This window comes from Capricornis sumatraensis, chromosome 8 (genome assembly GCF_032405125.1).
Source record: "Capricornis sumatraensis isolate serow.1 chromosome 8, serow.2, whole genome shotgun sequence".
In the NCBI taxonomy this organism is placed as follows: domain Eukaryota; kingdom Metazoa; phylum Chordata; class Mammalia; order Artiodactyla; family Bovidae; genus Capricornis; species Capricornis sumatraensis.
In genome coordinates this window covers 11,750,839-11,822,927 of record NC_091076.1, presented here as the reverse complement: position 1 = coordinate 11,822,927, position 72,089 = coordinate 11,750,839, and the positions used below count along the sequence as shown (strand labels likewise).

At 41.8% G+C, this 72,089-nt stretch overlaps 1 pseudogene; it reads right to left on the bottom strand.

Moving 5' to 3' along the window:
- Window positions 1-22,003: 22,003 nt before the first annotated feature.
- Window positions 22,004-56,971, bottom strand: LOC138083436 (pregnancy-associated glycoprotein 1-like; annotated as a pseudogene).
- Window positions 56,972-72,089: the final 15,118 nt, after the last annotated feature.

Below are 72,089 nucleotides of genomic sequence, written 5' to 3'. Positions count from 1 at the left end.
CTACTAAAGTGCAAAGGTGGGAGAGGGATAAATTCAGAGTTTGAGATTAATATGTGTATAGTACTTTATTTAATAGATAATCAACAAAGACCTACTGTACAACAAAGGAATTATGCTCAATAGTCTGTAATAACCTGTATGGGAAAAGAATCTAAGAAAGAATGGATACATGTGTATGTATAAGGGAATTAATTACCCATACCACTAATATGAATACAATATTGTAAATTAACTCTACCACTATATAAATTAAAAGCTGAATTTTGAAAAATACTTATGTCTAGAGACTCATGGAGTTCTTTAAACTCACAGGATTCCAGATATGATGCTGGAGATGGCAGAGCGGGTACAAAAATCAAGACATAATCAGAGGTTGCATTTTCCTGAGCTTTGGTGTCTTTTTGCTTCTAGTGTCACCTTTGATTTGTCTTTGGAGGATCTAATACAAAGGCTCTGAGACACCAGTTTGGTGTTAGCTGAAGGATGAGAGGGAGGTGCTAGTGGAAGAGGGAAATCCCAGCTCCCTAGTCTTGGGTTGGGGCACATTTGAGGCACAAGTTATGTCCCAAGTTCCCTACGGCAACAGACTGTAGCTTCCCTCTCCACGACATGCATGATATTTGACCCAGACTGGTTCATCCGTTTTCATGTCCTGCTTCCCCTGAGACCTAACTGATTTCCCTATGAGAATATTTTTAATATAAATTGATTTACTTTAACTGGAGGCTAATTACTTTACAATATGGTAGTGGTTTTGCCATACATTGACATGAATCTGCCACAGGTGTGCATGTGTTCCCCATCTTTAACTCCCCTCCAATCCCCCTCCCCATCACACCCCTCTGGGTCATCACAGTACATCATCCCAAAGCACCCTGCCTCATTCGTGAAACCTAGACTGGCGATCCATTTCAGATATGGTAATATGCATATTTCAAAGCCATTTTGCGAAATCATCCCACCCTCGTCCTCTCTCACAGAGTCCAAAGGACTGTTCTATACATCTGTGTCTCTTTTGCTGTCTTGCATATAAGGTTATCATTACCTTCTTTCTAAATTCCATATATATGTGTTCAGGTCAGTTCAGTTCAGTTGCTCAATCATGTCTGTTTGCGACCCCATGAATCACAGCACGCCAGGCCTCCCTATCCATGACCATCTCCCGGAGTTCACTCAGACTCACGCCCATCGAGTCAGTGATGCCATCCAGCCATCTCATCCTCTGTCATTCCCTTCTCCTCCTGCCCCCAATCTCTCCCAGCATCAGAGTCTTTTCCAATGAGTCAACTCTTCACATGAGGTGGCCAAAGTACTGGAGTTTCAGCTTTAGCATCATTCCTTCCAAAAAAATCCCAGGGCTGATTTCCTTCAGAATGGATTGGTTGGATCTCCTTGCAGTCCAAGGGACTCTCAAGAGTCTTCTCCAACACCACAGTTCAAAAGCATCAATTCTTTGGCACTCAGCCTTCTTCACAGTTCAACACTCATTTCCATACATGACCACAGGAAAAACCATAGCCTTGACTAGATGGACCTTAGTCAGCAAAGTAATGTCTGCTTTTGCATATGCTATCTAGGTTGGTCATAACTTTTCTTCCAAGGAGTAAGCATCTTTTAATTTCATGGCTGCAATCACCTTCTACAGTGATTTTGGAACCCCAAAAAATAAAGTCTGACACTGTTTCCACTGTTTCCCCATCTATTTCCCATGAAGTGATGGGACCGGATGCCATGATCTTCGTTTTCTGAATGTTGAGCTTTAATCCAACTTTTTCACTCTCCACTTTCACTTTCATCAAGAGGCTTTTTAGTTCCTCTTCACTTTCTGCATTAGTATACTCTATTGGTCTTTTTCTTTCTGGCTTACTTCACTATGTATAATAGGCTGCAGTTTCACCCACCTCATTAGAGCTGATTCAAATCTATTCTTTCTAATGGCTGAGTAATATTGCATTGTGTATATGTATCACTGCTTTCTTATCCATTCGTCTGCTGATGGACATGTGGGTTGTTTCCATGACCTGGCTATTATAAACAGTACTGTGAAGAACATTGGGGTACACGTGTCTCTTTCAATTATGGTTTCCTCAGTGTGTATGCCCAGCAGTGGGGTTGTTGGGTCATATGGCAGTTCTAGTTCCAGTTTTTTAAGGAATCTCCACACTGTTCTCCATAGTGGCTGTACTAGTTTGCATTCCCACCAACAGTGTAAGAGGGTTCCCTTTTCTCCACACCCTCTCCAGCATTTACTGTTTGTAGACTTTTGGATAGCAGCCATTCTGACTGGTATGAAATGGTACCTCATTGTAGTTCTGATTTGCATTTCTCTGATAATGAGCAATGTTGAGCAACTTTTCATCTGTTTGTTAGCCATCTGTATGTCCTCTTTGGAGAAATGTCCATTTAGTTCTTGGCCCATTTTTTGATTGGGTTGTTTATTTTTCTGGAAATGAGCTGCATGTGTTTCTTGCATATTTTTGAGATTAATTCTTTGTCTGTTGCTTCATTTGCTATTATTTTCTCCCAATTCAAGTCTGTCTTTTAACCTTGCTTATAGCTTCCTTTATTGTGAAAAAGCTTTTAAGTTTAATTAGATCCCATTTGTTTATTTTTGCTTTTATTTCCAATACTCTGGGAGTCGGGTCATAGAAGATCCTGCTGTGATTTATGTCGGAGAGTGGTTTCCCTAAATATTCCTCTAGGAGTTTTATAGTTTCTGGTCTTATGTTTAGACATTTAATCCATTATGAGTTTATTTTTGTGTATGGTGTGAGAAAGCATTCTAGTCTCATTCTTTTACAAACGGTTGACCAGCAACTGTTGTTAAAGAGATTGTCTTTTCCCCATTGCGTATTTTTGCCTACTTTGTCAAAGATAAGGTGTCCATAGGTGCATGGATTTATCTCTGGGCTTTCTATTTCGTTTCACTGATCTACATTTCTGTCTTTGTGGCAGTACCATACTGTTTTAATGAATGTAGCTTTATATTAAAGCCTGAAATCAGGAAGATTGATTCCTCCAGTTCCCTTCTTCTTTCTCAAGATTGCTTTGGCTATTCCAGGTTTTTTGGATTTACATACCAATTGTGAAATTATTTTTTCCAGTTCTGTGAAAAATACCATTGGTAGCTGGCTAGGGATTGCATTGAATCTATAGAATGCTTTGGGTAGTATACTCATTTTCACTATATTGATTCTTCTGATCCATGAACACAGTATATTTCTCCATCTATTAGTGTCCTCTTTGATTTCTTTCACCAGTTTTTTATAGTTTTCTATATATAAGCCTTTTGTTTCTTTAGGTAGATGTACTCCTATGTATTTTATTCCTTTCATTGCAATGGTGAATGGAATTGTTTCCTTAATTTCTTTTCTATTTTCTCATTATTAGTGTATGGGAATGAAAGAGACTTCTATGTATTGATTTATATTCTGCAACTTTACTATATGCATTGATTAGCTCTAGTAATTTGCTGGTGAAATATTTAGGGTTTTCTATGTAGAGGATAATGTCATCTGCAAACAGTGAGAGTTTTACTTCTTCTTTTCAAGTCTGGATTCCTTTCATTTCTTTTTCTGCTCTGATTGATGTGGCCAAAACTTCCAAAACTATGTTGAATAATATTGATGAGAGCGGACACCCTTGTCTTATTCCTGACTTTTGGGGAAACGCTTTCAGTTCTTCACCATTGAGAATAATGTTTGCTGTGGGTTTGTCATATATACCTTTTATTATGTTGAGGTATGTTCCTTCTATTCCTGCTTTCTGGAGGGTTGTATCATAAATGGATGTTGAATTTTTTTAAAGGCTTTCTCTGCATCTATTGAGATAAGCATATGGTTCTTATCTTTCAATTTTTTAATGTGGTGTATTATGTTGATTGATATGTGGATATTGAAGAATCCTTGCATCCCTCAGATAAAGCCCAGTTGGTAATGATATATGATCTTTTTAATATGCTGTGGGATTCTGTTTGCTAGAATTTTGTTAAGGATTTTTGCATCTATGTTCATCAGTGATATTGGCCTATATATGGCATTGTTGTCCGGTTTTGGTTTTAGGGTAATGGTGGCCTCATAGGATGACTTTGGCAGTTTGTCTTCATCTGCAATTTTCTGGAAGAGTTTGAGTAGGATAGGTGTTAGCTCTTTTCTAAATTTTTGGTAGAATTCAGCTGTGAATCTGTCTGGTCCTGGGCTTTTGTTTGCTGAAAGGTTTCTGATTACAGTTTCAATTTCTGTGCTTGTGATGTGTCTGTTAATATTTTCTATTTCTTCCTGGTTCAGTTTTGGAAAGTTTATTTTTCTAAGAATTTGTCCATTTCTTCCCAGGTGTTCATTTTATTGGCATATAGTTCTGAGAGTAGTCTGTTATGATCCTTTGTATTTCTGTGTTGTCTGTTGTGATCTCTCCATTTTCATTTCTAATTTTGTTGATTTGATTCTTCTCCCTTTGTTTCTTGATGTGTCTGACTAATGGTCTGTCAATTTTATTTATCCTCTCAAAGAACCAGGTTTGGGCTTTGTTGATTTTTCTTATGGTCTCCTTTGTTTCTTTTGCATTTATTTATGCCTTAATTTTTAAGTTTTCTTTCCTTCTACTAACCCTGGGGTTCTTCATTTCTTCCTTTTCTAGTTGCTTTAGGTGTAGAGTTAGGTTATTTATTTGACATTTTCTTGTTTCTTGAGGTTAGCCTGCCTGTATTGCTATGAACCTTCCCCTTTACACTGTTTTTACAGTGTCCTATATTTCTGGGGTTGTTTTGTTTTCATTTTTATTCATTTCTATGCATATTTTGATTTCCTTTTTTATTTCTTCTGTGAATTGTAGGTTATTCAGCAGTGTGTTGTTCAGCCTCCATTTGTTGGAATTTTTAATAGTTTTCCTCCTGTAATTGATATCTAATCTTATTGCACTGTGGTCAGAAAAGATGCTTGGAATTATTTCAATTATTTTGAATTTGCCAAGCCTAGGTTTATGGCCCAGGACGTGATCTATCCTGGAGAAGGTTCCATGTGCAGCTGCGAAAAAGTTGAAATTCATTGTTTTGTGGTGAGATGTCCTATGGATATCAATTAGTTCAGCTGGTCTATTGTATCATTTAAAGTTTGTGTTTCCTTGTTATTTCCCTGTTTAGTTGATCTATCCATAGGTGTGAGTGGGATATTAAAATCTCCCACAATTCTTGTGTTATTGTTACTTTCCCCATTTTTTTAAAAAATGTTTGGCTGTGGTAGGTCTTCACTGATGCTCAGGACTTCTCTATTTACAGTGAGCGGGGGTTACTCTGTAATGGCAGTGCATTGGCTTTTCAATCCTATGTTTCTCTTGATGCAGATCACAGGCTCTAGGGCACTCAGGCTCAGGAGTTTTGGCCTGCCAGTTTAGCTGGCCTGGGGCATTTGAAATCTTCCCAAGCCATGTCTAAAACTCATATCTTAAGCACTGGATCAAAAGGGAAAACACTCTGGAAGGAATTTGAAATAAATCACTTTCACATGAAACTTGGCACAATGGCCTGTTTTTAAGGAGAACAATAGAGGATGGTCCGCTGCTTCAAGCAACCTCCTGAGAACAGCACTGATTTAGGTTCCCCTCCCAATTGTTTCTACAGCATCATGAAGCTGTCCGCGTCATGTTGCTTTGTTCTTGCTTGAGCTTCTGAAATGCACACTAGACCACAGCTTCCAGAGGGCACGACTGTCACTTGACTCACTTGTAAGTATATGTCAGTAGATCTTGTCTCATTATATCAGACTCTAATATGAAGACAGGGCTAACACAAAGATTTGTTATTCTATTATGAATTTTAGGTATAGGTTCAACTATTGTAATCAAACCTTTAATAACATTATCTTAAATTCAATACAATTTCAATTCTCTTTCATATAATACTAGTGCAGGTCTCTCCACAGAAATGTGCCCCACTTCTTTCTTGTCACGTATTCCATCTGTGCTACTGTCCTCTGGTCTCATATGGCTGTTCCAGCCCCTGTCATTACTTCTGTATTCCAGCTAGTGGGACAGAAAATAATGCTCTCATTTGGAAGTGACATATAAACTCTACTCAAAGTCCATTGGCCAAAGTATCTTCCATGCTCATGGCAAACCTGGGAGTGGTGGGCCCACAGAAGGGCAGGGAAATGTGATCCTAGTACAGAACATTCATAATAAGTAACAAGGGCCACCACCCTTCATTCATGTCTTTGTAATTCATTCTTCTTTGGTTCTCCCCACACAGCTTTCAGCCTGTTTTGGCCTGCAGATGTGGATATGGATGAAGTTATAAGAGAGGACATGGCCTAGGCTGTACAAATATGGAGAAAACAAGAAAGGAAATAATATTAGAAAGTATAAAAATGAAAAATCTATAGGAAAGTATACTTATAATTTTTCAGTTATACAATTTAGGTATACCTGTGGTTGGTGAATCAATTTATAAATAAAAAATAAGAGACATGTTAAAAAAAGTAAATATATTCACTAAACCCAACACGTCCAAAGTCAGGGACAGCGGCCCAGAGTGCCAGGCTGCGACAGCGCAGGAATGGCCAGCAGAAGCCACCTCGTGCCTGAGGCCAGGGGCAGTGACTGAGTAGTGATGGCTGAGCAGGCACAGGAGGGCCTAGAGGAGCTATCCCATGTTGAAGGTCAGGAATCACGGTGGTAAGGAGATACCCGTCATCCAAGGTAAGGAGCAGTGGCTATGCTTTGCTGGAGCAGCCGTGAAGAGATAACCCATGCCCAAGGTAAGAGAAACCCAAGTAAGATGGTAGGTGTTGCATGAGGGCATCAGAGGGCAGACATACTGAAACCATACTCACAGAAAACTAGTCACTTTAATCACACTAGGACCACAGCCTTGTCTAACTCAATGAAACCAAGCCATGCCTGCAGGGCAACCCAAGATGGGTGGGTCATAGTGGAGAGGTCTGACAGAATGTTGTCCACTGGAGAAGGGAATGGCAAGCCACTTCAGTATTCTTGCCTTGAGAACCCCATGAACAGTAGGAAAAGGCAAAATGATAGGATACTGAAAGAGGAACTTTCCAGGTCATTAGCTGCCCAATATGCAACTGGAGATCAGTGAGAAATAACTCCAGAAAGAATGAAGGGATGGAGCCAAAGCAAAAACAATACCCAGCTGTGGATGTGACTGGTCATAGAACCAAGGTCCGATGCTGTAAAGAGCAATATTGCATAGGAACCTGGAATGTCAGGTCCATGAATCAAGGCAAATTGGAAGTGGTCAAACAAGAGATGGCAAGGGTGAACGTTGACATTCTAGGATTCAGTGAACTAAATAGGACTGGAATGGGTGAATTCAATTCAGATGACCATTATATCTACAACTGTGGGCAGGAATCCCTCAGAAGAAATGGAGTAGCCATCATGGTCAACAAAAGAGTCTGAAACGCAGTGCTTGGATGCAATCTCAAAAACGACAGAATGATCTCTTTTCATCTCCAAGGAAAACCATTCAATATCACAGTTATCCAAGTTTATGCCCCAATCAGTAATGCTGAAGAAACTGAGGTTGAACGCTTTTATGAAGACCTACAAGACCTTTTAGAACTAACATACTAAAAAGATGTCCTTTTCATTATAGGGGACTGGAATGCAAAAGTAGGAAGTCAAGAAACACCTGGAGTTACAGGCAAATTTGGCCTTGGAATGCGGAATGAAGCAGGGGACTAATAGAGTTTTGTCAAGAAAATGCACTGGTCATAGCAAACGCCCTCTTCCAACAACGCAAGAGAAGACTCTACACATGGACATCACCAAATGGTTAACACCAAAATCAGACTGTTTATATTCTTTGCAGCCAAATATGGAGAAGCTCTATACAGTCAACAAAAACAAGACCAGGAGCTGGCTGTGGCTCAGATCATGAACTCCTTATTACCAAATTCAGAATCAAATTGAAGAAAATAGGGAAAACCGCTAGACCATTCAGGTTTGACCTAAATCAAATCCCTTATAATTATACAGTGGAAGTGAGAAATAAATTTAAGGGCCTAGAACTGATAGAGATACAGTGCCTGATGAACTATGGAATGAGGTTCGTGACATTGTACAGGAGATAGGGATCAAGACCATCCCCATGTAAAAGAAATGCAAAAAAGCAGAATGGCTGTCTGGGGAGGCCTTAGAAATAGCTGTGAAAAGAAGACAAGTGAAAAGCAAAGGAGAAAAGGAAAGATATAAGCATCTGAATGCAGAGTTCCAAAGAATAGAAAGAAGAGATAAGAAAGCCTTCTTAAGCAGTCAATGCAAAGAAATAGAGGAAAACAACAGAATGGGAAAGACTAAAGATCTCTTTAGGAAAATTAGAGATACCAAGGGAACATTTCATGCAAAGATGGGCTTGATAAAGGACAAAATGGTATGGACCAAACAGAAGCTGAAGATATTAAGAAGAGGTGGCAAGAATACACGGAAGAACTGTATAAAAAAGATCTTCACGACCCAGATAATCATGATGATGTGATCACTAATCTAGAGCCAAACATTTTGGAATGTGAAGTCAAGTGGGTCTTAAAATTCATCACTATGAACAAAGCTAGTGGAGGCCATGGAATTCCAGTTGAGCTGTTTCAAATCCTGAAAGATGATGCTGTGAAAGTGCTGCACTCAATATGCCAGCAAATTTGGAAAACTCAGCAGTGGCCATAGGACTGGAAAAGGTCAGTTTTCATTCCAATCCCAAAGAAAGGCAATGCCAAAGAATGCTCAAACTACTGCACAGTTGCACTCATCTCACATGCTAGTAAAGTAATGCTCAAAATTCTCCAAGTCACGCTTCAGCAATATGTGAACCATGAACTCCCTGATGTTCAAGCTGGTTTGAGAAAAGGCAGAGGAACCAGAGATCAAATTGCCAACATTGCCTGGGTCATGGAAAAAGCAAGAGAGTTCCAGAAAAACATCTATTTCTGCTTTATTGACTATGTCAAAGCCTTTGACTCTGTGGATCACAATAAACTGTGGAAAATTCTGAGAGAGATGGGAATACCAGACCACCTGACCTGCCTCTTGAGAAATCTATATGCAGGTCAGGAAGCAACGGTTAGAACTGCACATGGAACAACAGACTGGTTCCAAATAGGAAAAGGAGTACGTCAAGACTGTATATTGTCACCCTGCTTATTTAACTTATATGCAGAGTGCATCATGAGAAACGCTGGACTGGAAGAAACACAAGCTGGAATCAAGATTGCCAGGAGAAATATCAATAACCTCAGATATGCAGATGACACCACCCTTATGGCAGAAAGTGAAGAGGAACTAAAAAGCCTCTTGATGAAAGTAAAAGAGGAGAGAGAAAAAGTTGGCTTTTTCTCTAGAAAAAAAAAAGACAGACTGATCAGTAGAGATCGTCTAAGGACTGAAGTGAGGATTATACATACCACATGATCCAATTTGGTTTGAAAACTGCTTTTCCAACTCAGGTCTCAAATCTCTCTCAGTTCTTCAGCTTCCTAATACCTTGTCTTTGTTACCTCACATTCTGACCTACCTGTCTCACCTTCTTTACTTCTGTTCACATCACTTCACCATCCAGTCACCAGCATTACAAGATCCAGTACTGAGGAGTTAGCAACACTTTCTAGAAGTGTGTAGAAACACAATGACTATTTCTACTTTAGTATTAGTGTCTCCTGATCAAGGTCTTTTGAAGGACTGATATGGCTAGAATTATGGAGATCTCATGTTTCCTGTAAAATCCCAACCAAGAATGTGACTTCCTTGGACCTGGAGGGAATGCACTCACTTTTGGATTCACAGGTCTTAGCAGGACAGTAAGTCCCCTGTGTATGAACAAGTTACATTTCAAAAGGGTGTTCAAAAATCACAATTTCTACATATGTCAAGCAAAGTGTCTTAGACAGCCAACTAAGACAAATGGCTATATATTACTGTAGTTTAATAGCTTTATGATACTTTTCACGCAAATAATACATTAAAAAAAACAGAAATAATAAAAGAAACATCTTTAAATTTGCAGTACCTGGATAGGGCATGGGAACCCACTCTGGTATTCTCATCTGGACAATCCCCATGCCAAGAGTAGCCTGGCTGACTACAGTCCATATGTTGCCAATGTTGAACACAGCTGAGCAACTAAGCACACTTTTAAAAATAAAATAGTACTACCATCTATATTACCGCTGCATTTATGCTTCCTTTCAGACCTCGTAGGCTTGAAATAAAAATACTGCACTATTGTACTCCATCATCTTCCCTTGTAGCTCAGTCGGTAAAGAATCTTCCTGCATTGCAGGAGACCCGAGGTCAATCCCTTGTTTGGGAAGATCCCCTGGAGAAGGAAATGGCAACACACTCCAGCATCCTTGCTAGAAAAATCTCATGGGCAGTGGAGCCTGGTGAGCTGCAGTCCATGGGGTTGCAAAGAGTCAAGCCCAACTGAGTGACTAACACTTATTGTACTCCATACAGTCCTGTACAGTAAAGTACACAAAAGCACCCCCACTTGTCTGGGATGTGCCCACAACAATGTGTGTCAGATATGTGAACTAACTGATGTGATTGCACATTAAAATGCACTTTTACATGTTTGAAAGTTTTCAACTTGAAAATTTGTTTGTAACAGACTTGCTACACAGGTGTTCAGTGAATGTATGCAGTGAATGAACAAGAGAGGAGAGTAAGGAGCTGCCTGTTCCTTCCATGTTTGCATGTATTATGGCCACTCTGAATAGGAGTTCCATTGGGCAAAATTGAGGCCTGGTGTATGGGAACATCACTGCAAGTGACAGAGGACCAGGATTCCAGGACGGGGCACAAGAGCCATGGTTGATTGAAAAGAGCCAGGAGTGCAAATTAGGAGGAAATAAGTTTTCATTGGTTTATGTGAAAGACTTGGCAAATATCATCTGGATTTGTTTGTAGTGATTGAACTTTGGTTTAGAGGAGCAGTCTTTGTTGCTCAGTATGAGCAAAGAGAGGAGAATGAACCATGAAAATTGAACATGTGTCCCAGGTCAAGTATATCTAGTATTGAAGAGATGTAAGTCCTGTCAATTTACCTGCTCCTTCTGGAAAAGAATTAGAGTAGTAAAGGAAGGAAGGTCTGCACTATGCTCGCACCTTATTCTTCTTCTGTCCAGTGAGCATTGATTTCTAATGCCATTTCTTTATAAACAAAGGTTGTACTTTGTATGATTGAAGTTTTCTAATTTACTGTTCCATATAAACTTTTGGTGCTGCTCTGTGCCCAGGCACATGGGGCCCTGGAGTCTGGCAGGCTCTGTTTTGGCAGCACAGTGAAGTGTATGGGGATCTGCTGTCATCTGGGCCCTGGGGTATATCTTTAGTCTGGATTCACATCTGATGGGTTAACTCTAGTTGGGTTTAATTTGATCATCTTGCTCTTTATCTTCAGTTTGTCCCATGTTCTTTCTTCCCATGTCTCTTTTCATCCCTGACTTCTTTGTGACTGAGTAATTTCTATGATTCCCTTTTATAGACTTTGTCACTTTATTTAACTGTAACTTTTTTTTTTAAGCAGTTTTAGGATCCATGGTCAGTTCAGTTCAGTTCAATTCAGTCACTCAGTCATGTCCAACTCTTTGTGACCCCATGAATCGCAGCACGCCAGGCCTCCCTGTCCATCACCAACTCCCGGAGTTCACTCAGACTTATGTCCATCGAGTCGGTGATACCATCTAGTCATCTCATCCTCTGTCGTCCCCTTTTCCTTCTGCCCCCAATCCCTTCCAGCATCAGATCCATGGTATGCATCCTTAACTTTCCAGTCTATCATTATTAATTATGATAATTATTAATAGTTATTAAATTATATATTTATCATTTCTTTGGCTGTGTTGGGTCTTAGTGTGGCATGCAGGACATTCCTTGTGGTACAGACTCTCTATTTGAGGAGGGCAAGCTCAGTACTTGCAGCGTGTAAACTCTATTTGAGACATGGAGGCCTAGTTGCTCAGTGGCAAGTGGAATTTGACTTCTCTGGCAAAGAAAGAAACCAGCATCCCCTGCATTGCAAAGCAGATCCTTAACCACTGGACCACTGGGAAAGTCATTATATTTACCTTTTAATATATATTACTTGTTTATCATTTGGGGTACTGTTCCTTCTCCTAGTAGATCCAGATTTCCCCTTCCTTTAAATTCCTTCTGACATGAAACCTTTTATAAAACATTTATTACATTGGTCTGTTAGTGCTGATGCATTCTTGTAGTTGTTGTACATCTGAGAAAGTATTTTATCTTGTTTTTGATATGTATTTTTCTTGGGTATAGAATTCTGAGTCAATTCTATTTCTCTCAGCACTGTAAGATGTGGTGCCAGTGTCCTCTGGCTAACATTGTTTCATGTGCCTAATCTGCTGTCATTCCCATTTTTTGTTCTGCTGTGTCTGTTTTTCCTTCCAGTTACATTTCTTTGGTTGATTGCTTTAAGCAATGGATTATGATGTGCCTTTGTATAGTTGTCATACTTCTTGTCCTTGAGTTAATTGAACTTCTGTGTTTATGGGTTTAAAGTTTTCATCATATCTGGAAAATTTTCAGCCAGTAATTATGAAGTTCTTTTCTCTATTCTCCTGTCTTTAAATTCCTATTGGATTCTGTCTACATATACTGTAGTATTCTTAAAGTTTCAAAGTTCTGTGATGGACAATTAGATTTTTCCCACATTCTTTTCATTAGTATTTTTCATGTCTCTATTTAACATACTCAATGCTGTTTAGCTTCATGAATATAAGGATTATTGTTGTCATAAGCATTTTAATGTCCTTCCCTGCTAATTATGCAATGTGTATTTTTAACTGTGTTTTTACTAATTGATTTTTTCTTCATTATGGATTTTATTTTTGCTTCTTTGCACATCTAGAATGTTTTTCTTTTTAAATGTATTTATCTTAATTTGAGGATAATTACTTTACAATATACTGATGGAACTAGGACATCACTGCAAATGACATAGGACCAAGATTCCAGGATGTTGCACAAGAGCTATGGTTGGTTGAAAAGAGCCAGAAGTGCAAAAGAGGAGGAAACAATTTTTCACTGGTGTATGTGAAAGACTTGGCAAATACCATCCGGATTTATTTGTAGTGATTGAGCATGTTTTTACTGATTGATTTTTCCCTCATTTGGATATTTTCTTGCTTCTTTGCACATTTGGAGATTGTTACAACCTCACCAGAGCCATGACAGGCTCAGAGAGGTGCACTAGGCCAAAAATAATCCCTGAGTCATGCTTCCAGGGCTTCCGGGGATGATAACTCTGGCCAGTCAGAGAGGTGATAACTCTGGCCAATCAGAGGGATGATAACTGGCCAATCAGTAAATACCAGGAAACCCCTGCAGCCAATAAACACTTGCCAACTCCCTGTCTTTGTTCTAAACTTATAAATACTACTGTAAATCTTGGCTCAGGGCTCTTGTTCTACTCCACTGTGTTGGATATGACAGGAGCCCTGGCTCGAGCTAGCAATAAACCCCTTTACGCTTTTGCATTGCTGTGGATGTCTTATTCTTTCAGTTTTGGGGACTCGGACACTGGGCATAACAGAGATTTTCTTTTGAGACACGAGGATAAATGTGTCCTTTGCTCCTCTATGTCTACCAAAATGGAGGTCACCCTGCAATCAGAACTCACTGAATGTCTTGTGAATACTAGGCACTGACTTCTGTGCATGGGTGCAGACTTGACTGGGGATAAGTTTTGGGGTGTTAGGGAGCCCCAGTCTTGCTGGAGAAACATACCAATTAAAAAATGCAAATAATATTTTCTATGGGGTTTGTTCAATTCAGTTCAGTCGCTCAGTCAACCCCATGGACTGCAGCATGCCAGGCCTTGCTGTCCTTCACCAACTCCAAAAGCTTGCTTAAACTCATGTCCATCAAGTCAGTGATGCCATCCAACCATATCATCCTCTGTAGTCCTCTTCTCCTCCTGCTTTCAATCTTTTCCAGCAACAGGGTCTTTCCTAATGAGTCTGTTCTTTACATCAGTTGGCCAAAGGAGTATGTCAAGACTGTATATTGTCACCTTGATTACATAACTTATATGCAGAGTACCTCATGAGAAATGCCCAATTGGATGAAACACAAACTGGAATATTTTCTAAGTTATTTGTAAGGCCTTCTCAGACAAACTTTTTGCATTTCATTTTCTTAGGGATGGTCTTGATATGGTATGTACAGATCAAAAAACAAAGATCATGGCATCCCATTCCATTACTTCATGGCAAATACATGGAGAAACAATGAAAACAGTGACAAGCTTCATTTTCCTGGGCTCTAAAATCACTGTGGATAGTGACTGCAGCTGTGAAAAAAGAGACACTGATCCTTCGAAGATAAAGCTATGAGAAACCTAGACAGCATACTAAAAAGCAGAGACATTATTTGTCAACAAAGGTCTGTATAGTCAAAGCTATGGTTTTGCCAGAAGTTGTGATGGATGTGAGAGTTGGACCATAAAGAAAGCTGAGCACCAAGGAACTGATGCTTTTAAACTCTGGTGTTAGAAAGACTCTTGACAGTCCCTTGGACTGCAAGGAGATCCAACCAGTACACCCTAAAGGAAATAAGTCCTGAATATTCATTGGAAGGGTTGATGCTGAAGCTGAACCTCCAATACTTTGGCCACCTTATGGGAAGAACTGACTTAGTAGAAAAGTCCCCGATGCTGGGAAATATTAAAGGCAGGAGGCAAAGGGGAAGACAGAACATAAAATTGTTGAGTGGCATCACCAACTTGATGAACATGAGTTTGAGCAAGCTCCAGAAGTTGGTGATGGACAGGGAAGCCCATTGTGCTGCACCCCATGATATAGCAATAAGTTAGCATGATATAGCAAGTCCTCTGAACTGATGTACAGAGGACAATCAGGGATCAGGCAGAAGTCTTTGGGGAAGGAGGAAGGAACAGTTCCTGGATAGCTGACAATGACAGGTTGGTAGGCCTTTTCAAGTAAGAGAAGCTATAAGGAAGCAATTCTATGCCAGGTTCAGAGAATGGTAAGAGAAAGGCAGGGCAGCAGTGCTGGGATTTCCCAGGGGACAACATCCATGTTCTATTAAACTTTATCAATGCTCAATATTGTTTGGTGATTGGAAACATGAGTTTTGTTTTGGAAGTGGTAGAGCAATATTCAATGCAAAGACTGATGCTGGAGATGAAGCATCAACATTTAGGCCACGTGATGTGAAGAGCCAGCTCATTGGAAGATACCCTGATGCTGGGAAAGATTGTTGGCAGAAAGAGAGATGTCAAAAGGATGAGAGGATGAGATGGCATTACCGACTCAATGGACATGAGTTTTAGGAAACTCCGCAAAATAGTGAAAGACAAGGAAGCCTGTTTTGCTGCCGTGCATGTAATCACAAAGTGTCAGACATGACTTAGCAACTGAACAATACCAGTGACAACACAGGGTCCAGTGAAGCCTCTGGCCTTGGTGTGAGTAGAGAAAGATTTAGGAGGAAGAGGAGGCTTCCATCCTCTGGTACAAATCCTTGAATCCAAGGCAAGGAGCACAGATTTTGAATGTGTTACCAAACATTGTTTTCTAAAAAAAACAAAAGCTGTTTTCTGCAGAAGTGAGAGCTTGGATTGAGTTTGTTTTCTAGATTTTACTGACAGATGTGAAAGGGATCTGGAATGGGCTAAGTCTACAAAAACCAGGTGACCAGATGCGGGAGGGCCAGGTTCATGGTAGACATTCTGAACTAGGTGGAAAACGAATCGAGAGGAACAGTGTCCCGTCTAGAGTGTACATGCCAATGTATCAGATTGTTGTGGTGGATCAAGTCAATATTGTTTTGAGGTAAGCTTGAAATGCATGATAGGTGGTTTGCTTTTGTTAATTCCTGTGGATAGTTAGATGGCTAAAAGTATGGTTCCTTCAATGCATGGTTGGAACCATGCTTGGGAAAGCAAACTAGATCAGGTCCACACATATTTCCTCACTAAAAAGCAGGCATAGGAAGGTTTCTAAGGCCACTGAAGGTATTTTATCCATGAGGGGCCATATGGGGACAGTTAAATTTAACAGGCTGAGATTGGACTGTGCAGGATGCCATAGTTGTTGCTATGACAAGTAGCCATAGCAGCTACTTGTTGCTATGCCGGAGATGTCGGAAACTGAAAACAGACCAAAAGCCTTACAACTCTCCTTGCAGTGTGATTTCAGGCCAGAAGTAGTTGCCAAGGAAAGGCTGACTGGTGAGGCTGAGGGAAGGAGTAATCTGAGACAGTAATCATTAGCTCTTGTGGCACCCCAGAAAACAGAAGCATCATCTCAGTCATAGTTCTGGGTCAGGGTTCAGAAATAGATGTCATTTGGCTTATATCAATATTTAGCCTTGGAGATAGCAGCCATAACCTCTGAACAGATGATTTCCTTCTCTCCAGGTGGCAGAACAATTAATATTTGTTCCAGACTCATGAACCCAGAAAGCCTTCTCAGGGCCACCTGCCCTTTGCAGGCACGTATGCAATCTAAAAGTTTGAAGTATCATCATGGTGCCCATTTACCAGATGAGTAAACTGAGGTTAAGTGACTTGATAAAGGTCACACAGATAAGTATGTGGAACGCCAGAACACATGTAGGGTCAGTTAAGTTCAGTTGCTCAGTCGTGTCTGACTCTTTGCCACCCAATGAACCACTGCATGCCAGGTCTCCCTGTCCGTCACCAACTCCTGGAGTTCATTCAAATTCATGTCCATCAAGTCAGTGATGCCATCCAGCCATCTCATCCTCTGTCATCCTCTTCTCCTCCTGCCCCCAGTCCCTCCCAGCAACAGGGTCTTTTCCAATGAGTCAACTCTTCGCATGAGGTGGCCAAAGTATTGGAGTTTCAGCTTCAGCATCAGTCCTTCCAATGAACACCCAGGACTGATCTCCTTTAGGATGGACCTGTTGGATCTCCTTGCAGTCCAACGGACTCTCAAGAGTCTTCTCCAACACCACAGTTCAAAAGCATCAATACTTTGGTGCTCAGCTTTCTTCACAGTGCAACTCTCACATCCATACATGACCACTGGAAAAACCACAGCCTTGACTAGATGGAACTTTGTTGGCAAAGTAATCTCTCTGCTTTACAATATGCTATTTAGTTTGTTCATAACTTTCATTCCAAGGAGTAAGCGTCTTTTAATTTCATGGCTGCACTCACCATCTGCAGCGATTTTGGAGCCCCCCAAAATAAAGTCTGACACTGTTTCCACTGTTTGCCCATCTATTTCCCATGAAGTGATGGGACCAGATGCCATGATCTTCGTTTTCTGAATGTTGAGCTTGAAGCCAAATTTTTCACTCTCCTCTTTCACTTTCATCAAGAAGCTTTTTAGTTCCTTTTCACTTTCTGTCATAAGAGTGGTGTCATATGCATATGTGAGGTTATTGATATTTCTCCCGGCCATCTTGATTCCATATGTGCTTCATCCAGCCCAGAGTTTCTCATGATGTACTCTGCATATAAGCTAAATAAGCAGGGTGACAATATACAGCCTTGACGTACTACTTTTCTGATTTGGAACCAGTCTGTCCAGTACCATGTCCAGTTCTAACTGTTGCTTCCTGACCTGCATACAAATTTCTCAAGAGGCAGGTCAGGTGGTCTGGGATTCCCATCTCTTTCAGAATTTTCCACAGTTTCTTGTGATCCACACAGTCTAAGGTTTTGGCATAGTCAATAAAGCAGAAATAGATGTTTTTCTGGAACTCTCTTGCTTTTTCCATGATCCAGCAGATGTTGGCAGTTTGATCTCTGGTTCCTCTGCCTTTTCTCAAACCAGCTTGAACATCTGGAAGTTCACAGTTCACATACTGCTGAAGCCTAGCTTGGAGAATTTTGAGCATTACCTTACTAGCGTGTGAGATGAGTGCAGTTGTGCAGTAGTTTGAGCATTCTTTGGCATTGCCTTTCTCTGGGATTGGAATGAAAACTGACCTTTTCCAGTCCTGTGGCCACTGCTGAGTTTCCAAATTTGCTGGCATACTGAGTTCAATACTTTCACAGCATCATCTTTCAGGATTTGAAATAGCTCAACTGGAATTCCATCACCTCCACTACCTTTGTTCACAGTGATATTTTCTAAGGCCCAGTTGACTTCACAGTCCAGGATGTCTGGCTCTAGGTGAGTCAAAACCCCATCATGATTATCTGGGTTGCGAGGTTCTTTTGTTGTACAGTTCCTCTGTGTATTCTTGCCACCTCTTTTTAATATCTTCTGCTTCTGTTAGGCCCATACCATTTCTGTCCTTTATCGAGCCCATCTTTCCATGAAATGTTCCCTTGATATCTCTAATTCTCTTGAAGAGATCTCTAGTCTTTCCCATTCTGTTGTTTTCCTCTGTTATTTGTATTGATCGCTGAGGAAGGCTTTCTTATCTCTTCCTGCTGTTCTTTGGAACTCTACATTCAGATGCCTATATCTTTCCTTTTCGCCTTTGCTTTTTGCTTCTCTTCTTTTCACAGCTATTTGTAAGGTCTCCTCACACAGCCATTTTGCTTTTTTTGCATTTCTTTTCCATATAGTCTTGATCCCTATCTCCTGTACAATGTCACGAACCTCCGTCCATAGTTCATCAGGCACTCTGTCTATCAGATCTAGTCCCGTTAGTCTATTTCTCACTTCCACTGTATAGTCCTCAAATTGTGTTTTTTGCTCCATACCCACTGGGAGTGCTGGGTGGTGATATGGCACTATTGTTTAGGCAGAAGCAAACAATATGCAGGCTTCAACTGAAGAAAGTAAGGAAAACCACTAGACCATTAAGCTATGACCTAAATCAAATCTCTTATGATTATACAGTGGAGATGAACAAATAGACTCAAGGGATTAGGTCTGGTAGCCTGAAGAACTATGGATGGAGGTTTGTAACATTGTACAGGAAGTGGTGACCAAAACCATCCCCAACAAAAACAAACGTGAGAAGGCAAAGTGGTCGCCTGAGGAGGCCTTCAAAACAGCTGAGAAAATAAGAGAAGAGAACAGCAAAAAGAAAGGGAAAGATATACCCAATGATATGCAGAATTCCAGAGAATAGCAACGAGAGATAAGAAAGTCTTCATAAGTGAAAAGTGCAAGAATTAGAGGAAAATAATAAACTGTAGAGTATAGATCTCTTCAGGAAAATTGGAGATACCATAGGCATACTTCATGCAAAGACGGGCACAATAAAGGACAGAAAAGTCAAAGACCTAACAGAAGCAGATGAGATTAAGAAGAGGTAGCAAGATTGCACAGAATAACTATGTAAAAATGGTCATAATGACCTAGACAGAGATGAGGTTCTGGTCACTCATGTAAAGCCAGATATTCTAGAGCATGAAGTCAAGTAGGTCTTAGGAAGCATCACTACAGGCAAAGCTAGTGGAGGTGATGGAATTCCAGCTGAGCTGTTTAAAATATCCTAAAGAATGAGACTCTAAAAGTGCTGCGTTCAATACGTCAGCAAATTTGAAAAACTCAGCAGTGACCACAGTTCTGGAAAAAGTCAGTTTTCATTCCAATCCAAAAGAAAGGCAATTCCAAAGAATGTTCAATCTATCATACAGTTGTGCTCACCTCACTTGCTAGCAAGGTAATGCTCAAAATCCTTCAAGCTAAGCTTCACAGTACATGAACTAAGAATTTCCAGATGTACAAACTGGTTTGAGGAACCAGAGATCAAATTGCCAACATCCATTGGACAATAGAGAATGAAAGGGAATTCCAGAAAAACATCAACATCTGCTTCACTAACTATGCTAAAGCCTTTCACCGTGTGGACCACAACAAACTATGCAAAATTCTTAAGAGAATGGGAGTAGCAGATCACCTTATCTGTCTCCTGAAAATCTGTATGTTGGTAAAAAAGTGGCGGTTAGAATCAGACATGGAACAACTTAAAGATTTAAAATTGGGAAAGGACCATGACAAGGTATACATTGTCACTCTGCTTATTGAACTTGTATGTAGGAAAGATCATTTGATATGCTGGACTGCATAAATCCCAAGATAGAATCAAGATTGCTGGGAGAAATATCAGCATTCAGATATGAAGATGACACCACACTAATAGCAAAAAGCAAAGCACTAAAGACCAGTTGATAAGGAGAGTAGATGAAAAAAGCTGGTGTAAAACTCAACATTCAAAAAACTATTCACAAAAAACACTGAAAATTCATAGCATCCAGTCCCACCACTTCATGGCATATAGATGAGGGAGAAGTGGAAACAGTGGCAGATTTTGTTTTCTTGGGCTCCAAAGTCACTATGGACCTTGATTGCAGCCACAAAATTAAAACACACTTGCTCCTTGGAAGGAAGAAAAGCTATGAAAAACCTGCACAGTGTATTTAAAACCAGAGACTCACTTTGCTACAGTGGTCTGTAGTGTCAAAGCTATGACTTTTCCAGTAATCATGTATAAATGTGAGATCTGGAACACACAAAAGAGTGAATGCCAAAGATTTGAGCTTTTGAATGGCAGTGCTTAAGAAGATTTTTTATTTTTATTTTTATTTTTACTTTATTTTACTTTACAATACTGTATTGGTTTTGCCATACATTGACCTGAATCCACCACGGGTGTACATGAGGTCCCAAACATGAACTCCCCTCCCACCTCCCACCTTATATCTTCTCTCTGGATCATCCCCGTGCACCAGCCCTAAGCATCCTGTATCCTGCATCAAACATAGACTGGTGATTCGTTTCTTACATGATAGTATACATGTTGAGAGTCCCTTATACAACAAGGAGATCAAACCAGTCAATCTGAAAGGAAATCAAATTCTGACCCCTGCTGTCCTAGCTGAGGTATCTCCTGAGAGTCTCCAGGTGGAAAGAACGGATGTCTCCACAGCAAAAGTGCCTAACCATGGCAGCTCCAAGCAAATAGTTTGTAGCTGCACCCCTGGAGGAAGCTCAGAAAGGCTGAAGGCTCTGTGTACTCTGGGTCCCTCAATACATGTGTTTCATTCTCCCCAGCAGCATTGGAGGCCAAGGAAGGGGCATTCTGGGCCCTGGAGGAGGAGGATGGCTCAGGGATCCACTGAGGCCACCACTTACTAAGTAGGACATGAAAGGACAGAGCAGGCATATGTGGCAGAGAGCTGGTGACTGGGGTGTGGGAACAAAAGGGAACCAGCTTTGCATGAAGTACCTCACTCAAAATCCCCTGGAGGAGAAGCCCGGTGATAAAATCTTCTGAGATGAGGTGAAGAGAGTCTATTTCATTATCCCTTATAATTTCTCTGAATGAGAAAATGGTGGAGTTGGTGGGTCATCACAAAATCTTCCCTGGCCTAGACCATCTGCCAGTCGCTATCCTTGGGGCTGCCTCTCCCCAGCTTCAGTCATGTATTTCTGGGGGAAATTGACAACCACGTGTGCTGCTGGGTCAGGGTCAACGACCAAGTAAAGCCAATCATAGGACCCCATGGCCCTGCCAGGATTGCTGATCTAGGGCTGTACATGTGAACTGAAGTGGGTCATTCAGAGAACACCCTTGAACTCTAACGGCTCTGAGCTTCTTTCCTTACTAGGAGATACTTTCGGGATATAAAACCCTAGGGCAGGTAGTTTGGACTTCCTCACTAGGTGTAGAAGCCTTAAGGAAGAAAGTTGCCAGACTAAGACCATCAGAGAAGAGGGAAAGGAAAGAGCGAGGGTGAGAGAGAATTGATGACTTCTGATTTCTTGGTTCCAGTCACTGAGATATTTGTATTTGCTCTGATTCTTGTGTCCTGGATTCCCAGAATCATTTCAATGACTCTCCCCTTTCCTTGAAGCCAGTTGGAGGGGGGCTCCTCTCAACTGTGATTCAGACTTTGTTCTAGATCCTTCCCGATCATTGTACACCTCCCAGACTCAAACAGAGACACACATTTGTTTCAGCACCATTATGAGTGAAACCCTTTATTCTTTAATGAGAATAGGGTTTGCAGCCCACCAAATACAGTTCACCAGCATCCTGGGCAAGAGTGCCCTAAGTGTGAGTGAGCATTTGCTCAGAGCAGCCTTACTGATTCCTGAACTACACCAAGCATATACACTGTCTGTGCCAGGCTAATCCTGTCATTTCCTCAATCATAAACCGAGAAGTATTGCCTCAGGAAGACGTCACCCAGGATCCAGGTCTGTAGATATACTCACTGTGTTCTCTTTAAAGGTGGTACAGCACTGTCCTCTAGAATCCTGGGGGAGCCAGAGACACACGCCACTCAGCCTGAGCTCTTACCTACAACTCCTGCCAATATTCAGACCCAGCACAATTCTTGGTTTTATTTCTCTCTTTTGTGTAAGTATCAAGGGGTTTTATGGGCCGCAGGGGATGTGAGAGTTCATCCAAAACCAAAAGGGGACAAGACATGCACTTGCCATGAGGAAGGGTGTCGGGGAGGGGAGGACTGGGAGTTGGGGAAACAGCAAAATGATAAGAAACAAAGTCTTACTGTAGAGCATAAGGAACCATATTCAATATCCAGTGATAAACCTCATGAAAAAGAACATACATTCTTAACCTAATGTACAGATTTTATGTGTGTAACTGAGTGTCACTGCTGTGCAGAACTTAAAGCAACACTGAAGATCAGCCATATTTCAATAAAATTTTTCGAAAAGAAAAAGTTTGTCCATAATTCTCCTCACTCCCTGTTTCTTTCCTTCTGACTTCTGCTCACTGTTTTCTCTGCAGAGAATGCTGTTTCTCCTGCATCCCCACAATCTAAACTTTATTTAAAAACTTTTTTTTTGTATTGGAGTACAGATGATTAACAATATTCTGAGTTTCAGGTGGACAGTTTGGGGCCTCAACTGTATGTATCCAGATATCCTGGTCCCAGAGATACCCCTCCCATCCGGGTTGTCATATAACTGAGCAGAATTCCCTGTGCTACAAAGTAACTCGTTGTTGGTTATCCATCTTAAATAGAGCAGTGCCCACAACACAGTGTTGAAGACTTAACTCAGGAACTCTGGGAAGCTTTCTTTGGCCCATAGTCACCCTCTTTGGCCACTCCAAGCTTGGTTGGGTAACTTACTCTGGTTCCCCATCCCCACTGGTCAGGCCGTAGCCCTCATCACCCTGAGTAAGTCCCTTGCGCCCCAATGCAGAGCACTTTGGGATGCCATTTGCATGGAATCCAGTGCAGTTATGCCTAGAACCAAGCAACACTCCACATGGTTCCATGAGTTTACAGTTTTTGAATTCCTGAAATTCCCTCCCTTCCTCAAAGTCTTCTTTGAGCCCATCAGCCAGCTATGAACTCTCGAAGGGAGCTGACATGAAGCCTCCACCCTGTGCTGGGGCTGAGCAGTCACTGTGCACCCTTTATTCACATTAGCATCCAGCCTCCCCACAGAGGAGTCAGGTATCCCAACTCACAAAGGGGACACCAGGCCAGAGCAAGGGGAAAATGCATCTGAGAACTAGGGTGACCATGTAATTTATCATCAAACCAGGAAAACTGTGAAAAGGGAATGGAGACTGTTAATGCCTATGGTGGGAGAGCACACTGGGAGTGTCCCCAGTGTGTCTCCTTTTTCTATGGCTTATTTCAGTGACCACTAGAGCTGACTTTCGTGTTCATGCATCTGAGGGTTCAGACTGAACTGAAGCTCTTTGAGGACTGAGGAGCATAGTGTTCCCCTCTCCTTGTGACTCCCACCATGCCAGCATGGTGTGGCGTCTCCACATTTATTTCAGGATGATCAGTGTCCCAGACAGCCCTTTACTCTCAAGTGGTTGGTTTTGTGGCAGGCTATGGCCTAGCAACAGGGCTCAGAAGCATCTGCAATAGTGCAAGATGGCCTGCATAGGGTAGCCTCCTCCCAGCAGCAGCCCAAGGGTTCCTGCAAGTTCCTATTTAAGAACAACCCCTCAGGGTTCTCCTCTCACCTTGAGGATGTAGGCTTCAGCTAGCACTGGATATTTGATGCCATTGATCGTGAAGATAATAGAGGGCAGGGTATTGACCACAAAACAGGAAACATAGTGTTGTTAGAGAGAGAGGGAGAACAGTTAGCCCTGGAGATCCTTCTTGTGTGTGGAGACTGGGAGTGACCCTGGGGCAAGACCCTTCACCTCAGAATACCGTGGCATGGTGCCAATGAGCTTCTGGATGTTACTGACCAGTTTTCTTGGGCCAAGGATAAGTGATGTCCTAGTGTCCACAAGGGCCTTGCAGCTGCCAGAACAAGCAATAACCTTTCTTTCCAAGGAGATGCTCAGAGAGAGTGTGACAAAGAGGCATTAAGGCCGCTCTGAGTCTCCCCAGAGCTGCCCCCTTCCGACTGTCTCCTAAACAGCCCTTCATCTTTTGTGCTGACTCTTCCTTTGCTCTCCACACGACACCTTCCTTGACATCCTTGAATGCAGTACTTGAATACGTCAGGATATTTTGTATCTTGGCACAAGCTGATCTTCTGTCCTAGAAGAGTCCCCTCCACTTTGACTAGCAAATTTCTTCTCATCTTCCAGATTCCAGCTTAATTGTCATTGATTCAGGGAAGTCTTTCCCTTGGTGTTTATCAGTCTCCTGCCCTGGTCACTTTCTGCAGACCCTTTCTCAAATTCTGCTGTTGCTGCTAAGTCACTTCAGTCGTGTCTGATTCTGTGCGACCCCACATATGGCAGCCCACCAATCTCCCCCATCCCTGGGATTCTCCAGGCAACAACACTGGAGTGGGTTGCCATTTCCTTCTCCAATGCATGAAAGTGAAAAGTGAAAGTCACGTCACTCAGTCATGTCCGACTTTTCACGACCCCGTGAACTGCAGCCTACCAGGCTCCTCCATCCATGGGATTTTCCAGGCAAGAGTACTGGAGTCAGGTGCCTCTCATGTCTAGCATGTACCAAAGTCACAATGCACTATGTGTGTGTGTCATTTCTTGTGCATCTGCCTTCTTAGATGTGAGGGCGAGTTTTATTCTCATTGCCTCCCTAAAGTGTGTGAAACACAGGTGATGCCCAATGCTTGTCTGTTTAGTGAGTGAATGAAGACTGTGAAAATAATGAATGAGAAACATCCAGAGAGCTGTATCTGGTGGGAAACAAATAATGGGTCAACTACAGAGTGAGGTTGGAGATTCACAGGGACAGCAGATTCTCATAATGGAGGGAGAGAGGGGCTCCTCTGGGAGAGGGTGTCTCCCAGCACTGCTCCTACAACCAGCTCAGACCCTGAGACCCTGGCCAGGAAATACATGACTAACCCACAGAAACTCCAAAGGACAGGTCAGCTTTTGTCTGAGGGTATTACACAGAATCCTATCAATTATGCCTCTTGTCCTCAGGTCACTCCTGGATCCCCCATTCATGATTCTCTGTTCTAGCCCCTGCCCCACTGTGTGTCCAGGTATGTGAGGTGTCTTTTTTATTAGTTGCTTTCAAGTCTTTAGACTGCAGTCAACCTCTCTCCACTACTGGATTGCTGCTCCCTAAGGAGACCAGTTTTCCCCATTTGCTTAGGAAGTTCCCTGTTTTTAAACTGACATTTATTTGTACTGAGAATTTCCTTGGTCCCAGGTAGCCCTGGACAGTTGGTCATCTTATAACTCTATTTAGGCTGGTGCAACCTCCTTGATCCTGTTCACCACACTGTAGAGTCCTCTAACCAAGCTCCATGCCTCACAGGCCAGTGGGTGCAGCCCTCTCCCAGGTGCACAGACCTCTCTGGACCCTTTTAGGATTCTGGTCAGAGCCATGCTCAGAAGGCCTAGGGATTGTGAACCCATGGGTTGTTTGCATATCTATGTGTTTGTGTGTTTGTTTGTATATGCGTCTGCATGTGTCTCTAATTGTACTTTTGTGTCTCTGACTAGCTATCCATGTTTATATGTGTCTCTGTATATATGTGTTTGCTTGTGTGTTTCCATGTGTCTGTGTGTCTGTCTGTGTCATTGCGGGTGGTGTATGTGTCTATGTCACTATGTGTCTGAGAATCCATTTGTTTGTGTCTGCCTGTGTCCGTGTACAGATGTGGAGCATCACTCGGGCTGACCCTCAGAGGGAGAGGCTTACCGGTCCATGTGTATAGGCCAGTCTCCTGCTTGGATCAGTGGTACTCAGTTAAGCGCTCCCTGGTAGCAGGCTTTGTCCACTCCACCAAACATCACCACACTGCCCTTTCCCTGCATCTGTAGAGAGAAAACAGGGGGATGTCTTTGGAGGACAGTAACAAGAGCACTTTTGGAGAGCTTGTGTTTGTGCTTGTCTACCCATCAAGGCCCTAAAATTGTCTTCATTTAGAGATGCATAAATTGAGGCTAGGAGCAATTGAGAACCAGACTGAAGTCAGTAACAGGCTAATGGAGTGGCACAGAGGAGGTTAGAAGCTGAGTCACTTGGCTGGGCTCCACCTACTATATCTTCTGAAGAGGCCCAGGACCTCCTGCTACCTGTGTGCTCAGAAACCCTCAGATGACAGGGTGCTGAAGAGTTTTTGCTTCCCCATGTCCAGCTTGTCATTTTTTAGGAAAATCAAAGCCTGGGAGTGCTAAGGATGTGGTTTCAGGTCACCCAGAGCTGGCTCTTCTGGCCTGTGACCTCTACTGTCCAAAGAGCCCCACACTCAGAAGGGATCCCACATCTGCTTTCCCTGTCTTAAAATGACTACTGTTTCTTGAACAAGAGATAACACATTTGTTTTGTGTCCCACACTTTTATTTTTCACTGGCTCCTGCAAATTGGGTAGCTGGTCCTGGGCTCCCAGTAGAATGCTTATGAGGAAGGAAAGATATCCACCATCCTTCTTCCTTCCTTATCAAATTCATAAGCAAATCGTATTTTTTTTTCCTCCAACTTGTTTTGTGTTGCCTTCCATTAGTCTTCCTCCTCACTCACCCCCCTAGACCAAGTTACTGGTCTTGAGCCCAAGAGCAGGTATGTGTTCCAATAAAACATTATTTATAAAAACCAGCGGTGATGCCAGGTAGGGCCCTGGGGCCACAGTTATCCTGGGTTAGATTATCTCTCAGGATACTTCTTTATTAAGTGTTCTATAATTTTCATGCAACTGAAAGCATCTTACATCTAATTTGGAGAAGGGGATTGTCCATCTCCAACTTACTTGCTCAAGTAAAAGGCAAGAACAGGCTCAGCAATGGCACCTTGATTTTTCAGGTTGTCAAAGATGGGGATGGCTCCAGTGAAGGATATGTTGAGGTAGTTCATGCCCAAGATGCCATCAAAAGGTATACCCTCAAACCCGGATTCCGCCAGGCTTAGACTGAATGGCTGGTCAGTGCTTACAATGTCCTCAATCTGTGGAAGAGAAGAGTAGTCCCACTTATGTGAAGTGGGGCTAGGACTGGGCTGGGTGCCTTGCCATTACATTGTCAAAGAAGAAATGAGGCTTGGCTGTGTCTTTGGTGGACCTCAGACAGTTAGACCACGCTGGGAGGGGAATTTGGGCTCCAACTGTGAGAGGTTGTGAATTTTAAAACATCTGCCCCTCTGAAAAACACCACCTGAGTGAGTCAAATTGGCCTTGTGGCTTCTGTCCGGGTGGGGCGACCAAGAGTTAGGCCACGACCCATTGGTGCCACCTTGTGGACAAAATGAGTCGAGAGCAAGATAGCCTTCTCTTTGGCATGATGAAATGACAGGAATGGACTGCATTGTCTCTAAGGCACTGTGGATTCTGCATCTGTCTGGGAAGACAGAAGCTGAAAACACAATCTTACTTGCAGGGTTCTATGAAATTATTGCCTGGGAAATTCACTTTTTGGGATATGTGTGTATTTGTGTGAGTGTGTATGAGAAAGAGAGAGAGGGGAACTACTCAAGTACTTTGGAGAGGCAGGCCATAGGTTTTATTAGACTCTCAAACATCTCCTAGAGTGAGAACTCATTTATCAAGGCCCCTGACATCTCTGGCCTCCAGTTTCCCACTATGGATACCTGAAGCCCTTGACTGCCCCCAGGGTCCCCAGATCCGTTTTATCATGTCCCAAACACCCCACCGCAAGTGCAGTCTTGAAAAGCCAGCCCAGCTCCACCACTTACCACATGTGTGCCCTCAGCAAGGCCCTTGCTGTCTGAACCTCAGTTTCCTCATATGTCTCATGAGCTAATCAGACCACCTGTTGTGTGGGGTTGTTGCAGATTAAAGCAATTATTACCTGAAAGTGTCTGGAACAGTCTGTGAATATAAAAGTGGGTGCTTTTATCCCCTCTTCTCACTCCCAGAAAAATGAGCCTTGAACTGCTCATGGGCACAGGAGCTGCAAGTCCACACCTCAAGCCACTCTCTGGGTTAACTAATCTGTTTTCTCCTGTGTCACCACAGGCACTGCCTCCCCAGAGGCATGATCCTGTGTGTAAGATGGCCAGTATCTATGGAAGTTAGGCTAGGAAGGGTCCTGCCAGATCGTCCTGCATCTGTTTTGCAAGGAGAGGTCACTCCATAGCCAGTCCTGACTCAGTGTCTGTTTACACATTACCCGAACCATGTCATAAGCAAATAATCCCTTCATGCTCCCAGATCCATAGGCGATGCTGAAGGTCTTTTCAGTAGGCCGGAAAGTGGAAGACTTATAATGTCTGAACCTAACTTGTGTAGCTGCAGACACAAGAGATGACTGTCATCAGGTGCCAAGGGTGGAAAACAGGGCGGCAGGGCAAGTGAAAGATGGTCTAAGTAGGGGGTGTCTGTACTCACAACAGGCTGGACTGGGGCAAAAGAGGGAGGGTATCCACAAATCAGATGAGCCTGGGTCAAACACAACCTGGAATTCCTGAGGGGGTATTCCAATGGTGATGTTACCCATTACAGCATCTACAAGGAGAAGGAGGGAGTGGGTTAGTGCAGAACTGGCTACCCTCTGTTCCCACACTGCTGCTCCCTTTGGGTGTCACATATCACTTGAGATCACTTTCTAACCACTGTGCAGCTCACAGCCTTTGGTCACAGTGGTGTCTGCATTTGATATATTTTTCCTGTGCTACATTGTATGCAGGATATTGATTCTATGATCAGGCTTTGAAGTGACACCTCTTTCATGGCAAGACCAGATGCATATCCACTGGGCCTTCAGGACCGCTGGACACCAGGAAAGTCATGGTGTCTTCATTTGAGACGCTCTGTAGTCTCTTCACAGAGAAGGCAATGGCACCCCATTTCCAGGAATGTACTCTTGCCTGGAAAATCCTATGAACGAAGGATCCTGGTAGGCTGCAGTCCATGAAGTCGCTAAGAGTCGGATATGACTGAGCGACTTTCCTTTCACTTTTCACTTTCGTGCATTGGAGAAGGAAATGGCAACCCACTCCAGTGTTCTTGCCTGGAGAATCCCAGAGATGGGGGGATCCTGGTGGGCTGCCATCTATGGGGTCGCACAGAGTCGGACACGACTAAAGTGACTTAGCAGTAGCAGTAGCAGTAGCATTAGTCTCTTCAAACCCAGCCTTATCACCCCCTTCTCCAGGAGGTCCTTCTTGATCAACTCCAGCCATTCCCTCCAAACTCAGACCACATCCAATCAACACCACACTGGTGACCCTTTCATGTGACATGTATTTACTCGTTGCCTATCTTAGGCTGGCATGGGCATTGAAGACAAAATAAGCCCTTTTCTAATCTAAAAACAGCAAGCACTGTGTTAGATTCTGATCGCCTTACAGGGAATACAGGTTCAGCAACATTTTACTGCTGTGGTTCTCACATCTGTGGAAACTGAATTCCTCTGCTTGGGGATTCACAGTTGCTTTGCAGTTGGTTCTACCTTCTAATCAGAGATGATTCACTCTTCATCTGTAACTGAGTGACTCCCTTAGTTCAGAAGGATCTGCTCCTGCTGCTGCTGCTGCTAAGTCGCTTCAGTCATGTTCGATTCTGTGCAACCCCATAGACAGGAGCCCACCAGGCTCCCCCGTCCCTGGGATTCTCCAGGCAAGAATATTGGAGTGGGTTACCATTTCCTTCTCCGATTCAGGAAAGTGAAAAGTGAAAGTGAAGTCGCTCAGTCGTGTCTGACTCTTAGCGACTCCATGGACTGCAGCCTACCAGGCTTCTCCATCCTTGGGTTTTTCCAGGCAAGAGGACTAAATTGGGTTGCCATTGCCTTCTCCTCAGAAGGAACAATCTCCATCAAACTAATGACACATCTTTGACTCAGAAATGGATGTTTACCTGCCACCTGGTAATTTCTGGGCCCAGTCACCAAGACCAAGAGTTGAGAATGATAGAGCTTTCTCCTCTGGGTGGGGCCTCTGCCTCCTGCAGAAACCTCCTGACGCCCCAGCCCCAACATCCCACCCGTCACCTCCAGATGACCCCTGTTCTAGGCAAGAGCACCAGGGGGCGCTGTGGAGCACCATCCTCCCGAAACACTCCATACATGATGTTCCTCAGGGGTGTATAGTTATATTTGAGCCATGAGAAGCAATCTGGGACAGTCTGTAAACATGTTCCTTCAGGAAATAGTTCAGCATGTGTTTTTCACTGAGGGTTTTTCTCGTGGTCTTCACTTTTGTTAGAGGTATTCTTTCATCTAGCATTTAACAAAGAAAACAAAGAAGCAGCTACAATTATCTGTCAGTGTTAAGGTATAACTGTCATTGCAATGGCCCTGTGTATTTTCCAAACATTTTTATAAGTCACCTTATTGTCAGAATTTTATGCATATACCATGGCAAATACATAGGTTTGAATAAAGATTCTGTTCTGTAATATTGGGTAGGCCATATGACCATGTGGGGTCTCAGTGTCCCCTCAGTAAAATGGTGGAATGTAATGATTCAAACCCTCGAAATAGAATATTTTGGGGATAGTGAAGTGATGGATATAAGGTACCTGATAAACAGGAAATCTCAACAATGACAGCCTTTAGCACTGCCGTTGCCATCCCACTGTATCCTCCTCATAGAAGTTCAGGGAAAGAGGTAGAAGGGGGATTCCTACCCTCTTTTACATGGGAGGAATCTGAAATGCAAGAGGTTTGTGAATTGGCTGTGGTCACACTGCTTGTCAGATAAAAGCAATATATAAGTAACTCTCCCAAATTTTCTACAAGTTGAAAGAGAAGAGATAGTTGAAAAAAGAATCCAGGAGATAGGGAATAATTTAGGGAAATGTAGAGGCTCTAGAAGGAAGGATGAGTCAAATGAAAAATTAAAAGAAAACAACACAGAGATAAATACACTCAGAGCCTTCCAAAGAGATGGAAAGATAAATGATAGTTATACAGAGATGCAGACATAGACATAAACACACTAAAGGAGAGACGGAACAAAGAGAACATGCTAAATAAAATGTAGAAAGCTGCTATTCCACAGGACCACACCTACATCTGCATTGACTGTGCACTGAACAACTGCAAGGAGTTCCAGTTTCAATAGGTCATGACATGACTGGACCCCCAGAGTTGTGCAGCTATGCAAATCTACACCAAGAGCTTTGGAACCCACAGTTCCTATAGAAAGGTACTTATCAATAAGTAAGGGTTGAACGTTAAGATTGTCAGGGAAATAGTCCATTCCCTTCTAAACATGATGAATAGAATAATCAGATGAAAAGAAAAATCACAGAAAGGAAGATGATATGGCTTTCAGTCTCCATACTTACAGGACTCTGCAATCTGAGAAGGCTGCCAGGTTGAGGAGCACAAGCCAATTCAGGCTTCTTTCCTGGCTCCAAGTACTCAGGAAAGTTCAGGTTCTTAGCATGTAGTGGTAACAGGGAGCCCCTAATTATATATGCTCTGACATGCCCAAGTTTAGCCCTTTCAGTACAGTTCAGTTCAGTTCAGTCGCTCAGTCATGTCTGACTCTTTGTGGCCCATGAATGGCAGCATGCCAGGCCTCCCTATCCATCACCAACTCCTGGAGTTCAATCACGTCCATCGAGTCAGTGATGCCATCCAGCCATCTCATCCTCTGTCGTCCCCTTCTCCTCCTGCCCCCAATCCCACCGAGCATCAGAGTCTTATCCGATGAGTGAACTCTTCGCATGAGGTGGCCAAAGTACTGGAACTTCAGCTTTAGCATCATTCCTTCCAAGGAAATCCCAGGGCTGATCTCCTTCAGAATGGACTGGTTGGATCTCCTTGCAGTCCAGGGGACTCTCAAGAGTCTTCTCCAACACCACAGTTCAAAAGCATTAATTCTTTGGCGCTCAGCCTTCTTCACAGTCCAACTCTCACATCCATACATGACCACTCAAAAAACCATAGCCTTGACTACACGGACCTTAGTCGTCAAAGTAATGCCTCTGCTTTTGAATATGCTGTCTAGGTTGGTCATAACTTTTCTTCCAAGGAGTAAGCGTCTTTTAATTTCATGGCTGCAGTCACCATCTGCAGTGATTTTGGAGCCCCCCAAAATAAAGTCTGACACTGTTTTCACTGTTTCCCCGTCTATTTCCCATGAAGTGATGGGACCAGATGCCATGATATTCATTTTCTGAATGTTGAGCTTTAATCCAACTTTTTCTCTCTCCTCTTTTACTTTCATCAAGAGGCTCTTTAGTTCCTCTTCACTTTCTGCCACAAGGGTGGTGTCCTCTGCATATCTGAGGTGATTGATATTTCTCCCAGCAATCTTGATTCCAGCGTGTGTTTCATCCAGTCCAGTGTTTCTCATGGTGTACTTTGCATATAAGTTAAATAAACAGGGTGACAATACACAGCCTTGACGTACTCCTTTTCCTATTTGGAACCAGTCTGTTGTTCCATGTCTAGTTCTAACTGTTGCTTCCTGACCTGCATACAGATTTCTCAAGAGGCAGGTCAGGTGGTCTGGTATTTCCATCTCTCTCAGAGTTTTCCACAGTTTATTGTGATCCACAGAGTCAAAGGCTTTGGCATAGTCAATAAAGCGGAAATAGATGTTTTTCTGGAACTCTCTTGCTTTTTCCATGATCCAGCCAATGTTGGCAATTTGATCTCTGGTTCCTCTGCCTTTTCTCAAGCCAGCTTGAACATCAGGAATTTCACAGTTCATGTATTGCTGAAGCCTGGCTTGGAGAATTTTGAGCATTGCTTTACTAGCATGTGAGATGAGTGCAATTGTATGGTAGTTTGAGCATTCTTTGGCATTGTCTTTCTCTGGGATTGGAATAAAAATTGACCTTTTCCAGTCCTGTGGCCACTGCTGACTTTTCCAAATTTGCTGGCTTATTGAGTGCAGAACTTCCACGGCATCATCTTTCAGGATTTGAAACAGCTCCACTGGAATGCCATCACCTCCACTAGCGTTGTTCGTAGTGATGCTTTCTAAGGCCCACTTGACTTCACATTCCAGGATGTCTGGCTCTAGATGACTGATCACACCATCATGATTATCCAGGTCATGAAGATTTTTTTGAATAGTTCCGTTGTGTAATCTTGCCACCTCTTCTTAATATCCTCTGCTTCTGTTAGGTCCATACCATTTCTGTCCTTTATTGAGTCCATCTTTGCATGAAATGTTCCCTTGGTATCTCTAATTTTGTTGAAGAGATCTCTAGTCTTTCCCATTCTGTTCTTTTCCTCTATTTTTTTGCATTGATCTCTGAAGAAGGCTTTCTTATCTCTTCTCGCTATTCTCTGGAACTCTGTGTTCAGATGCCTATATCTTTCCTTTTCTCCTTTGATTTTGCTTCACTTCTTTTCACAGCTATTTGTAAGGCCTCCCCAGGCAGCCATTTTGCTTTTTTTTGCGTTTCTTTTACATGGGGATGGTCTTGATCCCTATCTCCTGCACAATGTCACGAACCTCATTCCGTAGTTCATCAGGCACTCTACCTATCAGATCTGGGCCCTTAAATCTATTTCTCACTTCCACTGTATAATCATTAGGGATTTGATTTAAGTCATACCTGAAAGGTCTAGTGGTTTTCCCTACTTTCTTCAATTTAAGTCTGAATTTGGTAATAAGGAGTTCATGATCTGAGCCACAGTCAGCTCCTGGTCTTGTTTTGGTTGACTGTATAGAGCTTCTCCATCTTTGGCTGCAAAGAATATAATCAATCTGATTTTGATGTTGACCATCTTGTGATGTCCATGTGTAGAGTCTTCTCTTGTGTTGTTGGAAGAGGTTGTTTGCTATGACCAGTGCATTTTCTTGGCCATTTAAGCCTTTAGGCCATTAATAATAGGTCTGAAAAAAAACAGAAAGGTCTCAATAAAATCTTTACCGTCATCAGTGTCCTTGGTGAGTGGACTTTGAAGCTTCTCAGAATACAGAGAATTGAACTGTAATCTCTTCCTTGAAGCTTGGTTGGAAAATCAAATTGATCTGTATGGACATATAAGAAGATGGAGAACCTTGCCTACTTGGAGAAAAAAAAAAAACTGCTAAGAACATCATGAAAATGGATACTAAGGGCCATGCTTGATATTCGTGCTTTCATGTCATCTTCCTAGCCACTTCATGAGATATGCATTGTTGTCTTCATTGGAGAGGAGATTGCTAGGAGGATAAGTTGTCAAATGGCAAGTGAAGACTTCAGGGACAGCCTAGGGACATACAACTGGCTTTAGTTAGTGGGTCTAATGGCAGATATCAGGGGCATCTATGATGTCAGTCTGAATCAAACATTTAGGGAAGAGTAGTACTTCAATTGTATGGTTTCAGTATTGGATGAAATGTCATATGTATCCACAAGATATTTTATGTCATCCAGAAAACTTGCAAGGAAGTAGTGTGTTCTGTGTTTTGGGTTAAAGGCTTCAAAGTCAAAGTTGATCAAGACAAAAGTAGCCTTTATCTTAAGATAGCTAGCAGCCTAGTTCTCACAAACTCATGGCCCCAGGAGGCCCAGGGCTGCACTGGACCCTCGCAGCACAGCACTGGGAGCAACCATTCCTACACTTTGACCATGCCTGAAAGCAGGCCATTTGGCCATGTTTTCAAGAGAAGTCAGAAGTTTGGATATTTATGTACAATATACTTATTTTAATATTAGCAAATAATGTTTTTTTCCAAAACCAACATTGGGAATGAAATCTCCACAGCAATGTGCTGGAATCAGCCTTCAGTCTCTGCAGGTTTTTATTTCTCGCCTAGAGTTGGGAGTGCAATGGGGACAGAGAGGAATTTAATTCATGTTGGTTGATTTACAAAGAGACTGAATGCATACTGAATATGTGTGTTTCCTTTCTATTTATAAAGGAATATCACCAGGGACATACAAACTTACGAATTTAACTGCTGAAGATAAATGGATATATATATCTGATATAATTTCCTCATAGGGTCTATACTGTGAAAAATTTTGTCTGTCAAACCGAACATACAAAAAATTAAGTTTGAAATGTCTTCCCAATCAAAGAAGACAAAACAACTGTGGCAGCCAAGTAAAGACAATCAGATTTAATGACTCATCCAGGACTCCCAGGGCCTATTCCTGCATGAGATCTATCAATGACTGTCCCCTGAATACAACAGGAGCCTCTCCTAGTTACCAGATGTGTGTAGATGGGGCACTGTGTCTTAATACTCATTTTGCACATTGTTTAAATTCAGTTTTGGTGGTTAAATCCCAACCTGGGGAATATGACATCACTGACAAATGACACACATATATGCCCTTTGAACTATGGTGTTGGAGAAGACTCTTGAGAATCCCTTGGACTGAAAGTAGATCCAACCAGTCCATCCTAAAAATAATCAGTCCTGAATATTCACTGGAAAAACTGATGCTGAAGTGGAAGCTCCATTTATTTGCCCACCTGATGTGCAGAATTGACTCACTGGGAAAGACCCTGATATTAGGAAAGACTGAAAGCAGAAAGAGAAGGGGAAGACAGGATGAGATGGTTGGATGGCATCATCAAGTCGATGGACATGAGCTTGAGTAAGCTTCAGGAGTGGTGATGTATAGGGAAGCCTGGCATGCTGCAGTCCATGGTGTTGGAAAGAGTCTAACATGACTGAAGGACTGAACTGAACTGAACGAATTGAGGACAAAGACTGATAAACCTAATTGCATCAAGTTGGTGACTAGCTGCCCATAACAACACATAACTTAAGTGGCTTTAAAATTCACAATTATGACTACATTCAGAGTGGAATATCTTCTAAGGGAAAACAAAAATATTGCCCATCCAAAAACAAACAAACAAACAAAAAAAGAAAATCAGAAGAAATACAGGAAAGAAATCTGAAACTATATTCAACAATTTTTTGTTCCTCATATTGCTTCTGTTATTGTGACAGAATCATATATATGTTAACAGGTAAAAGCAAGACAAGAATTAAACCTAATGTACTGAAGTAAGCCTTTCAGTGGCTAGAAAAAGAGCTTCACTCATAACATAAAGAACTTTAATTAAAACCCCGCCGTCTTAAATCTTGAACTGAAAGCATGTTTGTACCAACTAATTATATTCCTTTTTATTTTATTTTTTAAGGAAAATGTGTTCTTCCTACTCTGACCAATGTAACACCTACAAGCAATGACAACTTGATACCAGTGACTGTTCTGAGGTCTAACATGTAGCTTCTAAATACATTTCCCATCAGACAATGCATGGATTCCTAAAGAGATGGCTGATTTTAGGACTGGCTAAAGAAATGCACAAAATAATCTTGGGAATCGTGAAGGACCACAAAGATAAGGGACTTCAAAGACCAGTAGGTACTGGACAGAAATTTTCAGAATCCAAATGAAAAGGCCAAACATCTACAGTTTGTTGGGCAGAATGATGTTTCTGCTTCTCAACACACTGTTTATGTTTCTCATAGCATTCCTGCCAAGAAGTAAACACCTTCTGATTTCATGGCTGCAGTCACCATCCACAGTGGTTTTAGAGGCTAAGATGAAGAAATCTGTCACTGCTTCCACCTTTTCTCTTTCTATTTGCCATGAAAGTAGGGGCTGGATCCCATGATCTTAGTTTTTCAATATTTAATTTAAAGCTGGCCAAATGTGTCCAAATGTTAACAGGCAACATCTAATTTTTCACTGTGATAGATTGCTAGGGCACAAACTCACCATTCTGAGCACTGAGAAAGAAAATAATCATCAATATTTAAGCTATTTTTGTTTATATTAAGCTTAGGGTATGTAACTACAAACAGTTCCAGGAAAACAAGATAGATGGTCCCTTCTGGGGATGATGAGAGAGTGTTGGCAAGCAGCTATAATACAGATGAAGCCTCACTCACTGGCCTGCAGATCAGCTCCTTCTGTGGAGGTCTGGTTCCTGCGAGACCAAAGACTGGTACTTGTCCTGACCCACTATGCAGGTATTGTGGATTCCTGCTCTAAACCTAATAGTGGGACATTCTGCAAGACAAACCACCCTGCTTCTTCCTAGTTTCTGAACAAGTGAATGGCATTAAAATTGTGAGAGGAACAGTTATTTTGTCTTAAAGGAGAACAACCAAGTGCAACATATGACTACATTCTCTCAGTAAACTGTGAAAAGACATCTGCTTTTTGTGAATCAGGGAAATGTGCACATGGACTGGATAGTAAATGTTCATTTTATTGGGAAAAAAAGAACATTTTTTAACTTCCCATTATTTTACCCCAAATACTTATTATGTACATTTTGTGAATTGTTCATCTTGTCCCTAAAATACTTCAGGAAAAAAATGAATAAGAAGTAAAAGAGAGAATGAAATGAGTGTCTGTCTTGATTTAAAACAGATCTGCATAGCTGCTATGGATTGAACTGTGTCCACCCTTGAATCCCAATGTGATGGTATTGGGAAGTAGGGGCTTTGGGAGGTACCCAGGTTGACATGGGGTTCTGATGGTGGTCCCTCATGATGGGATTATCCTCTCCCTCTTTTTCTCTCTTATTCTGCCTCTTCCAAGTTCCCTTCAACCAACACATGTGAGAAGATAGCAAGAAGAAAAAGACTGACGCAAGTCAAGAATGTCTTCACTGGGAACTCAATTGGCCATCACCTTGATGTTGCAAAGTCTCTAGTATATAACAACCTGTGGGACTAAGAGGTTAGTTTTGTAGTTATTGATGCCAAATGATAAAATATAGGGTTTGTGACGCTCTTCTTTATTATATTTGTTATGTTTGAAACTGTTTTGTAGTAAGAAGTTTATAGAAAGTCCATTTTGAAATTTCTGTCTTAGAGTTACCCTGAGGAGCCCAAGATAGCAGATTCTGGCAGGTCCCCAATGAATGAGTGGTTGGAGGACAACATGCTCCTACTCCAACTCATCTCTTGTCATCTGAAAACCATCCCCCACACCTGACAACCTTACTGCCCCCACCATCTGCATCTCCATTCCTCTGATAAGCTGAATCATCCAGCTGGAGATGTTAATGATTCAAGACAGGGTCTTGAAGCAGAAGGAATGCGGACATTTTTAGAAAGAATGAACTGGGCAGACCCTTCCTTGGTCTTCCCTTCTTTAGTGCCATCTGCAGGTGAGGGATTGGGTCTGGGTAGAGAGGAAGCCACAAGTGGGACTGCATGGATATTTGCAAAAGAAGGGAGGAGGAATTCAGAACCCAGGAACCAGGAGGTGGGCAGTTTGCACAGGACCCAGGAGGGAAGGAAGAAGTGTTGGGAAAATAATAGTGCCTACCTGAGGGCCAGACCTACCTGAGTCTTCCAGTTACACTTGGAGGTCACGCCCTTCCTGCTGGAATTTCTCCTTCAGAAGTGGAAAGGAGAGAGCTATACTCACTCCTACTGATTCATAGGAAGAGGGACAGCCTCCCCCAGAGCCATTTGATTCCACTGTAACTGTGGGTACCATCCCAAGCCAGAGAGCAACTGGCAGGTCATCCAAAAGATGACCTACTTTAACTAGTATTTAAACTACTACAAAATTTGTCTAAGAATTCTGGCATATCTAGTTCCCCAAGTTTTTTAGCAGAGATGATTCATCAGCCTAATTTGGGTTTCTCCTGAGGAATCTACAAAATTCCCCATGGGTAACTTCTGACTTTTAAGTACTTGATCTCATCCCACAGAACCCAAATGATGGTAAGTTCTAGAGGGCAAGGACTCTAAGGTCCTCGGTGTCACAGCAGCTGTGTGCCAAGTGGTCTACCACTCCCAATTCTGATCCCAGGACCCTTGAACATCACCAGACAGTTACAGCCCCCTGCCCACCAGAGGCAGCCTCAGCATCCTCAGCAACACGCACCTCTGAGCCACTTGTCCACTGATTGGCACTGAGCTTCATTCTGGAACAAATGTTCTGGAACACGTCCAGTCTCCCTCATCCAAGAGATGGGAAAATGACCCTGGGTTGTATGACTCACTCTAAAGCTGTAGGTAAGTTAGTGAGGACTTGGGACCCAGGAACTCTGGTTCCCAGGTTAAGAGACTTCCAGGAATGGAAAGAGGAGAGAAAACTGCATTGCATCCACTGCTGGGCAGCTCTCTCAAATATCTGCAGGCACCAGAGTGGAAGTTCCTTTCTCATTGTCCCTCAAGTCTGCTTCTGATTTTATTAGTAGACCTGCCTTCTTGTAGCAGCAGGAAAGCAATACTGCAGGCTGTTTCTTCTGGGTTCCAGGCACAGCAGGGGAGCTCCAACTGTAGTGACCCCAGGAGGCAGTCTTGCAGGTGGTGATAGACTCACTCCCAGCTCAGAATCCCCAGAGCTCCCTCTCCTCATTCAGACAACACGGGCCTTTGGGTGACTGGTTAACACCAACCTGCATTCACAGTGAGAAACTCTTCTTAGCCTTCTGGCAACTTAGATAAGTGTCTTATGTTTCCTCAGGAAAGCCCTGGCTGAGGGAGGCAGAGGTCCGAGGATAGCCTGGATACAGGGGCATGTGTTCCCTCTTTGATGCTCCAAATAGGCCTTGGAGATTCAAAGGTCTTGAGAGGATTACAATCACCCTTATGTTTTTTAGGGACTTTGGTTTATGAATCTGGTTGGAGAAAAAGGACAGAGACTCAGGAAAAGGCTGGATGTTTCTGGGTCCCAGCTGATTGATCATGAGTTGAGTTCCAGCCACCAGGCTTCACAGTCAGGTGCTGATGTAATTCACAAGCCACTTTAGAGAAGCAAAAGAGGAAAGAGTTTTGGGGCAGAGAGCAGTGTGGTCAAAGGGCCATGGGAATCACACGGGGTAAAATGAAACAAGAGTCATTACTTGTTTATTTGCTTTATCAGTTCCTTGGTGTTTCTACTTCTGAGAACAAGTACATGGAGAGAGTCAGAGGCATTGGTGGTGCCCCAGGCTCCTGGTGATAACCAGTTTGTGTACACTTCCCTGAGTCTAGAGCATATTCAGCCTCGTGATAGCCCCAGGTTATCCCTTTTGGGAACGCTGACATGCCTATTGGTGCTAACTCACAGCTGAAGCATGGGATGAAGTCATGGTGGTTGACCTGTAGGCCAAGTTCCAAACATGGAAGGAAGATTGGCAGTGGAAGGGTAACCATTTATTAAACTTGGTTACCTTGGACCTTAGCAGGGGCTACATCCCACATCTAGAATATTTTCTCCCAGCTTTTTGCATGGCTGAGTCCTTCTCAACATTTAGCATCATTTCAAATGAATCTCTCTCAGGCTTGCTTTCCCTGGCCACTGCACTCTCACAGGAACTGACCCTGATCCAAAAAGTGCCTAGACCCTTCCATCCGTCAAAACAATAATTATAGTTAACAATGTGGAAAGGTAGGAGAGCAATAAATTGAGAGTTTGAGATTAATATATGTATACTACTTTATTTAGTAGATAACCAACAAAGACCTACTGTACAGCACAGGAATTCTGCTCAATCGTCTGTAATATCCTGTAGGGGAAAATAATCTAGTAAAGAATGGGTACTTATCTATGTATAAGGGAAATAATTTCTCATACAACTAATATTAATACAATCCTGTAAATCAACTATACTCCTATATAGACTAAAAGCTGATTTTTTAAAAAATGCTTACATGTGGAGACCCATGGAGTTCCTTCAGTTCAGTTCAGTTCAGTAGCTCAGTCATGTCCGACTCTTACCGAACCCATGAATCACACCATGCCAGGCCTCCCTGTCCATCACCAACTCCCGGAGTTCACTCAGACTTGTGTTCATCGAGTCAGTGATGCCAGTTAGCCCTCATCCTCTGTTGTCCCCTTCTTCTCCTGCCCCCAATCCCTCCCAGAATCACAGTCTTTTCCAACGAGTCAACTCTTCGCATGAGGTGACTCGCAGGGTTTCAGATGTGATGCTGGATATGGCAGAATGGGTGCAGAAATCTACACAATTTGGAAGGTTACATTTTCCTGAGCTTTGGTGTCTTTTGCTTCTAGTGTCACCTTTGATTTTTCTTTGGAGTCTCCAAGGGCTTGGAGACACCAGGTGGGTGTTAGCTGAAGGATGAGATGGAGACGCTAGTGGGAGAGTGAAATCCCAGTTCCCTAGCCTTGGGTTGGGGCACGTTTGAGGCGCAACCTATATCCCAAGTTCCCTGTGAAAACAGGCTGTAGCTTCCCTCTCCATGACTTGCACCCAGACTTGTTTCATCCTTTTTCACGTCCTGCTTCCCCTGAGACTACACTGGTTTCTCTGGGAGAAATTTTTTAAAAACGTTTGGCTGCACTAGGTCATCACTGTTGCTCAAGACTTCTCTATTTGTAGCAGGAGGGGCTACTCTGTGATTTCAGTGCACTAGCTTTTCAATTCTGAGCTCCTGATGTAGATCACAGCCTCGGGGACACTCAGGCTCAGTAGTTGTGGCCCACCGGCTTATTTGCCCTTGGCCATTTGCAATCTTCCCAATCTAGGTTTCAAACACATATCTTAAGGACTGGATCAAAAGGGAAAACACTCTGGAAGGAATTTGAAATAAATCACTTTTACATGAACCTTGGCACCATGGCCTATTTATGAGGAGATTGATAGAGGATTGTCCCTGCTTCAAGCAATCTCCTGAGATCACGACTGATTGAGGTTCCCCTCCCATTGGGTTCCTACAGGATCTTGAAGCTGTCCTGCCATTTGGCTTTGTTCTTGCTTCAGTTTCTGAATCCCACACTAGAGCACAGCTTCCAGAGGGCAGGGCTGTCACTTGACTCACCTGTAAGTATACGTCAGTAGATATTGTCTCATTCAGACCCTAATACCAAGACAAGGCTAACACAAAAATCCGTTATCCTGAGTGTTAGGTTACAGGTTCAATGACTGTAATCAAACCCCAAATAATGTTATCTTAAATACAATACCAATTCAGTTATCTTTCATATAATATTAGTGCAGGTCTCTCCACATAGATGAGGGCCCAGTTCCTTCTTGTCATATCTTCCACCTGTGCTACTTACTTCTGGCCTCACATGGCTGCTCCAGCTCCTGTCATTACATCTGCATTCCAGCTAGTGGAATAGAAATAATACTTCAATTTGGTAGTGACATATCACCTCTATTCAAATTTCACTGACCAAAGTATTTTCCATGATAATGGCAAACCTGGGGATTGTGGGCACACAGAAGGGCAGGGGAATGTGATTCCACTTCAGAACATGGGTAATGAGTAACAAGGGCCACCACCCATCATTCATATCCCTGTATTCATTCTTCTTTGGTTCTCCCCACACAACTCTCGGTCTGTTTTGACTTGCAGATGTGGATATGGATGAGGTTATAAGAGAGGACATGGCCCAGGCTGTAAAATATGGAGAAAACAAGAAAGGAAAGAAGATAAGAAAGTATAAAAATGCAAAATCTAAAGGAAAACATGTTTATAATCATAATTTTGCATTTATATAACTTAGGTATAATGGTTGATGAATCAATTTATAAAATAAAAAAAAAATAAAGAACTATAAAACATGAATGTATTCCCTAAACCCAACAAAATAATAAGGCTATATTATATTAAACACATAGTAGTATCAGGATTAAGTTTGGATGCACATTGCAAAAATTAAAAATAACTATAACTTTATCAAGATAAACTTGATTTTTCTCTCCTACTGAAAAAAAGCTGGAAGTGGCCCAAGCCAGAGCTTTGGTGATATCCATCTCCAAGGTTACATGATTGTCCAATACAACTGCAGGAGTTCCAGCCATCACAACTAAAATCCAGACAACAGTTAGGAAGTAGGTGGGGAAAGGAAGAGTCCCATCTCTCAGCTAAATCAGCTCCTTGAAAGCAATCTTCCAAGAAATCCCTCTTACAGGTCTGCTTGCATATCAGTCACCAATCATGACTAAGAGCATGGGTGGGCAGGAAATGCAGTCCTGTAGCTACTGGGCTCATGGCTATATAACAAACTATTTTCAGTTTTGAAAGAGAGCAGAGAATAGATCATTTTGTAGGTAGCCTGCAGTGCCTGCCTTAAAGAACAAACCTTTTCTGAATGGATTAGGCTGAACAGCTGGCCACAGTGTGCAAGGCAGGAGGAAGGAGCAGCAATGAGAAACAACTAGGTGGACTTGAACTGTGTTTCAGACAAAAGAGGCAGACTGGTCAGTAGTGATCTTCTAAGGACTGAAGTGAGGATTATACACACCACATGAACCAGTTTGATTTAAAAACTGATTTTCCAACTCAGGTCCCAAATCTCTCTCAATTCTTCAGCTTCTAAATACCTTCTCTTTGTTACCTCACATTCTAACCTACCTGTCTCACCTTCCTTATTTCTGTTCACATCACTTCTCCATCTAGTCCACCAGCATTGCAAGACCAGTACTGAGGAGTTAGGAATACTTTCTAGAAGTGGGTACAAATGCAATGACTATTTCTACATTAATATTTGTTTGTCCCTGTCAAGGTCTGTTGAAGGGCTGAGATGGCTAGAATTATCGAGATCTCACATTTGAGTCCTGGTAAAAAAAACATTTCTTGTTACATTGATTGTTGTTGGTGATGCAGTTCTTTGGAAGGAATGATGCTAAAGCTGAAGTTCCAGTACTTTGGTCACCTCATGCAAAGAGTTGACTCATTGGAAAAGACTCTGATGCTGGGAGGGATTGAGGGCAGGAGGAGAAGGGGACAACAGAGGATGAGATGGCTGGATGGCATCACTGACTCGATGGATATGAGTCTGAGTGACCTCCGGGAGTTGGTGATGGACAGGGAGGCCTGGCATGCTGTGATTCATGGGGTTAGCCAGACATGACTGAGCGACTGAACTGAACCGAACTGAAAAAAACACTTCTTGTTACATTGGTTGTTGGCGGTGATGCAGTCTCATAGTTGTTGTGTGTCTGAGAAAGTATTTTATCTTGTTTTTGATATATATTTTTCTTGGGTATTGAATTCTGATTCAATCATGTTTCAGCATTTTAAGATGTGCTGCCAGTGTCCTCTGGCTAACATTGTTTCATAGGCCTAATCTGCTGTCTTTCCCATTTTTTGTTCTACTGTGTCTGTTTTTCTTCCTTCTGTTACTTTTTTTTTTTTATGGTTGATTGTTTCTAACAATGAATTATCATGCACCTTTGAATAGTTGTCCTATTTCTTGTACTTGCATTAATTGAACTTCTGTGATAATGGGTTTAAATCTTTCATCATGTCTGGAAGATTCTCAGCCAGTAATTATGAAGTTCTTTTCTCTGTTGTCCTTTCACTTCCTGTGGGATTCCATTTACATATATTTCAGTATTCTTAATTTTTTTTCAAATATCTGTGATGCACAATTAATTTTTTCCTGCAGTCTTTTCATTCCTATTTTCCATGTCTCTATTTAACATACTCAATATTCTTCAGCTTCATGACTATTAAGATTATTATTCTAGGAAGCATTTTAATGCCCTTCCCTGCTAATTATGTGATGTATATTTTAACTGTGTTTTTACTAATTGATTTTTCCCTCATTATGGGTATTTTCTTGCTTCTTTACACATTGGAATTTTTTTTCTTTTTAAATTTATGTAATTATCTTAATTAGAGGATAATTACTTTACAATATTTTGATTGACATAGGGCAAATATTTTCACAATTCATATGGAAATTTTAAGTTGGATATTGGATATAGCAATTTTTTACCCTTTGGATGCTTGGATATTCTTAATTTATATAAATTATTCATGGCACTGTTTGCAGACACTGTTCATTTCTTGGAAACAATTGTATTTTTTGAAAGCTTGCTGTTCAGTTTTTTTAGCTGATATAAGACCAGCCTTTAGACCAGGTTTACTATTCCCCACTAGTAAGGTAATATTGTCTTCAGGGCCATAGTGATGTCATGGGAATTATGAGTAATTTCCATGCTCATGGGTGCCCCAAGAGTTGGCACAATTTGAGACTCAAGGATTGTTCCCTATAATCTTGACCAGTACTATCAACTCTCTTCTGAAAACTGGAACGGCATCACCTGTATACTTACACAGTTCTCTGTGTGTAGCTCTCTCCTGTGAACTCTAACTATCTAGAGTCTCAAGTCTGTCTTCTTGGGAGACTGTTTGTCTCTGCCTAGATAGCACTTCCATGTATGTATTGGAAACTATTTCTAGAGTTGGGGCAATTGTTGAACTCACCTTGCTTGCTCCACGCCTCAGGAATCCATTCTCTGCTGCCTGACATTTAATGTAAAAAACTTCTCTTTCATTTATCTCTTCTATTTTCAAGTTGTTTGAGACAGGAGAATAAACGTGTCCTTTGCTCCTCTATGTCTAGCAAAATGGAGGTCCCCCTGCAATCAGAACTCACTGAATGCCTTGTGAATGCTAGGCAGTGACTTCTGTGCATGGGTGCAGACTAACTAGGGATATGGGTTGGGGCTTTGGGGAGCCCTGTCTTGATGGAGAAACATGATAATTACAAATAGCATTTGCTATGGGGCATGTTCCGTTAAGTTCATTCACTCAGTCATGTCTGACTCTGCAACCCCATGGACTGCAGAACACCAGGCTTCTCTGTCCTTCACCAACTCTTAGATCTTGCTCAAACTCATGTCATCGAGTCGGTGATGCCATCCAACCATCTCACGCTCTGTCATGCTCTTCTCCTTTTGCCTTCAATCTTTCCCAGTAATAGCCTTTTTCTAATGAGTAAGTTCTTCACATCAGTTGGCCAAATTATTGGAGTTTCAGCTTCAGCATCAATTCTTTCAATGAATATTCAGGATTGATTTCCTTGACTTGTAGGATCTCCTTGTAGTCCAAGGGACTCTCAAGAGTCTTATCCAACACCACAGTTCAAAATCTTCAATTCTTCATTACTCACCATTCTTTTAGCTCCAACTGTCACATCCATACATCACAGCTGGAAAAATCATAGCTTTGATTATACTGAACTTTTTCAGCAAAGTAATGTCTCTGCTTTTAAAAATGCTGCTAGGCTTGTCATAGCTTTCTTCAAACAAGCAAGCATATTTTAATTTCATGTAGTCATCATCTGCAGTGATTTTGGAACGTCCCAAAATAAAGTCTCTCACTGTTTCCATTGTTTCCCCATCTATTTGCCATGAAGTGATCGGATGAAATACCATGATCTTCATTTTCTGAATGTGGAGTTTAAGCCAGATGTTTCACTCTCCTCTTTCACTTTCATCAAGAGGCTCTTTAGTTTCTCTTCATGTTCTGCCATGAGGGTGATGTCATCTGCATGTTTGAGGTTATTGATATTTTTCCCAGCAACCGTGATTCCAGCTTGTGCTTCATCCAGTTGGGCATTTTGTATGATGTACTCAGCATAGAATTTAAATAAGCAGGGTGACAATACAGCCTTTAATTACTCCTTTCATGATTTGGAACCAATCTGCTCTTCCATGTTCAGTTCTAACTGTTGCTTCTTGACTTGCATAAAGATTTCTCAGAAGGCAGGTAAGATGTTCTGGTATTCCAATCTCAGTATGTTTTCCACAGTTTGTTGTGATCCACACTGTCAAAGGCTTTTGCATGGTCAATAAAGCAGAAGTAGGTATATTTCTGGAATTCTCCTGCTTTTTCTATGATCCAACAGTGCCGGAGTTCAACTCCAGCAACCAGGGATTCAACCTGTGTTATGCTCCGAGCCCGTATCTCTGATCCAACCGCGAGAGTGAACAAGTCCACCACAGTAAGGCAAAAGCAAGAAGGGAAGTTTATTTCTAGCGCGCTAGGGCTCAAGCCTCATCTGACACAGCGGAATCAGTCGAGAGCCCCGAACAAAGGAGTGTGGCGGCTTATATACAGGCAGTTCTTTGTCTCAGTTACAGGAGTAGCTGGTGTTACATGATTGGCCAGGCAGGATGAGTGCATATCCTGTCTCCTTCTGGTAAACATGACTCAGGTCCTAGAGCCTGTCATTTGGTCCCTAACAACCTGAAGAGATGAGTGGTGTTGGTGATGAGGCAGCCTCTCATTTTTCTTTTGGACTGCCTGTTTATTTCAAGTTTAAGATTCTCTTTATACTTTTACAAAAAACATTAGGCCAGAGGTTTGACATTTTCATTTCCCCCTCTCCCAGATTTATTATCTCCATAAATCATTGTTGCTCTTCAAACAGATTTCCTGCTTCAGTGATTCTCTTGGAATCAGCCTTATCATCTCATATCTACCTCTTCTAATGTGTCTTTGGCTCAGATGGTAAAGCGTCTGTCTACAATGTGGGAGACCCGGGTTCAATCCCTGTGTCAGGAAAATCCCCTGAAGAAGGAAATGCCATCCACTCCAGTACTCTTGCCTGGAAAATCCCATGGACAGAGGAGCCTGGTAGCAGTCCGTGAGGTCGCAAAGTCGGACACGACTGAGCGACTTCATTTTCACTTTCACTTTCTAATGTGTCCTATACTTAACTTGTGATTGCATTGTAACTCATGCTACATTCCTCAGTTTACTACTTATCTCCCTAAATCCTGTTTGCCCCTAACACCCTGAGCTCACTATCTCTTAAAAACGCTTCTAGCTATAGTGTCTCTAAAAATTCCTAACTTCTATAAGCTATAGTAAACTATGATAACTTTACAACATTCCTTAAATCTTTAACTTCTAACTATTCTAATTATTTCTAAACCATAAATTCTGTAAACTCCTTTGCCATAAACATTCTCCTCACAAATAGTCTTCAGATAGCAATCCCTCCCATGGCCTCAAGCTATGGCCTATCTGCTCATCCTGGAACACTCTTGTAAAAGTCCTTGAACAAATGTCAATGATTAACTTTATGAATTATTTTCTGAGCAATGCTGCAGAAGGCTTGTGCCTTCTCATACTCCTCTCAAGAACAATAAGCACCTTAATATTTCTTTTAAGTCAACTCAGCCCAGGAGAGGAAAAGACAAGTCAGAATTACAAGGCCTAACTTCTTCATCCCTTGGATCTGTGCCTGCAGAGTGAGGAGAGGGGGCTGGAGAACGTGCCCCCATTTTGTCAGTAATACCTAACGTGGCCCCCGATACACCAGATAATGGCAATTTTATCTCTGGTTCCTCTGCCTTTTCTTTTTTTTTTTTTTTTCCTCTGCCTTTTCTAAATCCACCTGGAACATATGGAATTTCACAATTCATGTACTGTTGAAGATTTGCTTGCAGAAATTACTTTGGTAGCATGTGAGATGAGTACAATGTGTGGTAGTTGAACATTCTTTGAAATTGCCTTTGTTTGGAATTTCAATGAAAACGACCTTTCCAGTCCTGTGGCCACTGCTGAGTTTTCCAAATTTCCTGATGTATTAAGTGCAATACTTTAACAGCACCATCTTTTAGGATTTGAAATAACTCAACTGCAATTCCATCACCTACACTAGCTTTACTCGTAGTGATGCTTCTTAAGGCCCTCTTGAATTCACATTTCAGGATGTCTAAGGGCTAGGTGAGTGATCACACCATCGTGGTTATCTGGATCATTAATATTATTTTTGTTTAGTTTTTCTATATATTCTTTCAACTTCTTCTAAATATATTCTGCTTCTCTTAGGTCCATGCCTTTTCTGTCTTTTATTTGGCCCACCTTTGCATGTAATGATCCTTCCCTACCTCTAATTTTTTTGAGCAGATCTCTGGTCTTTCCCATTCTATTGTTTTCCTCTATATCTTTGCACTGATTTCTTAGGAAGGCTTTTTTTTTTTTTTTTTCAAATCTCTTCTTGCTATCTTTGTAACTCGGCATTCAGATTGATATGTGTTTCCTTTCTGTTTTGCCTTTTGCTTCTCTTCTTTCTAAGTTATTTCTAAGGCATCCTCAGAAAACCATTTTGCCATTTGCATGTATTTTCTTGGGGATGGTCTTCATGAAATATGTACAGTTCAAAAAACGAAGATCACTGCAACCAGTTCCATTATTTCATGGCAACTACATGAAGAAACAATGAAAGCACTGACAGACTTTATTTTCCTGGGCTTCAAAAATCACTGCATATAGTGACTGCAGCTGTGAAAAAAAAAGGTCACTTGGTCCTTGGAAGTAAAGCTATGAAAAACTTTGACAGCATACAAAAGAGAAGAGAAATTACTTTACCAGCAAAGGTCTGTAGAGTCAAAGCTATGGTTTTTCCAGAAGTCATGAGTGGATGTGAGAGTTGGACCATAAAGAAAGCTGAGCACCAAAGAATTGATGCTTTTGAACTGTGGTATTGGGAAACTCTTGAGAATCCCTTAGACTGCAAGGAATTCCAACCTGTCCACCCTAAAGGAAATCAGTCCTGAATATTAATAGGAAGGACCAATGCTGAAGCTGAACCTCCATTTCTATGGCCAATTGATGGGTAGAACTAACTCATTATAAAAGACCACAATGCTGGAAAAGATTAAAGACAGGAGGCAAAGGGGAAAACAGAAAACATAATTGTTGGGAGGCATCATCAATTTGATGAACATGAGTTTGAGCAAGCTCTGGAAGTTGGTGATAGGGAAAACTGGCATGTTGCATCCCATGATGTAGCAAAGATTTGGACATGACTGAGAGATTGAACCGAACTGATGTACAGAGGACAATCAGGGAGCAGGCAGAAGTCTTTAAGGAAGGAGGATGGAACAATTCATTGACAGCTGACAATTTTGGGTCAGCAGACAACTTCAAGCTGGAGAAGCTGTAGGGAAGCAATTCTATGCCAGCTGGAGAGAAAAGTAAGAGAAAGGCAGGATGGCAGTGCTGGGATTTCCCAGAGGACTAGATCTGTTTTCTGTTAAACTTTATCAATGGTCAATATTGCTAGGTGATTAGAAATATGAAGGTTGTTTTGGAAGAGGTAGCGCAGTATTCAACAGAAGGACTGATGATAAAGATGAAGCTCCAACACTTAGGCCAATGATGTGAAGACCCAACTCGTTGGAAGTGACCCTGATGCTGGGAAAGAACGTGGGCAGATGGAGAAGGAAAAAAAGGATGAGATTGTGAGATGGCATCACCTACTCAAGGGACAAGAGTTTGAGGAAACTACACGAAATAATGAAAGACAGGGAAGCCTGTTTTGTTGCTGAATAGGTAATCACAAAGAGTCAGATATGACTTAGCAACTGAATGATACCAATATGAACACAGGGTCCAGTGAAGGCTCTGGTCCTGGTTGGAGTGGAGAAAGATTTAGGTGGAAGGGGAGGCTTCCCATTCTCTGGGGCAGGTCCTTGAATCCAAGGCAAGGAGCACAAGATTTTGAATGTGTTACCAAGTATTGTTTTCTGAAAAACAAAATTTCTTTTCTGCAGGAGAGAGACCTTTGACTGAGTCTGTTCTCTAGATTTTACTGAGGGATGTCAAAGGGATCTGGAGTGGGCTGAGTGCAAAAAACAGGTGACCAGCTGCAGCAGGGCGAGGCTTGTGGTAAACATTCTGCACTAGGTGGAAAATGCATCCAGAAAAAGTGTCCCTTCTGGAGTGTACGTGCCAATGTATCACATTGTTTCAGCAGATCACTTCAGTGTTGTTTGTGGCAAGCAAGAAATGGATGGGTGGTATGCTTTTGTCAATTCCCGTGGGTAGTTAGATGACTAAATGTCTGGTAAGGTCATTGCATGGTTAGAATCATGCTTGGGAAAGTAATCTAGATCAAGTTCACACATATTGATCATTAAACAGCAAGCAAAGGAATGTTTCTAAGGCAACCATAGGTAATGTAAACATGAGGGGCCAAAGGCGGACAGCTTCACTTAACAAGCTGAGATTGGACTACACAGGTTGCCATAGCTGTTGCTATGACAAGTAGCCATACAGTTATTTCTTGCTATGCTGGAGATATGAGAAACAGAAGAGACCAACAGCCTCACAACTCTCCTTGCAATGTGATTTCAGGCTAGAAGTAGTTGACAAGGAAAGGCTGACTGGCAAGGCTGGGAAGGGAGCAATCTGAGCCAGTAGTCATTAGATCTTGTTGAGGCCCAGAAAACAGAAGCATCAGATCAGTCAGAGTTCTGGGTCAAGTTCAGAGACAGATGTCACTTGGCGTGAATCAATATTTAGCCTTGAGGATGGCACCTGTAACCTCTAAACAGAAGATTTCCTTCTCCCCAGGTGGCAAAATAATTCATATTTGTTCCAGACTCATGAACCCAGAAGGCCCTCTCAGGACCACTTGTTCTTAGCAGGCACGCATGCATCTAGAGGTGGAATTATCATCATGGTGCCCATTGTCCAGATGAGAAAACTGAGGTTAAGAGACTTGAACAATGTCACACAGCTAAGCATGTGAAAAGCCAAGCACAAACACAGGGTAACAGTCCTCAAATTGTGTTTTTGCTCCACACCCACTGGGAGTGGTGAGTGGTGATATGGCCCCAATGCTTAGGCAGAAGCAAGCAGCATACGGGCTTAAATTGAAAGAACTAAGGAAAACCAGTAGAACATTCAGCTATGACCTAAATCAAATCCCTTATGATTTTATAGTGGAAATGAAAAATAGATTCAAGGGATTAGGTCTGGAAGCCTGAAGAACTATGGATGGAGGTTTGTAACAATGTACAGGAGGTGGTCATCAAAACCATCCCCAAGAGAAACAAATGTGAGAAGGCAAAGTGGTTGCCTGAGGAGGCCTTTAAAACAGCTGAGAAAATAAAAGAAGTGGAAGGCAAAGGAGAAAGGGAAAGATATACCCAATGGAATGCAGACTTCCAGAGAATAACAAGGAGAGAGAAGAAAGTCTTCATAAGTGAACAGTGCAAGAATTAGAGGAAAACAATATAATTGTAAAGAGTATAGATCTCTTCAGGAAAATTGGAGCTACCAGAGGAAAATCTCATGCAAGTTGGACACAATAAAGAACAGAAAAATCAAAGACCTAACAGAAACAGATGAGATTAAAAAGAGGTGGCAAGAATGCACAGAAGAACTGCACAAAAACCGTCATAATGACCAGGATAGGGATGATGCTTGGGTCACTCATGTAAAGCCAGATATACTGGAGTATGAAGTCAAGTGGGCCTTAGGAAACAACACTACAAACAATGATAGGAGAGGTGATGAAATTCCAGCTGAGCTATTTAAAAATCCTAAAGAATAAGGCTATAAAAGTGCTGCATTCAATATGTCAGCAAAATGTGGAAAACGCAGCTGTGGCCGCAGTGCTGGAAAAGGTCAGTTTTCATTCCAATGCAAAAGAAAGGCAATTCCAAAGAATGTTCAACCTATCATGCAATTGTGCAAGTCTCACTTGCTAGCAAGGTAATACTCAAAATCCTTCAAGCTAATCGTAAACACTACATGAACTGAGAACTTCCAGATGTACAAACTGGTTTGAGCAACCAGATATCAAATTGCTAACATCCATTGGATCATAGAGAAACCAAGGGAATTCCAGAAAACTGTTCTATCTGCTTCACTGACTACGCTAAAATCTTTCACTTTGTGGACCACAACAAACTGGAAAATTCTTAAGGAAATGGGAGTACCAGATCACCTTACCTGTCTCCTGAAAAGTCTGTATATAGATCAAAAATCGACAGTTACAATCAGACACAGAGCAACTGAAAGATTTAAAACTGGGAAGGAAGCATGAAAAGCTGTACATTCTCACTCTAGTTATTTAGCTTCTATACAGGTTACATCATTCAATATGTTGGACTGCATAAACCCCAAGCTGGAATAAAGATTGCTGGGAGAAATATCAACATCCACAGATATGAACATGACACTGCCCTAATGGCAGAAAGCAAAGAACTAAAGAGCCTCTTGGTGAGGAGAGGAGAGGCAAAAACTGGCTTAAAACTCAACATTCAAAAAACTATTCACAAAAATAAACTCAACATTCATGGCATCCAGTCCCACCACATCATGGCATATAGACTAGGGAAAAGTGGAAACAGTGGCAGATTTTATTTTCTTGGGCTCCAAAACCACTACGGACCTTGACTGCAGCCACAATATTAAAAGAAACTTGCCCCTTGGAAGGAAGAAAGGCTATGAAAAACTTGCACAGTGTATTAAAAAGCAGAGACTCACTTTGCTACAGAAGTCTGTAGTGTCAAAGTTATGATTTTTCCAGTAATCATGTACAGATGTGCAAAATGGACCATAAGAAAGGGTGAATGCCAAAGAATTGAGCTTTTGAACTGTGGTGCTTGAGAAGATTCTTGAGAGTCCCTTATACAACAAGGAGATCAAACCATTCAATCTGAAAGGAAATCAACATGTGACCCCTGCTGACTCAGCTGAGGCATCTATTGAGGGCCTCCAGGTGGAAAGAACGGATGCTTCCACTGCAAAAGTGCCTAACCATGGCAGCTCCAAGCACATAGTTTGTAGCTCCACCCCTGGAGGAAGCTCAGAAAGGCTGAAGTCAATGTGTACACTGGGTCCCCCGATACATGCGTTGCATTCTCTCCAGCAGCACTGGAGGCAAGGAAGGGGCATTGTGTGACCTGGAGGAGGGGGATGGCTCAGGGACCCACTGGGGCCACCACTTACCAAGTGGGACAAGTAAAGGACAGCGCAGGTATATGTGGCAGAGAGCTGGTGACTGGGCTGTGGGAATAACTGGGAACCAGCTCTTAATGAAGAACCTTACCCAAAATCCCCTGGAGGAGAAGCCCAGTGATAAGATCATCTGAGATGAGACAAAGAGAGTCTATTTGACTATCCCTTATAATTCCTCTGTATGAGGAGGTGGTGGAGTTGGTGGGTCATCACAAAATCTTCCCTGGCCTAGACCATTGCCAGTCGCTATCCTTGGGGCTGCCTCTCCCAGCTTTAGTCATGTAGTTCTGGAGGAAATTGACAACCATGTGTGCTGCTGGGTCAGGGCAAAAGACCATGTAAAGCCAGTCATATGACCACATGTCCGTGCCAGGATGGCTGATCTGGGGCTGTACACGTGATTTGAGGTGGGTCATTCAGCGAACACCCTTGAACTCTGATGTCTGCAATCTTCTTTCCTTAGTAGGTGATGCCTTTGGGATTTAAAACCCTAGGGCAGGTAGCTTGAACTCTCACTAGGTGTAGAAGCCTTAAGGAAAAAAGTTGCCAGGTGGAGACCATCAAAGTAGACTGAAGGGAAAGAGCTTAGGTGAGAGAGAATTGATGACTTCTAACTTCTTGGGTCCAGTCGCTGAGATCTTTTTATTTGCTATGATTTTTGTATCCTGGATTCCCAGAATCATTTCAATGAGTCTCCCTTTTTCTTGAAGCCAGTTGGAGTAGGGCTCCTCTCAATTTTGATTCAGACTTGGTTCTAGATCTTTCACTCCCAGACACAAACAGAGGCAACCATTTGTTTCAGCACCATTAAGAGTCAAACACTTTCTTCTTTACTGAGAATAGTGTGTACAGACCACCAAATACAGTTCACCAGCATCCTGATCAGGAGTGCCCAAAGTGTGAGTGAGTGTGTATTAAGAACGGCCTTACTGATTCCTGAACCACTCCAAGCATTTACACTACCCATGCCAGGCCAATCCTGTCATTTCCTCAATCAAAGACCAAGAAATACACCCTCAGGAAGATGTCGCCCAGGAACCAGATCTCTGCAGATGAACTTCCTTTGTTCTCTTTAAAGGTGGTATAGCAGCAGCCTCTAGAATCCTGGGGGAGTCAGAGACACACACCAGTCAGCATGAGCCCTTACCAGTGACTCCCCCCAATATCCAGAGTCAGAACAGTTCTTTGTTTTATTTCCCTCTTTTGGTAAGTATCAAGGGGTTTTCTCACTAGCAGGGGTTGTGAGAGTTCATCCAGAACCAAAGAGGGCCAAGACACGAGGTTGCTATGAGGAAGGGTGTAGTGAGTGGAGGACTGGGAGTTGGAGAAACAGAGGAATGAAGAACAACAAAGTCCTATTGTAGAGCGTAAGGAACTATATTCAATATTCAGTCATAAACCACATGACAAAGAATAAGAAACAATATATATTTTTATATGTATAACTGAGTCACATTTTTGTGCAGCAGAACGTAATGCAACACTGAAGATTAGCCACACTTCAATATAATTTTTTTAGAAAAGAACAAGTGTGTCTATAGTTCCCCTCACTCCCTGTTTCTTTTCTTTTGACTCCTTCTCCTTGTTTTCTCTGCAGACAATGCTGATTCTCCTCCTGCCTTTCCACAATCCATACTTTATTTAAAAACTGTTTTGTGTTTTTTGTTGTTGTTGTTATTGTTGTTGTTGTTTTTTGGAGTAGAGCTGATTAACAGTATTTTGAGTTTCAGGTGGACACTAAAGGGACTCAGCCATATGTATCCAGGTATCCCGGTCCCAAGGTCACGCCTTTCATCCATGCTGTCATATAACTGAGCAGAATTCCCTGTGCTACAAAGTAACTCATTGTTGGTTATCCATCTTAAATAGAGCAGTACCCACAACACGTTCTTGAAGACTTAACTCAGGAACTCTGAGAAGCCTCCTTCAGCCCACACTCACCCTCTTTGTCCACTCCAGGCTTGTTTGGGTAATATACTCTGGTTCCCTATTCCCACTGGTCAGTCCGTAGCCCTCATCACCACTCGTGAGTCCCCAGTGCCCCAGTGCAGACCACCTTGAGATGCCATTTGCATGGAATCCAGTGCAGTTCTGACTAGAACCAAGCAACCCTCCATAAGGCTAAATGAGTTTGTGGTTTTAGAATTCCTGAAATTCCCTCTCTTCCTCAAAGCCTTCTTTGAGCCCGTCAGTCTGCTCCAAACTCTCAAAGGGTGCTGATATGAAGCCTCCACCCTGTGCCAGGGCTGAAGAGTCACTGTGCACCCTTTATTCACCTTAGTATCCAACCTCCCCACAGAGGAGTTGGGTACCTCAACTCACAAAAGAGATGAAATGAAACGAAAATGAAAATGACATCTTTTTTTGGTGTTAGTTCTAGCAGGACTTGTAGATTTTCATAGAACTGTTCAACTTCAGCTTCTTTAGCATTACTGATCAGAGCATAGATTTGAATTACTGTGATATTGGATGATTTGCCTTGGAAATGAACAGAGATCATACAGTCATTTTTGAGACTGCATTCAAGTACTGCATTTTGGACTCTTTTGTTAACTATGATGTCTACTCCATTTCTTCTAAGGAATTCTTGCACACAGTTGTAGTTATAATGGTCATTTGACTTAAATTCACCCATTCCATTCCATCTTAGCTCTCTGATTCTTAGAATGTCTATGTTCACTCTTGTCATCTCCCGTTTGACCACCTCTAATTTGCCTTGATTCATGGACCTAACAATCCAGTTTCCTATGCAATATTGCTCTCTACAGCATCGAATCTTGGTTCTATCATGAGTCCCACCCACAACTGGGTGTTGTCTTTGCTTTGGCTCCACCTTTTCTTCTTTCTGGAGTTATTTCTCCACTGATCTCCAGTAGAATATTGGGCACCTACCGACCTGGGGAGTTCATCTTTTAGTGTCCTATCCTTTTGCCTTATCATACTGTTCATGGGGTTCTCAAGGCAAGAATAATGAAGTGGTTTGCCATTCCCTTCTCCAGTGGACCGCATTCTGTCAGACCTCTCCACCATGACCCGTCCATCTTGGGTGACCCCACATGGCATGGCTTAGTTTCACTGAGTTAAACAAGGTTGTGATCCTTATGGCAGACTGACTAGTTGTCTGTGATTCTGGTTTCAGTCTGTCTGCCCTCTGATGCCCTGTCTCAGTGCCTACCATCTTACTTGCGTTTCTTTTACCTTGGACATGAGGTATCTCTTCATGGCTGCTCCAGCAAAGCACAGCCACTGCTCCTTACCTTGGAAGTAGGGTAGCTCCTCTCGGCTGCCGGCCCTGGTTTGGACGTGGGGAAGTTCCTCTTCACCACGAGTCTGCACTGCCGTTGCTGCCACCATGCCTTTGCACCATCATCGCAGCTGAGGTGGGCAATAATTCAACAACTTATTGTTCTTCATATTGTTTTTGTTATTGTGAGAGAATCGTATGTATGTTAACAGGTACAAGCAAGACAATAATTAAAACTAATGTTCTGAAGTAAGCCTTTCAGTGCCTAGAAAAAGAGGTTCCCACATAATATATAGAAGTTTAATTCAAACCCCGCTGTCTTAAATCTTGAACTGAAAGCATAAGTTTGTACCAACTAATTATATTCCTTTTTATTTTAATTTTTAATGAAAATGTGTGCTTCCTCCTCCGACCACTGTAAAGCCTAGAAGCAGTGACAACTTGATAACAGTGACTATTCTGAGGTTTAACATGTAGCTTCTAAATACATTTTCTACCAGACGATCTTAAAGAGATGGCTGATTTCAGGACTGGCTAAAGAAATGCACAAAATAGTCTTGTGAATCGTGAAGGACAAAAAAGCTGAGGGACTTCAAAAACTAATAGGGACTGGAGAGAAAGTTTAGGAATCCAAATGAAAAGGCCAAACACCTACCAGTTTTTTGGGCAGAATGATGTTTCTGCTTCACAACACACTGTTTATGTTTCTCATAGCTTTCCTGCCAAGAAGCAAATGTCTTCTGATTTCCTGGCTACAGGCAGCATCCACAGTGGTTTTAGAGGCTAAGATGAAGAAATATGTCACTGATTCCACCTTTTCTCCTATTTGCCATGAAGGATGGGGCTGGATCCCATGATCTTAGTTTTTTAATATTTAATTTTAAGCTGGCCAAATGTGTCCAAACTTTAATAGGCAACATCTAATTTGTCACTGTGATAGACTGCTAGGGCAGCATCTCTCCATTCTGAGCACTGAGAAAGGAAAATAATCATGAATGTTTATGCTATTTTTGTTTCTATTAAGCATGGGTTATGTAACTACAAACAGTTCCAGGAAAACAAGCTAGAATCTCCCTTCTGTGGGTGATGAGAGAATGATGGAGAGCAGCTCTAATACAGACGAAGCTTCACTCACTGGCCTGCAGGTAAGCTCCTGCTGTGGAGGTCTGGTTCCTAATAGACCAACGACTGGTATTGGTCCTGACCCACGGTGCTGGTATTGTGGACTCCTGCTGTAAACCCAATAGTGGGACATTCTGTAAGACAAACGACCCTGCTTTCTCTGCATTTTTGAACAAATAAATGACATTAAAATTGGGAGAGAAACACTTATTTAGTCCTAAAGGAGAACATCCAAGTGCAACATAGGACTACATTCTTTCAATAAACTGTGAAAAAAACATCTGCTTTTGAGAATCAGGGAAATTTGCACATCATTCTACCACAAATACTCATTATGTACTTTTGGTGAAATGTTTATCTTGTCCCTAAAATACTTCAGGAAAAATAAATAAGGAGTAAAATAGAAAATGAAATAACTGTCTGTCTTGATTTAAAAACAGATAGCTGCTATGCTATGCATAGTTGCTATGGATTTAATTGTGTCCACCCTTGACTCCCAATTTGATGGTATTAAGAATTTGATGGTACCTCCTTTGGGAGGTACTCAGGTTGACATGGGTTTTGGTGGTGTTCCCTCATGATGGGATTAGCCTCTCCCTCTTTTTCTCTCTTATTCTCCCTCTTCTTCTCTCTTATTCTCCCTCTTCTTCCTTCCCTTCAACCACCACATATGAGAAGATAGCTAGAAGAGAAAGACTGATGCGAGTCAAGAATGTCTTCACCGGTAACTCAATTGGCCATTACCTTGATGTTGCAAAGTCTCCAGTCTATGACAACTTGTGGGATTAAGAGGTTAGTTTTGTAGTTATTGATGCTGAATGATGAAATATAGGGTTCATGACACTCTTCTTTCTTATATTTATTATGTTTGAAATTGTTTTGCAATAAGAAGTTTATATAAAGTCCATTTTGAAGTTTCTGTCTTAGTGATAACCCTGAGGATCTCAAGATAACAGATTCAGGCAGGTCCCCCAAAAATGAGTGGTTGCAGGACCACATGCTCCTTACTCCAACTCATCACTTGTCGTCTGAAAACTGTCCCCCACACCTGAAACCCTTACAGCCCCCTCCCCCATCTGCATCTCCATTCCTCTGCTAAGCTGAGTCATCTAGCTGAAGATGTTGATGCTTCAGGACAGGGTCTGGAAGCAGAAGGAATATAGGCAGTTTCAGAAAGAATGAACTGGGAAGACCTGTCTTGGTTTTCCCATCTTAGTGCCATCTGCAAGTGAGGGATTGGGCCTGGGTAGGGAGGGAGCCACAAGTGGGAGTGCCTAGATATCTACAAGTGAAGGGAGGAGGAATTCAGAACCCCGTAACGAGGAGATGGGCAGCTTACACAGGACTCAGGAGGGAAGGAAGAAACACTGGGAAAAGAATAATGCCTACCTAAGTTAGCACTTAGCCCAAGGGCCTTCTCTGCATCTATTGAGATAATCATATGGTTTTTATTTTTCAATTTGTTAATGTGGTGGATTACATTGTTTGATTTGCGGATATTGAAGAATCCTTGCATCCCTGGGATAAAGCCCACTTGGTCATGGTGTATGATCTTTTTAATGTGTTGTTGGATTCTGATTGCTAGAATTTTGTTGAGGATTTTTGCATCTATGTTCATCAGTGATATTGGCCTGTAGTTTTCTTTTTTTGTGACATCTTTGTCAGGTTTTGGTATTAGGGTGATGGTGGCCTCATAGAATGAGTTTGGAAGTTTACCTTCCTCTGCAATTTTCTGGAAGAGTTTGAGTAGGATAGGTGTTAGCTCTTCTCTAAATTTTTGGTAGAATTCAGCTGTGAAGCCGTCTGGACCTGGGCTTTTGTTTGCTGGAAGATTTCTGATTACAGTTTCAATTTCCGTGCTGTGATGGGTCTGTTAAGATTTTCTATTTCTTCCTGGTTCAGTTTTGGAAAATTGTACTTTTCTAAGAATTTGTCCATTTCTTCCACGTTGTCCAATTTATTGGTATATAACTGCTGATAGTAGTCTCTTATGATCCTTTGTATTTCTGTGTTGTCTGTTGTGATCTCTCCACTTTCATTTCTAATTTTATTGATTTGATTTTTCCCTCTTTGCTTCTTGATGAGTCTGGCTAATGGTTTGTCAATTTTATTTATCCTTTCAAAGAACCAGCTTTGGCTTTGTTGATTTTTGCTATGGTCTCTTTTGTTTCTTTAGCGTTTATTTCTGCCCTAATTTTTAAGATTTCTTTCCTTCTACTAACTCTGGGGTTCTCCAATTCTTCCTTTTCTAGTTGCTTTAGGTGTAGAGTTAGGTTATTTATTTGACTTTTTTCTTGTTTCTTGAGGTATGCCTGTATTGCTATGAACGTTCCTCTTAGCACTGCTTTTATAGTGTCCCACAGGTTTTGGGTTGTTGTGTTTTCATCTTCATTAGTTTCTATGCATATTTTGATTTCTTTTTTGATTTCTTCTGTGATTTGTTGGTTATTCAGAAGTGTGTTGTTCAACCTCCATATGTTGGAATTTCTAATATTTTTTCTCCTGTAATTGAGATCTAATCTTAATGCATTACGGTCAGAAAAGATGCTTGGAATGATTTCAATTTTTTTGAATTTATCAAGTTTAGATTTATGGCCCAGGATGTGATCTATCCTGGAGAAGGTTCCATGAGCACTTGAAAAAAAAAGGTGAAATTCATTGTTTGGGGGTCAATGTTCTATAGATATCAATTAGGTCTAACTGATCTAATGTATCATTTAAAGTTTGCATTTCTTTGTTAATTTTCTCTTTAGTTGATCTGTCCATAGGTGTGAGTGGGGTATTAAAGTCTCCCACTATTATTGTGTTATTGTTGATTTCCCCTTTCATACCTGTTAGCATTTGTCTTACATATTGCGGTGCTCCTATATTGGGTGCATATATATTTATAATTGTTATATCTTCTTCTTGGATTGATCCTTTGATCATTATGTAGTGGCCTTCTTTGTCTCTTTTCACAGGCTTTGTTTTAAAGTCTATTTTATCGGATATGAGTATTGCCACTCCTGCTTTCTTTTGGTCTCTATTTGTGTGGTATATCTTTTTCCAGCCCTTCACTTTCAGTCTGTATGTGTCCCTTGTTTTGAGGAGGGTCTCTTGTAAGCAGCATATAGAGGGGTCTTGTTTTTGTATCCATTCAGCCAGTCTTTGCCTTTTGGTTGGGGCATTCAACCCATTTACATTTTAGGTAATTATTGATGAGTATGATCCGGTTACCATTTACTTTATTGTATTGGGTTCGTGTTTATACACCCTTTTTGTGTTTCCTGTCTAGAGAATATCCTTTAGCATTTGTTGGAGAGCTGGTTTGGTGGTGCTGAATTCTCTCAGCTTTTGCTTGTCTGTAAAGCTTTTGATTTCTCCTTCGTATTTGAATGAGGTCCTTGCTGGGTACAGTAATCTGGGCTGCAGTTTATTTTCTTTCATCACTTTAAGTATGTCTTGCCATTCCCTCCTGGCCTGAAGAGTTTCTATTGAAAGATCAGCTGTTATCCTTATGGGAATCCCCTTGTGTGTTATTTGTTGTTTTTCCCTTGCTGCTTTTAATATTTGTTCTTTGTGTTTGATCTTTGTTAATTTAATTAATATGTGTCTTGGGGTGTTTTGCCTTGGATTTATCCTATTTGGAACTCTCTGTGTTTCTTGGACTTGGGTGATTATTTCCCTCCCCATTTTAGGGAAGTTTTCAGCTATTATCTCTTCAAGGATTTTCTCATGATCTTTCTTTTTGTCTTCTTCTTCTGGGACTCCTATAATTCGAATGTTGGAGTGTTTCATATTGTCCTGGAGGTCTCTGAGATTGTCCTCATTTCTTTTAATTCGTTTTTCTTGTTTCCTCTCTGATTCATTTATTTCTACCATTGTATCTTCTATTTCACTAATCCTATCTTCTGCCTCCGTTATTCTACTATTTGTTGCCTCCAGAGTGTTTCTTATCTCATTTATTGCATTATTCATTATATTTTGACTCTTTTTTATTTCTTCTAGGTCCTTGTTAAACCTTTCTTGCATCTTCTCAGTCCTTGTCTCTAGGCTATTTATCTGTTATTCCATTTTTATTTCAAGATTTTGGATCATTTTCACTATCAATATTCAGAATTCTTTCTCAGGTAGATTCCCTACCTCTTCCTCTTTTGTTTGGTTTGGTGGGCAACTCTTCTGTTCCTTTACCTGCTGAGTATTCCTCTGTCTCTTCATCTTGGTTATATTGCTGCGTTTGGGGTGGCCTTTTTATATTCTGGTAATTTGTGGAGTTCCCTTTATTATGGAGCTTCCTCACAGTGGGTGGGGTTCTATCAGTGGCTTGTCAAGGTTTCCTGGTTAGGGAGGCTTGTGTTGGAGTTCTGGTGGGTGGAGCTGGGTTTCTTCTCTCTGGAGTGCAGTGGAGTGACCAGTAATGGGTTATGAGACATCAAAGATTTTGGAACAACTTTGAGCTGCCTGTATATTGAAGCTCAGGGGAGTGTTCCTGTGTTGCTGGAGAATTTACGTGGTATGTCTTGTTTTGGAATTTGTTGGCCCTTGGGTGAAGCTTGGTTTCAGTGTAGGTATTAAGGCATTTGATGAACTCCTATTGCTTAATGTTCCCTGAATTCAAGAGTTCTCTAATGTTTTCAGGCTTTGGATTTAAGCCTCCTGCTTCTGGTTTTCAGTTTTATTTTTACAGTAGCCTCTAGACTTCTCCATCTATACAGCACCGATGATAAAACATCTAGGTTAAAGATGAAAAGTTTCTCCACATTGAGGGACACTCAGAGAGGTTCACTGAGTTACAAGGAGAAGAGAAGATGGAGGGGGTAGTTAGAGGTGACTGGAATGAGATGCGGTGAGATCAAAAGAGGAGAGAGCAAGCTAGCCAGTAGTCACTCTTCCTTATGTGTGCTCTATAGTCTGGACCACTCAGAGGTATTTACGGAGTTATATGGGGAAGAGGAGAGGGAGGAAGTAGACAGAGGTGGCCAGGAGGATAAGAGAGAGGAATGAGAAGGAAAGAGACAAATCCTGCCAGTAACCAGTTCCTTAGGTGTTGTCCACCGTCTGGAACACACAGAGATTCACAGCGTTGGATAGAGAAGAGATGGGGGAGAAAAGAGACAGAGGCCACCTGGTGGAGAAAAAGGAGAGTCCAAAGGAGGAGAGAGTGGTCAAGCCAGTAATCTCGCTCTCAGGTAAACTTGGGTAGTGAAGTTTGGGTTTTTAAATATACAAAATTGACAACAAAAACCTAAGAGCAAAGATTAAAAATCTAGAGTAGAGGTTGGATTTTCAAAAATACAATATTAAAGAAAAGAAGCAGAAGGAAAAAGGAAGTAAGAAAAAAAAGAGAAAAAAGAGAAAACAACAACAACAACAACAACAAAAAACAACCAAGAATTATTAAAAAAAAAAAAAAACCAACAACCACCCAAAGACTATATATGGTGTCTGCTTTTTTTAAAAAAAATCTTTTTTAAAAAAATAGTAATAGTAGGTTATAGAAATAAAAATTAGAGGAGAAATAGAAGACTTAACAATTTTAAAAAAAAGTTAGAAAAAAAAGAAAAAAAAAGGGGGGGAATGATTTTAAAAATAGTAAAAATATATCTGGCCCTTCTCTAATGTTGTGGGCCATGTGGGATCACTTCCAAGGCAGTTCCCTCTGTTTAACTTCTTCTGTTTGCTGGTTTTTTAGGCTCACTAGTTCAGTCGCGCTGTGGGGAGGGGGGCTGCTGCAAACAAATAGCACTGTCGTGTGCACACAGTGTCACAGCCCCGCTTGACCTATCCCTTCTTGCTGTGCACAAACCGCTCCGGCTCTACGATGCTTAGCCAGGAACCGTCTGAGGCCGGTCCTAGGCTGCGTGCACTTCCCCAGTCTAAGCCGCTCAGGTTCGGTGCTCAGGTAGCCCTCAGAGGCATAGATTCAGTTGGGACTGCGTTTTGTGCCCTTCCCAGGTCCGAGTAGCTCAGGAGTTTGGCGAGCACGACCGCTGCGACTTGTCGCCTTTTCTGCTGCTGCTGCTCAGTTTTCTGGGTGGACCGCTGGCGCCCCTTGTGAGGCAGATGGTGACTATGCAGCACCCCCAGAAGTTTTAGCAAAGAAACCTGCTTGCAGTTAGGTAAGTAAAGTCTCTCCAGGTCTGCAATTGCCCCTTTCCAGTCCTTACGGCTCTGTCTGCCTGTCCCCGGCGGGGGATGGTCTGCAGCCGGCTTTTTCCGTTCCGTCCTTTGTTCTGTGCTCGGTCCTGGCGGTGTCTTATGTTCGAGCTTTTCGTGCGGTAGCTATCACACAGTCTGGTTTGCTAGCCCCAGTTAGATCGTTCTGGTTGCGCGTGGGGCGTTCCTGCCCAATTCTTACAAAGCACTGCAGCCCGTGCCTCCCGTGCTTCCCTGCCCTCCCCCCACTAGCTTATGGCAGATGCAGGCGTCTGTGCTGCTTTTCCACTGGGGGAGTTACTGTTGGGCTTGTAATCTGTTGGTTTAAATCATTTATTTATTTTTCCCTTCCTGTTATGTTGCCCTCTGTGTTTCCAAGGCTCACCACAGACTCGGCAGGGAGAGTGTTTCCTGGTGTTTGGAAACCTCTCTTCTTAAAATTCCCTTCCCGGGATGGGCTTCCCTTCCCAGGACGGAGCTCCCTCCCCACCTACTTTGTCTCCTTTTTTGTCTTTTATATTTTTTCCTACCAGTTTTTGAAGACAATGGTCTGCTTTTCTGGTTGCCTGATGTCCTCTGCCAGCCTACAGAAGTTATTTTGTGGAGTTTGCTCAGCGTTGAAATGTTCTTTTGAGGAATTTGTGAGGGAGAAAGTGGTCTTCCCGTCCTATTCCTCCGCCATTTTTTCAGCAACCTCTTTTTTTTTCTTTTTAAATTTATGTATTTATCTTAACTAGAAGATAATTACTTTATAATACTGTCATTGACATAGGACAAATATTTTCACAATTCATATGGAAATTTTAAATTGGATATTGGATATGGTAAATTTTACCCTTTGGATGCTGGATATTTTAAAATTTTTATAGATTATTCCTGGCACTGTTTGCAAACACTATTAATACCTTGGAAACAATTGTATTTTTTAAAGGCTTCCTGTTCAATCTTTTTAGCTGATATGAGACCAGGCTTTAGACCAGGTTTACAATTCTCTACTAGTCAGGCAATATTTTTTTCAATGCCATACTGATGTCATGGGAATTATGAGTAATTTCCACTCTGGTGGGTGGGGACACCATTAGACTTGGTTCAATTTGAGACTCAAGGATTGTTCCGTATAATCCTGACCAGTACTATCAACTCTCTGCTGAAAACTGAAGGGGTATCACCTGTACACTCCCACAGTTCTCTGTGTGTAGCTCTCTCATGTGAAGCCTAACTATCTAGAGTCTCAAATTTCTCTTCTTGAGGAGACAGTTTGTCTCTGCCTAGAAACCCTTTCTGTGTATGTGTTGGAAACAATTTCTAGAGTTGGGGCAATTGTTGAACTCACCTTGCTTGCTCCCCGCCTCAGAAATCCATGCTCTGCTGCCTGACGTTTGATGTAAAAAACTATTCTTTCATTTATCTCTTCTGCTTTCAACTTGTTTGAGACAGGAGGATAAATGTGTCCTTTTCTCTTCCATGTCTACCAAAATGGAGTTCCCCCTGCAATCAGAACTCACTAAATGCCTTGTGGATGCTAGGCACTGTGCATGGGTGCAGACTTGACTAGGGACATGTATCGGTGCCTTGGGGAGCCCTGGTGTGTGGGAGAAACATGACAATTACCACTAGCATTTGCTATGGGGTATGTTCAGTTCAGTTCAGTCCAGTCACTCAGTCATGTCTGACTCTTTGCAACCCCATGGACTGCAGCATGCCAGGCTTCCCTGTCCTTCACCAACTCCTCGAGTTTGCACTAACTCATGTTCATCGAGTTGGTGATGCCATCTAGCCTTCTCATTCTCCATCGTCCTCTTCTCCTCCTGCCTTCAATCTTTACCAGTAATAGGGTCTTTTCTAATGAGTAAGTTCTTCACATCAGTTGGCCAAAATATTGGAGCTTCAGCTTCAGCATTGGTCCTCCCAATGAATATTCAAGATTGATTTCCTTTAGCATTGACTTGTTGGATCTTTTTGTAGTCCAACGGACTCTTAAGAGTCTTGTCCAACACCACAGTTCAAAACTATCAGTTCTTCATCGCTCACCATTCTTTATGGTGCAACTGTCACATCCATACCTGACAACTGGAAAAATCATAGCTTTGATTATACTGAACTTTTTTCTGCAAAGTAATATCTCTGCTTTTAAAAATGCTGCTAGGTCTCTCATAGCTTTTCTTCAAACAAGCAAGCATGTTTTAATTTCATGGGTGCAGTCATCATCTGCAGTGATTTTGGAGCCCCCAAAATAAAGTCTCTGTTTCCATTGTTTCCCCATCTATTTGCCATGACATAATGGGACAAAATGCCATGATCTTCATTTTCTGTTGTCGAGTTTAAGCCAAATGTTTCACTCTCCTCTTTCACTTTCATCAAGAGGCTCTTTAGATTCTCTTCACATTCTGCCATGAGGGTTGTGTCTTCTGCATATCTGAGGTTGTTGATATTTCTCCCAGCAACCATGATTCCAGCTTGTGCTTCATCCAGTTGGGCATTTCACATGATGTACTCAGCATATAATTTAAATAAGCAGGGTGACATTATACAGCCTTGACACACTCCTTTCATGATTTGGAAACAGACTGTTGTTCCATATTCAGTTCTCGCTGTTGCTTCTTGACCTGCATACAGATTTGTCAGAAGGCAGATAAGATGGTCTGGTATTCCAATCTCTGTAACTTTTCCACAGTTGGTTGTGATCCACACAGTCAAAGGCTTTTGCATGGTCAATAAAGCAGAAGTATGTATATTTCTGGAATTCTCTTGCTTTGTCAAAGATCCAGTGGATGATGGTAATTTGATCTCTGGTTCCTCTGCCTTTTCTAAATCTAGCTTGAACATATGGAATTTCACAGTTCATGTACTGTTGAAGACTTGCTTGGGGAAACTATTTTGGTAGCATGTGAGATGAGTGAAACTGTGTGGGAGATGAGCATTCTTTGAAATCACCTTTCTTTGGGATTGCAATGAAAATGACGTTTCCAGTCCTGTGGCCACTGCTGAGTTTTCCAAATTTGCAAGCATATTGAGTGCAGTACTTTAACAGCATCATCATTTAAGATTTGAAATAGCTCAACTGCAATTCCATCACCTCCACTACTTTTGCTCGTAGTGATGCTTCTTAACTCCCTCTTGACTTCACATTTCAAGATGTCTAGTTCTATGTGAGTGATCACACCATCGTGATTATCTGGGTCATTAATATCTTTTTTGTATAGTTCTTCTATATATTCTTTCAACCTCTTCTTAATATATTCTGCTTCTCTTAGGTCCATGCCATTTCTGTCTTTTATTTACCCATCTTTGCATGAAATGATCCTTCCCTACCTCTAACTTTCTTGAGCAGATCTCTGGTCTTTCCCATTCTATTGATTTCCTCTATATCTATGCACTGATCACTTAGGAAGGCTTTTTTTTTTTTTAATCACTTCTTGCTATCTTTGGAACTCTGCATTCCGATGGGTAAGTGTATATTTTCTCTTTTGCCTTTTGCTTCTCTTCTTTTCTAAGTTATTTCTAAGGCATCCTCAGACAACCATTTTGTCTTTTTGCATTTCATTTTCTTGGGGATGGTCTTGGTGAGGAATGTACAGATCAAAAAAAGAAGATCACTGCATCCAGTTCCATTATTTCATGAAAAATGCATGGAGAAACAATAAAAACAGTGACAGGCTTTATTTCCCTGGGCTCCAAAATCACTGCAGATACTGACTTCAGCTGTGAAAAAAAAAAAAATGATGCTTGCTCCTTGTAAGAAAAGCTATGAAAAACCTTGACAGCATACTAAAAAGCAGAGACATTACTTTGAGCAAAGGTCTATATAGTCAAACCTATGATTTCTCCAGAAGTCTTGAGAGGATGTGAGAGTTGGACCATAAAGAAGGCTGAGCATCAAAGAATTGATGCTTTTGCACTGTGATGTCAGACAAGACTCTTGAGAGTCCCTTGGACTGCAAGGAGATCCAACCAGTCCATCCTAAAGGAAATCAGTCCTGAATATTAATAGGAAGGACCGATGCTGAAGCTGAACCTCCATTACTTTGGCCAATTAATGGGTAGAAATGACTCATTATAAAAAACCCCGATGCTGGGAAAGATTAAAGGCAGGAGGCAAAGGGGAAGACAGAAGATGAAACTGTTGGGTGGCATCATCAACTTGATGAACATGAGTTTGAGCAAGATCTGGGAGTTAGTGATGAACAGGGAAGCCTGGCATGCTGCACCCCATGATATAGTAAAGAGTTGGACATGACTGAGAGATTGAACTGAACTGAAGTACGGAGGATAATCAGGGAGCAGGGAGAAGTTTTAAAGAAAGGAGGAAGGAACAATTCCTGGACAGCTGACAATGATGGGTCGTCAAGTGGTTTCAAGCTTGAGAAGCTGTAGGGAAGCAATTCTATGCCAGGTGGAGAGGATGGTAAGAGAAAGGTGGGGAGGCAGTGCTGGGATTTCCCAGGAGACTAGATCCCTGTTTTACTAAACTTCATCAATGCTTAATATTGTTAGGTGATTGGAAACATGAGTTTTGTTTTGGAAGTGATAGAGCAATATTCAATGGAAGGACTGATGCTGATGATGAAGCTCCAACACAGGCCATCTGATATGAAGACCCAGCTCATTGGAAGAGACCCTGATGTTGGGAAAGATTGTGGGCAGGAGAGGGAATAAAAGGATGAGAATGTGAGATGGCATCAGCTACACAAAGGACATGAGCTTGAGGAAACTCTGCAAAATAGTGAAAGACAGGGAAGCCTGCTTTGATGCTGAACATGTAATCACAAAGAGTCAGACATGACTTAGCAACTGAGCAATATCAATGAGAACACAGTGTCCAATGAAGGCTCTGGTCCTGGTTGGAGTGGAGAAAGATTTAGGTGGAAGTGGAGGTGTCCTATCTTCTGGTACAAGTCCTTGAATCCAAGGCAAGGAGCACAAAATTTGGAATGTGTTACCAAACATTGTTTTCTAAAAAAACACAAAACTGCTTTCTGCAGGAGAGAGAGCTCTGACTGAGTTTGTTCTCTAGATTTTACTGAAGGATGTCGAAGGCTTCTGGAGTGGGCTGAATCTGCAAAAACCAGGTGAACAGCTGCTAGAGGGCAAGGCTTGTGGTAGACATTCTTCACTAGGTGGAAAACGAATCCAGAAAAACTGTCCCTTCTGGATTGTACATGCCAATATATCACATTGTTTCAGCAGATCACTTCAATATTGTTTTGGGGCAAGAGAGAAATGTAGGATGGGTGGTTTGCTTTTGTCAATTCCTGTGGGTAGTTAGATGACTAAATGTCTGTTTACTTCATTGCATAGTTGGAATCATGCTTGGGAAAGTAAAGTAAATCAGGTCCACATATATTCGGTCATTAAACAGCAAGCATAGGTAGGTGTCAAAGGCAACTGTACGTAATTTAAACATGAGGGCCAGATGGGGACAGTTTCATTTAACAGGCTGAGATTGGACTGTACAGGTTGCCATAGTTGTTGCTAGGACAAGAAGCCATCACAGCTACTTCTTGCTACGCTGGAGATGTGGGAAACTGAAAAGAGACCAAAAGCCTTACACCTCTCCTTGCAGTGTGATTTCAGGCTAGAAGTAGTTGGCAAGGTAAGGCTGACTGGTAAGGCTGAGGAAGGGAGTAATCTGAGACAGTAATGATTAGCTCTTGTGGGACCCCAGAAAACAGAAGCATCGGCTCAGTCAGAGTTCTGGGTCATGGTTCAGAAATAGATGTCATTTTGGCTTGAATCAATATTTAGCCTTGGGAATGGCAGCCATAACTTCTAAACAGAAGTTTTCCTTCTCCCCAGGTGGCAGAATAATTAATATTTGTTCCAGACTCAGGAACCCAGAAAGCCCACTCAGGGCCATTTGTTCTTAGCAGGCTCAAATGCAATATAAAGGTGGAATTATCATCATGGTGCCCATTTTCCAGATGAGAAAACAGGTTAAGTGACTTGATCAGGGTCACACAGCTAAGTATGTGAAAAGCCAAGCACAAACCCAGGGTAACAGTCCTCAAATTGTGTGGTTTTGCTCCACATCCACTGGGAGTAGTGGGTGGTGATCTGACACCAATGCTTAAGCAGAAGCAAGCAGTATTCAGGCTTAAATTGAAGTACGTAAGGAAAACCACCAGACCATTCAGTTATCAGTTCAGTTCAGTTCAGTTCAGTCACTCAGTCGTGTCCGACTCTTTGTGACCCCTTGAATCACAGCACGCCAGGGTTCCCTATCCGTCACCAACTCCAGGAGTTCACTCAGACTCATGTCCTTCGAGTCCGTGATGCCATCCAGCCATCTAATCCTCTGTCGTCCCTTTCTCCTCCTGCCCCCAATCCCTCCCAGCATCAGAATCTTTTCCAATGAGTCAACTCTTTGCATGAGGCGGCCAAAGTACTGGAGCTTCAGCTTTAGCATCATTCCTTCCAAAGAAATCCCAGGGTTGATTTCCTTTAGAAAGGACCGGTTGGATCTCCTTGCAGTCCAGGGGACTCTCAAGAGTCTTCTCCAACACCACAGTTCAAAAGCATCAATTCTTCGGCACTCAGCTTCCTTCACAGTCCAACTCTGACCTCGATACATGACCACTGGAAAAACCATAGCCCTGACTAGATGGACCTTAGTCGGCAAAGTAATGTCTCTGCTTTTGAATATGCTATCTAGGTTCATCATAACTTTTCTTCCAAGGAGTAAGCGTCTTTTAATTTCATGGCTGCAGTCACCATCTGCAGTGATTTTGCAGCCCAAAAAAATAAAGTCTGACACTGTTTACATTCAGCTATGACCTAATTCAAATCTCTTATGATATTATAGTGGAGATGAAAAATAGATTCAAGGGTTTAGGTCTGGAAGCCTGAAGAACTATGGATAGAAGTTTGTAACATTGTGCCGGAGGTGCTCACCAAAATTATCCCCAAGAAAAACAAATGTGAGAAGCAAAAGGAGTTGCCTGAGGAGGCCTTAAAAACAGCTGAGAAAATAAGAGAAGTGAAAGGCAATGGAGAAAGGGAAAGATATACTCAATGGAATGCAGACTTCCAGAGAATATTAAGGGGATATAAGAAAGTCTTCATAAGTGAAAACTGAAAAAAATAAAGGAAAATAATAGAATTGTCAAAAGTATAGATCGCTTCAGGAAAATTGGAGCTATCAGAGGAACAGTTAATGCAAGGATGGGCACAATAAAGGACAGAAACGTCTAAGACCTAACAGAAGCAGATGAGATTAAGATGAGGTGGCAAGAATGCACAGAACTCTACAAAAAACATCATAAAGACTGGGATAGGGATGATACTCATGTAAAGCCAGATATACTGGAGTATGAAGTCAAGTGGGCCTTAGGAAGCATCACTATGAACAATGATAGGAGAGATGATGGAATTCCAGCTGAGTTGCTTAAAAATCCTAAAGAATGATGCTGTAAAAGTGCTGCTTTCAATATGTTAGCAAATTTGGAAAACTCATCAGTGGCCACAGTGCTGGAAAAAGTCAGTTTTCATTCCAATCCAAAGGAAAGGCAATTCCAAAGAATGTTCAACCTTTCAGGCAATTGCGCTCATCTCACTTGCTAGCAAGGTAATATTTAAAATCCTTCAAGATAAGCTTCAACACTACATGAACTGAGAACTTCCAGATGTACAAACTGGTTTGAGGAACCAGAGATCAAATTGCCAACATCCATTGGATCATAGAGAAAGAAAGGGAATCCCAGAAAATATTTCCATCTGCTTCACTGACTATGCTAAAGCCTTTCACTGTGTGGACCACAACAAACTGTGGAAAATTCTTAAGGAAATGGGGGTACCAGATCACCTTACCTATCTCCTGAAAAGTCTGTATTTAGGTCAAAAAGCAGCAATTAGAATCAGACATGGAACAACTGAAACATTTAAAACTGGGAAAGAAACATGACAAGGTGTACATTCTCACTCTGGTTATTTGACTTCTATATAGCATACATCATTCAATATGCTGGACTGCAT